This window comes from Oncorhynchus masou, chromosome 4, assembly GCF_036934945.1.
Source record: "Oncorhynchus masou masou isolate Uvic2021 chromosome 4, UVic_Omas_1.1, whole genome shotgun sequence".
In the NCBI taxonomy this organism is placed as follows: domain Eukaryota; kingdom Metazoa; phylum Chordata; class Actinopteri; order Salmoniformes; family Salmonidae; genus Oncorhynchus; species Oncorhynchus masou.
Window position 1 is genome coordinate 2,621,548 of NC_088215.1, and position 72,089 is coordinate 2,693,636.

Here is a 72,089-nt window from a genome sequence, read left to right on the forward strand (position 1 = left end):
CTGTCTTGGCTAGAACCACAAGCATTTTGCTACACCCGCAATAACATCTGATAAACATGCGTATGTGACCAATAAAATGTTATTCGATTTTGATTTGAAATAAACGTCATTTTTATCAATGGTGCTTTTTGCTGGAGTCAAAATGACTCCAAAGGATTTTAATTTGTTAAAAGTCCATATTGATACATAAACACTAAACCATTATTTAGATTTATTAAGAACAAGTTGATTGACAAAGTCATGGAAATTTGAAACAATTGAATAAACCACATTTTTGGCTATGATAAAAGATATGCCTCTGGGGTCAAAATGATGCATGTCAGAAGTATGGTTCAATGCAAATATGTAGTGGGTGTAAAGTTTGTTTTAAATTCTAACTCATTAAAAACGACTTAATATACTACTAAACTTTTGTGAAATAAATGAAAAATAAACGTTTGGTTCTTCAGCTGCGTTTCCCACTCCAGTCAGCAGATGGCGATGTACGTCTTTTAGGTTCAGGAGACGCTGCCAGTGTGACGTATTATCTAGTGGACGGGACGCTTCTTCTACAACAACAGCTTGTCAGACATCTCCGTAGCTTTCTAGCAAACAGTATTCACGCTCTTTACACGGTTTTTGTGTATTTTAGTTGCTGTGTGTGAAATAACACTTCTGTCGTATGTACTTGTTGGCCCTATTAATTATATATTAACGTTGTTTGTCAGTTAGCTGGTTTGCTAAGTTAGCTTAGAACTAGGCTAGTCGCTAATGCTAGCTAGCTAACATCTCCGACCATGAGTTCACAAAGCAACTCTCCTCCTGATAAAGATGAGGAGGTTGGCTGGACGGAGAAAGAAACTCTCGTGAAAGAGGAAGAGGAGGATGTCACAATACAAAAACAAGTAGCGGGTGAGGCTGTTACCGTGAAAGAAGAAGAGAAAGACGTTTCAGTGAAAGAAGAGGAATACTCGTTCAGAGTGAAAGAGGAGGATGTTACAGTAAAAGAAGAGGATGCAGTTTTTGGAGTGAAGGAGGGGAACATGACTGTCACATTGAAGAAGGAGAAGGAAGAGGAGGTTGGAGATCTGTTTAACACCAGTAAGTACCGTCTCTGCAGCCGTTGAACGATGAATTTTAGCCATAAGATGGTTTTGAGAAACCGTTCCCTGATTAACACTACCAAGTGTTGTTTTAAAAACAAAGGCACGAACTCTGCAGTTGAACTGATGTTTGGTGTTAAAGCGGAAATCTGCAATTGCTTCATCAATATTGTGACTTAAATTATGTATTTATAGCCATTGATTCTTGAAGAATATAACACATGCTTCATGAGCTTAGTTCAACTGTTGTACCCAATAAGATCCCCAAATAAGCGTTTTTTACTCTAATGTTTAGAAACAATGTGAACTAACACTGTATAGCCTCAACATGGTTAAAACTATGTTGATATCATGGATGGTCAGTCCTTGTATCCATAGGTATGTCCTTCTGTAGTTACATTTCTCCAACCCCATAATTATCTTATTACCAAAAGTGGTGGAATGACATTTGTTATTGTTTGAACTAGAGGTCGACCGATTTTTCGGAATGGCCGATTAATTAGGGCCCAATTTCAAGTTTTCATAACAATCGGATATCAGTATTTTTGGATACCGATTTGGCTGAATGTTTTTTACACATTTAATCTTCATTTAACTAGGAACGTCAATTATGAACAAATTCTTATTTTCAATGACGGCATAGGAACGGTGGGTTAACTGCCTCGTTCAGGGGCAGAACAGATTTTCAACCTTACAGTTAACTAGACCAACGCTATAACGACCTGCCTCTCGTTGCATTCCACAAGGAGCCTGCCTGTTATGCGAATGCAGTAAGCCAAGGTAAGTTGCTAGCTAGCATTAAACTAGTTAACTACACATGGTTGATGATATTACTAGAAATTATCTAACGTGTCCTGCGTTGCAAATAATTTGACTGAGTGTACAAGAATCTAAGTATCTGACTGAGCGATGGTAGGCAGAAGCAGGTGCGTAAACATTCATTCAAACAGCACTTTCGTGCATTTTGCCAGCAGCTCTTCGTTGTGCATCAAGCATTGCGCTGTTTATGACTTCAAGCCTATTGTTACGGATCTCTTTTGGCCCGACAGTCTAGGGGGATGGTAATGAGACCCGTAACATAACTCATGCAAATTATAATTGTGACAAAGTAAAAGTGAGAACGAAATAACCAGGACAACTGAAATCTGTCAAACTCAAGGTTTATTTGAAAACACACTGTAATGGGGGGAGCAGGAAAGGGGCTGAGCTGGACCCAAGGAAAGAAACAATAAGTATTAAAAAAAACTAAGCTAGACTAGCCTACTTTAACAACAGCTAACTAACCAAAAATACAGTGGGTGGTCCGCCCAGTTCTAACTAGTGTATAAAAGTCTACCTACGGGTAGTGTATGCCCATGGGCGACTTGTCTTGGTTTCCCCTTTTCCCACCAGCAATCAAACACCATAACCAAAAAAATACTCACAGGTGATGACAAAGTGCTATGGAGGTGCTCAAACAAAAGTGAGGTTAATACACAACGAGAGAGTGAAACACAGAGACCTACAGACATGGCATTTACAGAGAGATTGAGCTCTAGAGCAAACAACTGACAGGGTTTCTAAACCAAGGGAAAGGAACTGTGATTGGGTAGGAAACAGGAGGAGGTGTGTCTTCTGATTGATGATTGATTGATGATTGATTGATTGGTGACTGATTGGGGAGTGATGATTTTCACCTGTGAGGGGAGAAGGAGAGCAAACACAGGATACATACACACAAAAGTCAGAAACAGTGTTGAAATTAGTCACTTACCTTTGATCTTCATCTGGTGGCACTCCCAGGTCTTCATGTTAGACAATAAATGTTCGTTTTGTTAGATAATGTCCCTCTTTATGCCTAAAAACCTCAGTTTTGTTGGTGCGTTTCGTTCAGTAATCAAAAGGCACAATGCGCGCTCTCAACATCAGACTAATAGTTTTAAAAAGTGCAATAAAAGTTTGTAGAAACATGTCAAACGATGTTTAAAATCAATCCTCGGGTTGTTTTTGTCATATATTTAATAATATTTCATCCGGACAAAAGCTTTGTCAGAAAAGAAAAGGTAAACAAGAAATGCGGGCTCCCAATCACACACTTTGAAAATGCTGAGTAAAGGCCTGAAACAATGCCTCAAGACTGGCCACATGTAGAAGAAGCCATAGCGATTGTGAACTGGGTCCTACGTCTTTGTATGGTGGATAGGCTTTCAATGGAAAAACAGCCTTTCAAAATAATAGTACTACCTGGATGGATTTTCCTCAGATTTTCACCTGCCATATCTGTTCTGTTATACTCACAGACATTATTTTAACAGTTTTGGAAACTTGTGTGTTTTCTATCCAAATCTACTGATTATATGCATATCCTAGCTTCTTGGCCTGAGTAGCAGGCAGTTTAATTTAGGCATGCTTTTCATCCAAAATTCCGAATGCTGCCCTCTACCCTAGTGAAGTTAAGCATTCTGTTTGATTAAATAATTAAGACACACAAATGACTTGAAGTCATAACTAGAGGGAGCCGGTCGCCAACATAACCCGACCAGAGGGAGTCCCCCTCCGCTGCTGGACTTTGTAAATTCTGCCGTTCTGCTCATGAAGTTTGCAGTAATAGACTAATAGTCTACAGATAGATAGACTAATAGACAAAACCATTAGTCTGCAACCTTTTCCAGTTGGAGTGCCAATTTATCTGACCATTTCTGCTAATCTGTGTGCCAGTTAAGATTTTCATATGCACATTTTCGTGGAACAGTTTCATTTAATTTATAATAGCATCTCAAAGATTAATCACAGACAATAATTATCTAAATGAAAATTATTGAAATCTAAAAGTAACTTTTATTGCCATTGCCAACTATGTAAAAAAAAATAGCCTACATAAAGCCAACAAATAAAAACATTGCATCCTGCAGGTAGAAAATATCCTGATAAAAATAAATATCCTAGAAATCACATTGGCTTCAAATGGCCTGTCTTCAACAAACTTGAAACATTGTATCATCTATCAACTGGGTCAGGAAACTCGGATAACAAGCTTGTGACATTGTAAAACATATTCTCAGCCCTCAGTTTCCCGCGCCAGTGAGTTCTGGACAGACACAGCTGTAGGCTATTTGTGCAAACGATAAGAAAAATCAGGTATTTTATGACATTTCCACTGGATCAGAGCATTACATTTTTCCCTTTCATGCCGAGTGGTTATCGAAAGGGTAAGAGCTGGAAATCTTTTACTATTGTCATTCGCAATCGATTTTGATTAGACTTTGTTTACTTGCTGTTTGAGGTGAAGAAAAATTTGCTTTGAGAACCTCCACAACTCATTAGTGGTGCAGCGTTAAGACAACCAGAAATACTACCAGACATCCCCAAATGGGCACATTTATAGGTCTACATTTGCGCACAGGCCAGATAGACTAGTCCTACTTCTCTGTCGGTAATCAGGTGTGTGTCCTTACTCAACATAGACCGAATTGTTTCAAACAAGACAATTAATAAATTGACAAAACTGACGCATCTTGCGAAGTAAGGTCTGGGTGGTCTGCCATGGGTCGTTTCATTTAGTATCCGTTTGGGTCGGCATGGGGAATGATTTTATTTCCCCATAGTATGTTGTACCGAAGTTGACTGACCGAAAGGGAGTGTAACTTTATGACTATAATTACTGCTCCCTGAAGGAGGGAAATTAATTACAAAACCTGATTGGCCCCACCACTTCCTGGGTCGTTGAAGAGCGGTATTAAATTGAAGGAATAAACCCGAGCCTCACGCTCATCACCTGTGGAAGGCGGGGCTTCCAGCAAGGCATGGATTTAATAGTAAGTTGTACCTAGTTTCCCTCCTTCAGGGAACAGTAATTATAGTCATAAAGTTAAGCTTGTCATATGATGAACTTCAACTTAAACACTCAATCTAGCTGTGGGACAGTTTTTTGTATTCATATCTCTGAAATGCACGCTAACCACGTAACATTTAGTGTGTCCCTATGTTACTCTGGGAAAACAGTTTTCATGGGCACAGAAATTATAAATCATTTGAGTTTGCTAAATTCAATGGTTCTATCCGAGAGTCACCTTAACTTTATTGACAACACCCAAATCAATACTGTAATTTATGTTGTTGTTAGGTGAAGTTATGGGCCAATTTGTTCGACACTTATATTAAGTATAAAGCAGTTGATTTGCATCAATAACACACAGGACATTCAAGCAAGCCTTACAATTATAATCCAAAGTAGTGTGAAATGCACTCATAAGAACCTGTAAATGGAGGCATTTTTTGCTGTCAGCCTATGAGAACTCCCCTGAGTTTCCCCCACTGTGGTGAATTCGTAAATAGACACAGAGCTTAATGATAAACTTCTCCTTAATGCAACCGCTGTGTCAGATTTCAAAAAAGTTTTACCCGCGAAAGCACACCATGCGATAATCTGAGTACAGCGCTCAGCCACCAAAACAAGCCATACAGATACCCGGCAAGTTGTGGAGTCAACAAACGTCAGAAATAGCGTTATAAATATTCACTTACCTTTGATGATCTTCATTGGAATACACTCTCAAGAATCCCAGTTCCACAATAAATGTTTGTTTTGTTCGATAAAGTCCATAATTTATGTCCAAATACCTCCTTTTTTTCGGGCATTTAAGTTCACTATTTCAAAGGCACAAAGTGCGGGCACTAAGTCCAGGCGAAAAGTCAAAGTTCCATTAAAGTTCGTAGAAACATGTCAAATGATGTATATAATCAATCTCTAGGATTTTAAAATCATAAATCTTCAATAATATTCCAACCAGACAATTCCGTTGTCATTAGAAAGGAAAGGCAACAGAGCTCGAGCGATAAACGACTCATGGCTTTCAGCTGAGCCACAAACTCTGAGTGGTCTTATTCTCTCCCCTTTCACAATAGAAGCCTGGAACAACTTTCTAAAGACTGTTGACATCTAGTGGAAGCCATAGGAAGTGCAATCTGACCCCATTTACACTGGATATTGGATATGCAATCACTTGAAAAACTACAAACCTCAGATTTCCCACTTGCTGATAGGATTTTTCTCAGGTTTCCGCCTGCCATGTGAGTTCTGTTATACTCACAGACATCATTCAAACAGTTTTAGATCCGAATCAACTAATAATATGCATATCCTAGCTTCTGGGCCTGAGTAGCAGGCAGTTTACTCTGGGCACGCTTTTCATCCGGACGTGAAAATACTGCCCCCTATCCGAAAGAAGTTAATATGAGTTTCCTTGAGTAGAACTCCTGATCTTGCACTGATAGTGTGCTGTAATATTCAGAATACATTGTGAAAAACGAAAATCTTCACTCACCATTTTTGTTCCAGGCAGACATACTACATCCGTAACTAGCGGTTTCCTCATTAGCAAGGAGGAGTTTCTGGAATCAGATTGTGTGCGTATCGCCCTGGTACCACAATTTTATTAAACACAGAAAGGGGCCTATATTGGAGACCAAAAGTCGTCTGGCACACTGCTTAGGGGTTCAGCAACTGTAATAACTTTCTTCTAGCCTACAATCATCGATGTTACTACTAATGTGAAAATAAGACAAAATAGGACTTTCTCACTTGACTGTCTTAAGACAAAATATGACTTTTCTTTCTCATTTTAAGACGATTGTCAAATAATTTTAACATTCATTACAGATGTCAATTGTTGTACAACATGGCATCGCTGTTGGCAACCCCTTTTACAGTGTATTTCTGCTGTTGTGAGCCTTTAACCATCGGTCTGACTTTGTCGTTCACACAGGAGAGAGACGAGACTATCGTGGATCCTCTCGGGAGCCGCAACAACATGATGCTGACGAGGCAGAGAAGAGTCTCTCCACATCAGAACACCTCAAGAAACACCAGCAGAAACCCACAGGAAAGAAATCTCACTGCTGCTCTGACTGTGGGAAATGTTGCAAATCTTCATCAGAACTTAAAATACACCAGCGAGTACACACAGGAGAGAAATCTCACCACTGTTTTTACTGTGGGAAGAGTTACTCATGTTCAGATTCACTAAAAGTACACCAGAGAATTCACACAGGAGAGAAACCTTATAGCTGTGATCAATGTGGGAAGAGTTTTACTCAGTCAGGCTGTCTGGTAGTGCACCAGAGAACACACACAGGAGATAAACCTAACCACTGCTCTGAATGTGGGAAAAGTTTCTCAAGATTAGATTCACTAAAAGTACACCAAAGAATTCACACAGGAGAGAAAAATTTCCACTGCTCTTACTGTGGGAAACATTACTCAAGGTTAAATTCACTACAAGGACACCTGAGAATTCACACTGGAGAGAAATCTTATAGCTGTGATCAATGTGGGAAGAGTTTTGCTCAGTCAGGCAACCTGCTAGTGCACCAGAGAACACACACAGGTAATAAACCTTATGGCTGTGATCAATGTGGGAAGAGTTTTACTCAGTCAGGCAGTCTGAAATCACACCAGAGAATACACACTGGAGAGAAACCTTATGGCTGTGATCAATGTGGGAAGAGTTTTACTCAGTCGGGCAGCCTGATAGTGCACCAAAGAGCACACACCGGAGAGAAACCTTATGGCTGTGATCAATGTGGGAAGAGGTTTGTTGCATCTAATTATCTGACTACACATCAGCGAACACACACAGAGCAATCTTATAGCTGTAATCAATGTGGGAAGAGTTTTACTCAGCCAAACACTCTGATAGTACATCTGAGAACACACACAGGAGAGAAACCTCATGGCTGTGATCAATGTGGGAAGAGATACTCTGATAAAAGATCTCTGATAAAACATCAGACAATACATACATGAACGAGTTGTTTCATGATATCAATGAAATAATGTCACAGTGTAGAATGTTTTAACATTGTAGTAGGAGTATTTTAATGATGTCACAATGTAGAACCCTAAATGTTTGCCCCCTGTTCTATTGATTTCAACATGATATGGCTATTAACCTCAGGGGGAAAATCCAGGCTCTGAAATGAATGAGTACTATTTATATGATTGAACAAAGTGAGTAACAAAAAGAGTTGTGTTATACTTACCACGTTAGTGACCCACTTGAATCAAAATGCAGCACTTAAATGTAGCAAGCTCTTTTCTAGAAATTGTCCTTTAACCAGTGATGTACACATTATTCACAGATTCTGTGTGGTTTCTGAGCTGTTAATTTTAACATGATGTCCCCCCTCTCTTGCGCAATATGAGTGATGACAAATACGTGTTGTGTTTCTCTTAGTGTTGGGTACCCATAAACTCAAAATGTAGCAGACTGTCTTCTCCAGGTTGTCCTCTAACCAGGGTGGGGTGGTAAAATGTATCTCCCATTTCCATGTTTTTTTTGTTGTGTTAGTTTCAACAGCACGTACAATCTGATTTCCCCCCTTATCGATATCAGTGATTTAGTTTCAATGTACTTGCAGCCTATACACATGGACGCAGTATAATAAATTGGTCTATAATCAATTTTCTTAACAATCCTACATCACTCCAGCATTTCGTGACAACATTCAAATGCTAATTGTCTTTATTCCACTACTGAAGAAGCATGTCTCAAATCACCTCATATTTCAAACATCCAGTCTGACAAAAGATACATGTTTTATTATTTCATGCCTCCCCATTCAGTTAATTATTGTCAATACATAATAACAAAGAGGTGTACATTTGGTTTTGATATTTCATATTTACAATTTAATAATTATTTATGCAATCAACTGACCATTTTTGGTGTACAATTATATTGACATTGTTGCCCTGCTTTTATAATATCAGGGTTCATTCTCGGATGTGCCAACCCAAATTTACTAGAGCATGACATTGGGGACTGGGCCCCGATCCAACAACATGCCTATCTACTGAACCCTGAAAAGAGAAAGAAGCTCTGCAGTGAGGTGGAAAGTTACTATGGATATTGCAGGAGTTTCCTCTTGAAATCAGACGTCCGTGGTAAGGACAACTTGGTTGCTGATTGTCTCAAGGGTGGGCAGTCAAAACGTTTTGTGTTTAGCCAGTGCGTTGCCATGGATCACAATTTATTTTGACTGCACATTTTTCTGTATTGGAGAGGAGTTTTGTTTGGGCTCGTTCCAAGGGGACGAGATACTATGGATATTAAGGAGAGTTCTAGAAACGAGTTGAGTTTTAGAAAGAGGAGTTCTAGAAGCTAAGCTAAGCTAGTTTTAGGATTCTATAGAAAGAAAAAGGAGAAAAAATAATACGATTGTATATTAATATTTAGAAATACGTGTTTTTTCTTAATTGTTGACAGCCAGTAGACACCATGTTTATATTGGTGAAGGTGGAGCATTGTAGATGATTATCATGTGAAATGGAAGTTTTTTTCTGTTGGTGGTAAGCAAACTTGTCCAACAAAAATATAGGATATAATTGTTTTCTTATTAAGGGGGAAGGTGTTACAGACTTTGGTTTTTCCATTTATGCTTTGAGGTTGGACTTTAGCACGCATAGCTCGTTAGCACGTATAGCTCGTTAGCACGTATAGCTCGTTAGCACGTATAGCACGTATAGCTCGTTAGCACGTATAGCTCGTTAGCACGTATAGCTCGTTAGCACGTATAGCTCGTTAGCACGTAGGACGCACTGATTGTGTCACCTCGTTAGTCAGTATGTGTTACACCTGTGCTGGCTTGGCCATCTCGTTAGTGGGAAGGTGTTTCACCTGAGCTGGTCCAGGTTCTATTTAAGAGTGTCTGGCCCAGTGCTCCAGTTGTCCTGATACATGTGGAGAGTCAACACCTTTTAGTTGAGCCACCTTTTTGGTTTGCTTCCTGTCTTTTAGTTTGTTGTGGGTTTTTCTTCTGTTTGCCTCTTCTTGGGCAGATTTAGTGAGTGTAGTGGTTGCTGTCAGTGACTCTTTGTTAGTTCCCTCTTTTATTTAAGTGACATTTCTGGTTTTCCTGCTCAGGAACATAATAACAAACAATGTAGTAAAACAAACATATATTTTGGGTTGGATGTTGCATCCAATTTTTTATATTTTAATCAATGGCATTTCCTTAGAATGCTCATTAGACTTCCAGTTGTTAGTCTTGTTTTATATCCTCATGTATGTTGTGTACTAAATATTGTTTCTTTCCTTTGAAGCCATCACGCTCCATCCATGTCTGAAATGTGCTGTATAAATAAATCTTGATTGTATTTGAACAAACAAATGAACTCATTGACTGACCAATCAAGACCCTTGCCAAACCAATGCGCAAATATGTGTAAAAGCAACACATTTCTTGGTCCATCTTAATATGAAAAACAGTTTAAGCCTGCTGAAGATGTGGTGGAGTGGTAAACACCACCCCCGGCTCTACCAGGGCATTGAGGTGGTCTCCCACAGGTCTGCTTATGTCATGTTCTGTGGCCTTGCTGTTCTATTTCTTGACTGCCCCTGCAACACAGAAACACATTTAGTCATATTATATACAACACTCAGGCCCGGTTTAACATAAAAGGCTTAAGTTTAGTCCCAGACCAAAATGCTTGTTTGAGCTGTCTTAACTCAAAGCGACTTGCACAGACTTATATTAAAATAGTCGTAGATTTAGCCTGTTCTGGACTAAACAAAGCCGATTCCAAGAGGGAGAATTAGAGCTACTCCAAGACTAAATGGAAGCTTAAATGAATATTTCAAAGAGGCAGGTTTAGCTTCGTGCTGTTTGTGAGGGAGCCTGGGCTATGTGGAATGTCTAAATGAAGACCAACATGCACTACGGAGGCCAGAACAGTACTGGTGGATATGAGTCATCCATTACATTACTTTGAGACCGCTTTCCTATGTACAAAGAAAATGCATTGGAGATAATATCTCTGCTTGAGCCTAGACTTTCCTCTCTGTCTCAAAGAGGAAGGCCTTCACCCAATTCTCTCCAAGTTCTGATCACTTTGAGGTTTTTGGCATCTGGAATCTTTCATTGTGAACTGGTGATTTGTGTGGTGCCAGTGAAGCAAATGTGTGCTTAATTGTGCACTAAGTCTGCAGGGCCATTTGTGAACTGAGGAGTCTTTACATCAAGATTCTGATGCAGCTGGTCAAGCCAACTATAAAGTTCAATTCTATGAATATGGGCACTTCCCAGGAGTGATTGGTTGGTTAGATGGATGTCATGTTCCCATCAAGTGTCCATCAACACCTGATGCTGAGGAGTACCGTAACCATAACAACTTGTTTACACATCAACTCCTGATGCTGAGAAGTGCCGTAACCATAACAACTGGTTTACCATCAACTCCTGTTGCTGAGGAGTACCGTAACCATAGCAACTGGTTTTCCATCAATGTTCAGGGTGGATGCACTCCTCATTTAGAGTTTAAACATTGTTGCCTGTTGGAAAGGTGCAACTCACGATTGAATGATTTCCCTCAACTCTTCATTTGTCTCAGTTTCAGAGAGGACAACATAGTGGACAACTACTTGTGACAGTGGTGACAGTGGATATTAGGGTGAGAAACATGGCTTACTAATACTTACTACATAGTAACATGGTCTACTAATAGTTACTACATAGTAACATGTTCTACTAATAGTTACTACATAGTAATATGGTCTAACAGTTACTACATAGTTACTACATAGTAATGTGGTCTACTAATAGTTAGTATATAGTAATATGGTCTAACAGTTGCTACATAGTAATATGGTCTAATAGTTACTACATAGTAATATGGTCTAACAGTTACTACATAGTAACATGGTAGAGAGAATAAAGTAGACGGCACGGGTCAAAGTAATTGATTTATGACCCTGTGTTATGATGAAGTGTACATGTCCAAATATGGGCCTCCGGCCAGGCCATCCTGTTCCTGTGGTCACGTGTTAGAGGGTGTGTGTTATTTTATATTTATATTGCATCCTTTGAAGTAGTCATGGTGATTGATGTCTAGGGGCCTGGTTGAACTGGGGGGGGTTGAGTGTTTGAACTTTTGAACGTGTATGTCCCCCACCCCCAGTTTTATTGCCTTTATGGTTGTGATCTGATGAAGCAGGAATGTCCTGGGGTATTGGCTGTGGCATATGCATTATAAATGTCCAGAACAAGGCCTGCGATTTTTAAAATAAAGGCCCGAATATTAAACATAAAAAATGTCTCCTCGGCCAATTCTCGGGGTGCTCTGCAGCTCATGTCATGAACCCAATGACAAAAGCCTGGAGGCTGTTTTGCGTGAGGCTCCAGAATGTTTTAAAGGATTTTTGGGTACGAGTGAGGGACATATGTCTTACATATTCCAACCTGAGGAATCTACAGTTAAGATATTCACAGACAGCGGGCCCAAACCCATTTATCGGGCAGAACCCGAGAGTTTTTCTCCAGCACTAAAGATGAGAGAATGGCTTAACCTCTTGAACCTCTAGGGGCAGTATTTCATTTTTGGATGAAAAACGTTCCCGTTTTAAACAAGATATTTTATCACGAAAAGATGCTCGACTATGCATATAATTGACATCTTTGGAAAGAAAACACTCTGACGTTTCCAAAAGATATTGTCTGTGAGTGCCACAGAACTAATGCTACAGGCGAAACCAAGATTAAATTTCATACAGGAAGTGAGCCAGATTTTTGAGGCGCTGTGTTCCAATGTCTCCTTATATGGCTGTGAATGCGCAAGGAGAGAGCCTATACTTTCTGTCGTTTCCCCAAGGTGTTTGCAGCATTGTGACGTATTTGTAGGCATATCATTGGAAAATTGACCAGAAGAGACTACATTTACCAGGTGTCCGCTCGGTGTCCTCCGTCGAAACTATTGCGTAATCTCCAGGTGCGTGCATTTTTCCATTTTGAACAGAGGAGAAACCAAACTGCCACGAGTGACTTATCGAATAGATATGTGAAAAACACCTTGAGGATTGATTCCAAACAACGTTTGCCATGTTTCTGTCGATATTATGGAGTTAATTTGGAAAAAACGTTTGCGTTGTAATGACTGAATTCTGTTTTTTTTCTTAGCCAAACGTGATGAACAAAACGGAGCGATTTCTCCTACACAAATAATATTTTTGGAAAAACTGAACATTTGCTATCTAACTGAGAGTCTCCTCATTGAAAACATCCGAAGTTCTTCAAAGGTAAATGATTTTATTTGAATGCTTTTCTTGTTTTTGTGAAAATGTTGCCTGCTGAATGCTAGGCTTAATGCTATGCTAGCTATCAATACTCTTACACAAATGCTTGTGTAGCTAAGCTGTGATGACTGTAACAACGGAAGCAGGACCGTGGCTGAAACATAGTGAAAGGGCAAAGTATACGGCCGCAATATATGATGCTCCAAAAAAGCGGTTTCTAAGTGTGTATAGAACCCAGATACCGCCTGCAACGGCGCTGAAAGATGAAGTGCTGATGTCTAATGGACAGCAATGGGGGTATCTGTTTGATCACTTGGCCTGTAGAGTGAACCTCTATACCGTAGCCGAAGGAGAAAAATATACCGACCAGACATTAGGAGTGGACTATGGGGTTGAAGACTGGACGGTTTTTCGCCAGGTTTTGTGTCCCGAACTGAGACGTATCACCAAGGGGTACAGCTTGGTCACAGGCTACGAGACCCGTTGGGAAGGTACCCCTGACTCCTCAGGAAGAGTATTTCACCGGGTGAAAATGCAGAAAAAGAATGGACTTCCCTGTGGCTGCGTGGAGTTCTATATCAGCACCGAGGAAATCCACAACCAAAACATCCGGGATGGCGGTTTGGTCGGTGATTTTAGGTTGTGCATGCTTATCCCTTTTAAAAGTTGGGATTTAATGGAATTGAAAATGTTGGAGTTGTTGGACGCTCTGTTTGTACAGAGCCAACAGCGCCAGAGCATTGTTCGGCTAAAGAAGTGCATAATATATGCGAATCCTGAGGATTATGATTCAAAGGAGCCCCAAGAAGGTACATCGTCAGAAGGGTCAACCCACGGAGAAAACTAAGTACGCGGCTGCGTTAACCACGCCCAGATACCCCGAGGGCTGGTTCAACAATAAAAGGAGGGTCCTTAAAACCTACAGTTCTTCACTTACGCATTAACCATGGATATTCGTACCGCATACCAGAACTCCGAAACGTCATGGAGGCCCGACCCTAAGGACTGTATGCCGCGCAGCCCAACATTCTACTCCCCCCTGGCAAGACCCGCGACACCCCCTACATGTACATAGCCCGAGGACGTGTTTGATGGGGTGGTCAGTACTATTTTTGTGGACACCATCAAGGCCTCTGTAGCCACGCTTTTAGACGTGGTGATTGGAGAGTTTATACAAGAAAAATGCATCGGTTGTGAGATCAATCACCCCAGCCAGCGCAGGCATCCATGCCTATACGACCCCCCAAGATACTACTTCTTCAACAATTTTGAGGCACTGGTGAAAAGACACGGATTTGAAAGCTTCAGTTGTTGAACGCTTTAACAGAACTCTGAAGGAGCGGATGTGGCGCTATTTTACAGCTCACAACACGCATAGATATATCGATATAGTTCAAGATTTAGTAATTGGGTATAACGATAGTTATCATAAGAGTATATGGATGAAACCCCCCGAGGTCTCTTCTGAAAACTCTTTTCAAGTCTTTAAAAATATGTTTGGTTTGCTCCCCCTTCGCCGTAAGAAAAAAATAAATTGTAAATTCATTGTGGGGGACTTGGTTCGTATATCCAAGTTGAGGGGTGTTTTCGACAAAAAATATGTGCAAGGATACAGTGATGAGCTATTCACGGTTACAGAATGTCTGCCGCGCATACCCCCGGTCTACACATTAAAAGATTATGACGGGGAACTTATAGAGGGATCTTTTTATGAGAAGGAATTACAGAAGGTACAGTTGGGTAAAGACAAAGTGTTTCACGTGGAGGAGATTCTCGATCAAAAGAGAGAAAAGGGTCAAAAATGGGTGCTGGTCCGCTGGAAAAACTGGCCCCAAAAGTTCAACAGTTGGGTATTAGAGCAGGATGTGGTGGAGGCATCGGGGGTTAATTTAAACCCACATGCATGATAAAATACATCATCATTCGTGTGCTCAGCCCAGTCAAAACTGTTCGCTGCTCTGGCCCCCCAATGGTGGAACAAACTCCCTCACGACGCCAGGACAGCGGAGTCAATCACCACCTTCCGGAGACACCTGAAACCCCACCTCTTCAAGGAATACCTAGGATAGGATAAGTAATCCTTCTCACCCCCCCCCCCCCCCCTTAAATGATTTAGATGCACTATTGTAAAGTGGCTGTTCCACTGGATGTCAGAAGGTGAATTCACCAATTTGTAAGTCGCTCTGGATAAGAGCGTCTGCTAAATGACTTAAATGTAAATGTAAATGTGTGTACACCGGAGTGCATCATGGAACACAGCGGCTTCTACCTGACTCTCCCCAGTAATGCGTCCGCACATATATATCGTAATAATCAGAGTTCGAATTATACAACCAATTTTCCAAAGCCTATAGAGTTATCAGAGGCCTGGGAAGTAGGTCTCAGCGAGATTACATACCCCCATAGCTGGTATAATATCAAAGATAAGGGCCGTGATTTTTATTGCAAAAAGTTATCGGAACCTGCAAAACGTATTAAGGTTATAAAAGGGTTCTATAGAACCGTCGACAGGATCGTCTCCGAGTTGAATGAACGCCTATCGCAGAACAATATGGAAATATTCCTGATGTACAACCCTATACATAAACGTGTACAAATCTCAGGAGATGCTGCCTGGGGAATAAAGACCGGCGGTAATTTAGCCTACATGTTGGGGATGGGTCCCAATAAATGGACGTATGTGAAAGATAAATTATTCCCATTCCCTGTGGATATACATGCAGGATTTTACAACATATTTGTGTATACCGACATCATATCATATCAAAGGGTCGGAGACAGCGGTGTGCCACTCCTGAGAACGGTACATATAGACGGAAAGGATGGGGACATAGTCACTGTCACCTACGACAAGCCACACTACGTACCTGTAAGCAAGAAATATATTGAAAACATTCTTGTTGAGCTTAAAACGGATCAGAACTAAAACATCGAATTTACTTATGGTAAAACGATTGTAAAAATCCACTTTAGACCCACCAAAACCTCTCTACATATACAGTGCCTTGCGAAAGTATTCGGCCCCCTTGAACTTTGCGACCTTTTGCCACATTTCAGGCTTCAAACATAAAGATATAAAACTGTATTTTTTTGTGAAGAATCAACAACAAGTGTGACACAATCACGAAGTGGAACGACATTTATTGGATATTTCAAACTTTTTTAACAAATCAAAATCTGAAAAATTGGGCGTGCAAAATTATTCAGCCCCTTTACTTTCAGTGCAGCAAACTCTCTCCAGAAGTTCAGTGAGGATCTCTGAATGATCCAATGTTGACCTAAATGACTAATGATGATAAATACAATCCATCTGTGTGTAATCAAGTCTCCGTATAAATGTACCTGCACTGTGATAGTCTCAGAGGTCCGTTAAAAGCGCAGAGAGCATCAGGAAGAACAAGGAACACACCAGGCAGGTCCTAGATACTGTTGTGAAGAAGTTTAAAGCCATTTTCGTAGTTTTGAGTCACGCCTTTGGCTTTCAACACCACGTGATTCTTTTTAGTCCTAAAAGCATAGCTTTTGGGACCACAGGAGGACCATTCTGTGATATGGTCACCCTCTGCGAGTTCACTCGTTAAGCCACCCAGATAGTTGCTGAGTGGGGGGCTCCAATCCCCCGGATTGCTTACATAGACCACAGAGTCTGTGTCGTGGTAAAGAACCCGCCTCTGAAGCTGCTCCATGAGCTTGTACAGTTCAAGTCGGCCATAGGCCGTGGTAAATGCTGCAAGAAACACATTTACATTACCCGGGGGTAGAACCCACTTCTTGTTACATCGCCATTGCACCAGGGCAATGTCTTGACTCAAGAATGTGAAATTTCGTATTGGTCCAAAAAAACAAATTCCAAAACTTCTTCGGGGTCTTTAATAATCGACGTTGTTAGCATATTACATCTCTGCGATAATTTGCCCCAAAGCGAATTTAAGTACAATTGACACATTTTGTTTGGTTTTGTTGACCTCTATTCTGTCAGGGTCAAGAAGTATGCCTTCTCTGTCGTGATAGTCTTGAATGTTCCTGTGTTTGCTCTCTTGATCTGTGACCGATGCAGGATAGCCTGAAGCCATTTGCTTGCATCTCAAGAAGGTCTTGATGTACTCTTTAAAAACAGTGTCTGATTTCTTGGAAAAGTTCCACACTTCAAAGATTTTGGCCACCCGATACCCCATCTCTAAAGCCTTAGAGAATTCAACTGTGACCCACACCCCTGTCAGGGCTCTTTCTTGATCTGAGTGATCACATGGGGTTTGTTGTTTGTTTTCACTGCAGGTGCGACAAAGGGGAAAGAAAGTTTTCCTTGAGGGCCCCTTTAAGGCAACACTGGTATAAACAAACCCCTAGGAGGGTAAACAGTTGCTTTGATCAGACCAAAATAGTTTTGAGGTAAGTCAAAATCACGATGAATAATTTCCGGATGCCCCATAGGATAGCATGAGGAACTCATTACATGAGGATAAAGGGATGTAAAATCTACATATCCTATTGTCTCGTCGGGTTGCGCTACATACAATGTCAAAGCATTGGTACGGCCGCCATACAAGGCCTGTCGGGGTTCCAGGGGTTCTGGGGTGTCATAGCTGGAAAGGAAGGCTTGAACATGAGGATCAGACTTTTTGAGGGCGGTCCATTCGTGCTCCCACAAAACCTCCACTTTTAGGCCGTAAGTAGCCTGTAAAGAATCAAGTTTGTCTTGAAACTCTTGGTACATTTCCCCAAAAGTCTTTTGGGTTAGGACACACATGGTCTGGGGCACAAAGCAAGATTTACAACCATGGAAGAAACAACCGTTGTACTCATACACGGTCCCAACCCCGTCAATCTGGGTGTAGCCATCTACATGATAAGAGCCAAACGCCTTCTCCCCCCGATTCAAAGCATGTTGAATAAAAATGTCTTTATCATGGGCCATATACTCCAACCATTGAATGGACCCACTAGAGTATGACTTGAATTGGCGTCAGTAGTTGTCAGGCGAGGGGATAGCTATAGAGGATTTAGGCAGATAGTGTGTATGATAGGTTTTCATGCATGCCGATGCAATAGTTGTACAACTCCAGGGGTCAATGCCTGCATCTTTGATTACCTCTTCTCTGAATCCGAGGCATCCTTCACGAAGTCCAACCACATCATTGTCACAGTATGATTCCGTCTCTTTATGGAAATCAAAGGTGCCATGTCTTACTGTCTCGTACCACGTCATTAATCTCTCACGCTCTTTGGGAGACATTTGATCACACCCGTACATTTCTGGGCTGGGATATGATTCGACATAATGTAGATTCTCCTCAGATGTGAAGAAGTGGGGGAACCAGCCTTTCACAGAGTTTTCAAAACCCAAGGCCTCTGGCATTTGAGCCAATCGCATGGGTAAGAAGCTTAAACTGTCAATGTATCTCTGGTTGAAGGCTGGGTCTACAAAACACAAGATTTTACTACCTTGAGCTATGACCCTGGGTGCCACGCCTTGCTGTATCAAAGGGTTCAGAAGCAGGTAAGAGTCGTAGGCTCTAGCATTGTGGGCTATAAACGTGAAGTTTCTGTACTGTGGCCTTCTAAAATGTTTTAGAAAGAGTAGTGCACAATTGGATCCTTCTGCAGACCACTTTTCCCCCTTGAATGTCGTGGTAGATACAAAAATAGGCAAATGATCCCGATTGCTGATTTGTCTCAAAATCATAGAACACATATTTCTCTGAATGTTCATCTTCAGCCAAGGGCTGAATATAACACTCGTGTGGCACTTCTTGAACCACTTCAGCGTCTCTGCTTTTCAAAGGCCCTTTACAGATTGGACAATGCATGATTCCACACACATGCGGTTTAGGGCTATCTATTTTAAGGTTGTAATTGCAATGACATTTTGGGCATTTCTTGTTAATGTCACAAATGCTTACAGATTTACATGCCTTAGGGTGCCATGTTTCAATTTTGTGTTTTTCGTAACAGTAGGTCGAACGACAACTGCGGTGGCAATCCTCACAGGGTGTCAAGTTTAAGGGTTGCATTGGGCAATCTGCATCCTGATATACTGAACAGTTATAATGGAACGAGTGCTTCACCTTTCGGGTGTAGCCGGTATGGCAGGATGGACACACACGTGGTGCCCCTATGAACGCTGTGATGTTGGTAACGGTGTAGTAATGTTCGTTTTGCACATAAAAGTACAGAATCTGGGGATGCGGTTGGGGGGTGTTTTGGAACTTCAAGAGAGCTGCATTAGCTCTACTGTGGTACAAAACCACAATCTTGATATTCAGAAAGTTTTCAAATTTGACTATGTCAGAGAAAGCCACAGCATCCTGTATACCGAGACCCACCGCTGTTTGGATCTCTCTAGCCTTTTGCAATGCCGTCAGATCAGTACATCCAGGGTTAAGTAAATGCGCTAGGCCTATTGCAAAACATAGCTTATTATCGGGATTGTGAACCTTTATGAGGTAGGCCTTTTTATTGCTTATGATTTCTGACTGCATTAGGCTATCAAGCTTCCTTCTCTGCCCACCACCACCCTGGAGTTGACGTATTATTTGCAATACAAGCTCGAGGGTCCGATCTGCTATGACGGCTAAATTTGACTGAACAAGGCGTTCTAGCAGTGCGGTAAATTGTTCAAAATCTGCTTCGCCATTGGGTAAAATAAGAGATACTGTGTTATGCAGGCTATCTCCACAAATTTCCAACTGTAAGACATCACGTGGTTCACCATAATCTCTTGCCATCTCTAACAGATCGTTCAGAGTGTCCATTATCATTACGTAAAACATCGCATAGTTAAGATTCTGATTCACCCATAGGAAATTGAAAAACTGTCGAATCTCTGTTTTATTGAATTTATTCCGGTACACAACCCGGACACGTCTATCAATACCATCTCCCTCCAGATTTAGACAATTTTCCAATTCCCCAAAAACATTGTGTGGCGTTTCAGACTCTATGGACATGGGCTTTAACGGTTGGTCTATCGCTGTTGGGGTGGCAGGGGCCGAAAATGTCTGACTTGTTCATCCGATTAATTAAGGCTATGAGGGCTTCGGGAATCTGTGATAACAGGTTTTCATCGGGCGTCCCTGACTCGTTCATACGATTAATAATTTCTAGGAGTTCGGCTGGAATCTGGGATAATATGCTTTCATCGGACGTCCCTGACTCGTTCATACGTTTAATAACTTCTAGGAGTTCTGGCGGTATCTGTGCTAAGAGGCTTTCAACTGTCTCACCTTGTTCCTGTAGTTCTGCCATTTGGATAATTAAGGATGTGCGTTTTTGGGTATTTCTGGAATGATAGGTGTTACATGTATGATTTTAGCGTCTGTATTTCCGTTTTTTAATCGGTTTGCTGTTTAACATGCGTGGAATTGTTCTATGCCAGAATAACATATCGTCTCTGTACTGTCTCTCAATTAAAACACCCAGTCGTTTGTATAGCAAAACGTTCCTCAATTTCAAAGCCCTGGAAAATAATGTGAAAAACCTTGCTTGTTCTATTGTAGATACTGATGCCATAGAATTGACGGGGTCGATAAGGTTGGCCGCATCACAGAATAACTGGTCGTCAACATCTGAAATATCATTAAAAACGGGTCTATCCTCCGCTTTGGTTGTTTCATCGGGAATGTTCGGTGCGCCGGAATCCCCCAGCTCTAGATGTATGTGTCCACCTGTGCCGTTTTTCGCCGGGGAGGAGTCTGATAGAAAATAATACATACAAAATAGGTTATTAAATATAAAAATATGTTAGATATATAAAATGTCAAATACATTTCAGGTATAATACTATATATTAACAATACATGGTTAAAATACCTCGGCTTTTTTGGCGCTGGCTGTTCTGACCAATCGCAGAAACCGGGGGTGTGTGACTTTTTTCATCAAGCGTTCCCGATTCTGCAGGGCCTGTCTCCTGGCAGTCTGAAAAAACATAATTTTTCCTTGTTTTAACATATTCTATCAAAAGAGGTATAACTAATAAAAAGACGTATAACTAATAAAAAAATGTATAATGGTCTCATACCGTGTCAATGGAGCGCCGGCTCGTGAAGCCGCAAGTTCCCTGCCCAGTAGTACATTTCTGGAGGGGTGGATTCTGAGCAATGTACTAGAGCCCGGGTTGTGCGCTGCTTGTTGGGGTCTGGAATATGTCTTGAGGGGGTGGAGGTTCCCGGGATTCGCAGTGAGTTTGAAAAAACGTTCGTACAGAACCGGAGAATTGCATCCAAGTCACCCGATGTGTCTGATGTCCATAACGAATCCTTTATCATTCTTGGCTGTATGTCGGCTGTAAATACATAAAATAGCTTTTAAAATAATACACACTATTTATTTATTTTTATATATAAATATTATTGGGTATGTGTTTAATTATAAGGACTTACAGCGAAAAAATGATGGGGATTGACTGCCGGGTTTTTGAGCATCCCCCTCATGTTGTTCCAGATCCGTTAAACCTCGTAAAAGCTGCGTAAATGTTTGGGATCCTAACAAACCTTAGACAATATTACCAGTTATACGCTATATATACACACACTTTTAACTTATATTGGCATTTGGCCTGAAATACACAAATAACTCGGGTTTAATATTACAATAATATCCCGATAATATTCAAACAAATTTTAAAATATATTTTTCACTTACTCACCTCCAGAAATATCCATTAGGAGAGATTCACTTATTCAGAATATATTTTGTAATCTGTCCGGGCAGCTAAATATTCGGGCCTGTGGGTTTGCGCTAAAGCTGTGCTAACAATGTTAAAATAGATGCTCCACATTCTGTCCCTAACTTGCGAAAGTACGGAACGAGTTTAAAGGGAGATATCCTGTATTCAACCCCCTGTATGTTTGGTTTAGAGAACAAAGGCGGCGAATTCAAAGAGACATTCTGTCTACATCCGCTTTGGTGGGGTACCGGGCGCTGATTAGATAGTGTTTAACCCCGGGCGGTCGGCAGATATCTGGACGTGCCGTGTGCCTGATTGTACAAACATTGGTTTCAAACGATTCTCTACAGATAGAACGCTTGGGCCCCTGTTGAACACACACCTGCTGCTCCGTCACACGCACACTCACGCACGCCCCCTGATTTTCCGTGTCTTTTTCCTTCGCGACAGAGCTGGGTGATGATGTGAAATACATTTTCACATAGTTAAGGGGTGAGATACAGTTTTTAAATTCCTTTTATTGAATTCCAAAATATTTCGTACAACCTTTAAGACATGTTAGAATTAATTAACAACTTTGAATAATATTTAAACATGCATCACGAGTGTAAAAGTGTAAAAAACATTGGAGGCCTGCAGTTGTACATTATTACAAACTTTAATAACCCGTAATGATCATAACATACCATTGTATGAAAGACTATAAAATACATGTTTTTTCAGATGTTACATTTTGTCTACGACAGACCCTGGCGTAAGAGAAAAGACCGCTTCCCCTTTCGTTAAATGGTGAGATACATTTTCAAAACCAATGATTTAATTCTGAATATTTAGTACCGACATTTTAACACACGTTATAATTCAACATTTTTTACTATTTCTTACAGATATAAGGTCCAGTTAGTCGTTTGCCCGCTCCATCGAAGCTCCGGACATTTTCACTCCAGGGAAAGATCCGCCTTCGGCCTTGTGGGTCCTGGGTATGTCTCAACGATAACCTCGGCCATCGCAGTAATTGTTCACGATTTTCGAAAAGACTGTCCAGCTTATTCATCAGTGTTCGGAAAATATGGTAATCGCGCCATTTAAAACTGAACATTATTATTTTTTTTAAATTACATCCTTGCATGCTTTGGAAAATACATATGAACTGACAGTTTGTCGCATTTGCACTACCAAATTGTTCACATGCTAAAATTGTCGCTCTGGAGTCCGGGGTATACGCCATTGAAGCGACTCTTAGGGCCATCAGATCATTTCGTCTGCAGACCTGTTCTTCCAACGCATATCCGGGTAGACTTGAAGCACTCAGGGCCTGTTCAATTTGACACAGCGCTAGTCTTATTTTAAGCCATTCTCTCATCCTTAGCGCTGGAGAAAAACTCTCGGGTTCTGCCCGATAAAGGGGTTTGGATCCGCTGTCTGTGAATATCTTAACCGTAGATTCCTCAGGTTGGAATATGTAAGACATATGTCCCTCACTTGTACACAAAAATCCTTTAAAACATTCTGGAGCCTCACGCAAAACATCCTCCAGGCTTTTGTCATTGGATTCATGACATGAGCTGCAGAGCACCCCGAGAATTGGCCTAGGAGACATATTTTTTATGTTTAATATTCGGGCCTTCATTTTAAAATCGCAGGCCTTGTACTGGATATTTATAATGCATATGCCACAGCCAATACCCCAGGACATTCCTGCTTCATCAGATATCAACAATAAGGGCAATACAACTGGGGGTGGGCGACATACACCTTCAAAAGTTCAAACACTCAACCCCCCCAGTTCAACCAGGCCCCTAGACATCAATCACCATGACTACTTCAAAGGATGCAATACAGATATAAAATAACACACACCCTCTAACACGTGACCACAGGAACAGGATGGCCTGGCTGGAGGCCCATATTTGGACATGTACACGTCATCATGACACAGGGTCATAAATCAATTACTTTGACCCGTGCTGTCTACTAATAGTTACTACATAGTAACATGGTCTACTAATAGTTACTACATAGTAACATGGTCTACTAATAGTTACTACATAGTAACATGGTCTACTAATAGTTACTACATAGTAACATGGTCTACTAATAGTTACTACATAGTAACATGGTCTATTAAGTTACTACATAGTAATATGGTCTTAATAGTTACTACATAGTAATATGGTCTAACAGTTACTACATAGTAATATGGTCTAACAGTTACTACATAGCAATATGGTCTAACAGTTACTACATAGTTACTACATAGTAATGTGGTCTACTAACAGTTACTACATAGGAATATGGTCTACTAATAGTTACTACATAGCAATGTGGTCTAATAGTTACTACATAGCAATGTGGTCTACTAATAGTTACTACATAGCAAAGTGGTCTACTAATAGTTACTACATAGCATTGTGGTCTACTAATAGTTACTACATAGCATTGTGGTCTACTAATAGTTACTACATAGCAATATGGTCTAACAGTTACTACATAGTAATGTGGTCTACTAATAGTAATATGGTCTAACAGTTACTACATAGTAATGTGGTCTACTAATAGTTACTACGTAGTCATATGGTCTACTAATAGTTACTACATAGTAACATGGTCTACTAATAGTTACTACGTAGTAATGTGGTCTACTAATAGTAATATGGTCTAACAGTTACTACATAGTAATGTGGTCTACTAATAGTTACTACAAAGTAACATGGTCTACTAATAGTTACTACAAAGTAACATGGTCTACTAATAGTTACTACAAAGTAACATGGTCTACTAATAGTTACTACATAGTAATATGGTCTAACAGTTACTACATAGTAATGTGGTCTACTAATAGTTACTACATAGTAATATGGTCCAATCGTTACTACATGGTAATATGGTCTACTAATAGTTACTACATAGTAAAATGATCAGAGTAACTTTTTATTTACTCCAGACATAAATCCCACAACAGCTGAGCAGTAAAGATACAACAAAGCTCATATCCACACGAGAGGGATGGTCCAGCGTATGTTTGGAGTATGGAAAACTAGATTCCATTTTTTTTTCGCAAAACACTTAGTTTCAAGCCAATAAGATGCTGCAACTTGCTACAACTGTGCTGCATGCACAACCTGAAGCAGCATGGCTGTTCTGATCCTCCCATGATCAGCATCAAGCAGATGTACCCATGACTGAGGTAGATGTGCTCATGACTGAGGCAGGCAATGACTAACGAGGATTGCACATGCAGTTGCTTCACACTGCAGCACTTCAACTAGATGAGACGCATTTAAATATAGAATTTATTCATTATGGCTTAATTTTGCTTTGATAATGTTTGTTAAAATTTCAAATAGTGTGCAACAAAAATAAATGAGTGACTAAACTTAGGCTGGTTTAAAATGTAGTTTGTGGTGATTAAAATACTGTCACTCATGAATATCCAAATGACAAAACAATTATTTTTTAACATATATTGTTCACCATGGCTGGTCAACACTATTGTCTCATTACTGTCTCTTTGTTGGATGATAACTCTCTCTTCCAACTTCATATCCAATTCAACCTGTCCAATTCTCAATTCATGTTCTTCAGATATTTCATTTTATTCTCATGAAATTATCCGGTTAATGTTTCATGCATTGTCATCTTCTTTGTTCTCTGCTGAAAGGTGGTGGCAGCATCTTCTCTCAGGGATGTTATAGCAGCTGTGGAGGGAACACTCACTGTGTACTGGCTCTTACAACCTGTTCACATTCCACACTCACTGTGTACTGGCTCTTACAACCTGTTCACATTCCACCCTCACTGTGTACTGGCTCTTACAACCTGTTCACATTCCACCCTCACTGTGTACTGGCTCTTACAACCTGTTCACATTCCACCCTCACTGTGTACTGGCTCTTACAACCTGTTCACATTCCACCCTCACTGTGTACTGGCTCTTACAACCTGTTCACATTCCACCCTCACTGTGTACTGGCTCTTACAACCTGTTCACATTCCACCCTCACTGTGTACTGGCTCTTACAACCTGTTCACATTCCACCCTCACTGTGTACTGGCTCTTACAACCTGTTCACATTCCACCCTCACTGTGTACTGGCTCTTACAACCTGTTCACATTCCACCCTCACTGTGTACTGGCTCTTACAACCTGTTCACATTCCACCCTCACTGTGTACTGGCTCTTACAACCTGTTCACATTCCACCCTCACTGTGTACTGGCTCTTACAACCTGTTCACATGCCACCCTCACTGTGTACTGGCTCTTACAACCTGTTCACATGCCACCCTCACTGTGTACTGGCTCTTACAACCTGTTCACATGCCACCCTCACTGTGTACTGGCTCTTACAACCTGTTCACATTCCACCCTCACTGTGTACTGGCTCTTACAACCTGTTCACATTCCACCCTCACTGTGTACTGGCTCTTACAACCTGTTCACTACATAGTAACATTCCTTCCTCTGGAAAAAGAACACAGTTAGAAAAACAAATAAACTCATATGGTCCTTAGAATGAAGAAGAATAATGACACAGACAGTGGAATATATTTACCAATGGAAGTAACCATCTCCTGATCTCTGCTTTCTCGTTTTAAAGTCAGTTTAAGGTTCTTCCACAGAGTCTATAAAAGGCAGATATAATTTAATGATAGAAGTGATGTAAAAAAAATATGAATATGAGAAATGTGAAATACTGATAATAATACAGGTATCTCACCTAAAGTTGTCGTACTCTTCTTGTGGTCACATTTCCATTGAATTCACAGCTAATTGCAGCCCAACCCGCTTGTTCTACTGCTCAGTAGCAGCAGTGTGGTTTTACATTCAATAACTGGATGTTTTAATAACATTTGTTTTGGTAGCGTTTTTTCACACAAACAAATGATTTTTGCCATTGTTTCGTCTCAGTATTCACACCAGTATTGGTGTTTTCTATTCCGGGTTTTAATGGGCACCATTAGACCAACAGCAGGTGTTCATACTGAACCTAATCAGGGTTAACCCAGGTGTTCATACTGAACCTAATCAGGGTTAACCCAGGTGTTCATACTGAACCTAATCAGGATTAACCCAGGTGTTCATACTGAACCTAATCAGGATTAACCCAGGTGTTCATACTGAACCTAATCAGGATTAACCCAAGTGTTCTCATTGAGGCTTACTTACCTTCTCCAGTCTCTGATTAACTTTGCCTAATTTAAGCCACGTTCAGGAAAGCTACTTAAATGTCCTAGTTTAACTAGTACTGGCTTAATCTAAGCCCTGCAGGGTCGGAATGAAACCTAATGTCCAGTGGTATTGATCTGTTTGATCCAATTGTTTGTTTCAGTTTACAGTTGTTGAATCCTTTGACATATTGTTGATTTAAAAACTTTTCAGTTTCAACAAATGCACTGGGTTGGTTGAAAAGTGATACTGTTTTGACATAGTGGAAGATATACTGAATTGATACTGTTTTTCATACTAAGATGGACTAAAATATGTGCTCGTTGGTTATGCAAGAGGGCGGCAGGTAGCCTAGTGGTTAGAGCTGACAAGGTAAACATGTTGTTCTGCCCCTGGTAGTCAATCATTGTAATTAAGAATTTGTTAACTGACTTGCCTAGTTGAAGGTTAAATAAATTATTAAGTCTGTTGATTGTCAGTCATTGGGTTCATTTGTTTTGCAATATGTTCAAATCAAGCTTTATTTATACAGCACATTTCAGACATGGATGCAACACAATGGCTTCACATGAATTTACAAAAATAAAACTGAAATATTTAACACACAAAAAACATAAGAGGATAACAAACAGAATATTAACATCTGAAAGACTAATGAGCACTCTAAGGAAAATCCATTAATAAAAATATTAACAACATGATGGACAAGCCAGCACAGGTGTAACACATTGACTAACAAGCATATACGCTAATGAGCTATACGCGCTGACGAGCGAGACGTGCTAAAATCCAACCTCAAAACATACATGGAAAAACCAAAGCCTGTAAAATGTTCCCTTTTAAGACAAATATATCCTATATGCATGGACAGGTTTGCTCACCACCAACAGAAAACTTCAATTTCACATTATTATCAACTACACTGCTTCACCTTCTAAAATCTAAACATGGTGTCTACTGGCTGGCAACAATTAAAAACAAGAAAAACACGTATTTCTAAATATAAATATACAAATCGTTTTAATTTTTCTCCTTTTTCTTTCTATAGAATCCTAAAACTCACTAGCTTCTAGAACCCCCCTGTCTCAGTCTCCAGTATTTATGCTGCAGTAGTTTGTGTCGGGGGGGCTAGGGTCAGTTTGTTATATCTGGAGTACTTCTCCTGTCCTATTCGGTGTCCTGTGTGAATTTAAGTGTGCTCTCTCTAATTCTCTCTTTCTTTCTCTCTCTCAGAGGACCTGAGCCCTAGGACCATGCCTCAGGACTACCTGACATGATGACTCCTTGCTGTCCCCAGTCCACCTGGCCGTGCTGCTGCTCCAGTTTCAACTGTTCTGCCTTATTATTATTGGAACATGCTGGTCACTTGTGATCATTTGAAAATCTTGGCCATGTTCTGTTATAATCTCCACCCGGCACAGCCAGAAGAGGACTGGCCACCCCTCATAGCCTGGTTCATAGCTTGGTTCATAGCCTGGTTCAACTAACAATAACACAGGACCCATAACTTCACCTAGCAATAACACAGAATTACTGTAGGACCACAACCTTCACCTAACAACAACATAGACCTACTGTAGGACCCATAACTTAACCGAACAACAATATAGACCTATTGTATGACCATTACTTCACCTAACAACAACACAGACTTACTGTAGGACCCATAACATCACCTAACAACAACATAGACCTACTGTTGGACCCATAACTTCACCTAACAACAATATAGACCTACTGTAGGACCCATAACATCACCTAACAACAACATAAACCTACTGTAGGACCCATAACTACACCTACCAACAACATAGACCTACTGTAGGACCTATAACATCACCTAACAACAATATAGAAACACTGTAGGACCCATAACTTCATCTGGAAAAAACACAGACTTACTGTATGACCCATTACTTCAACTAACAACATAAACCTACTGTAGGACACATAACTTCACCTACTGGGTCCTACCTACTTTAGGACCCATAACGTCACCTAACAACAACTTAGACCCATTGTAGGACCCATAACAATGTATACCAACTGTCGAATAACATCACCGAACAACATAGGACCAATAACTTCACCTAAGAACAACATAGACCTATTTTAGGACCTATAACATCACCTACCAATAACATAGACCTACTGTAGGATCCATAACTTCACCTAACAACAATATAGACCTACTGTAGGACCCATAACTTCACCTAGCAATAACACAGACAGTGGTCCTGGGATAGAAATGTATAAAGTTGACATTACATCATACATTAGCAATTTATGTTTTAGTAACTACTGTTGTTGGTTTCGCGTCAAATAAACCTCACTTTATATGTCACTTGCCAAATCTCAGTTTTCCATGTGTGTTTTATGCTAAAGTTCCATCTTTCAAGTTGGTAGCTAACTGGAAAATGCATTAATCTTTAGGAGCGCTATTTTTGCCCTGTCGACTACTGATCATTCAAAGTATATGTTTTATAAACTCATGAACACCAGCCAGTTTATCAGCCCGGTTTTGTTGGTTTAGGTAAATTATACTTCTTCGCCACCAGAGGGGGACATTGAATACTTTTTCGGGTAAATTTTACATATTTTGATACTAAAATGGATGACAGTTTATTCTGATGTTGTGAATATGAGATTACACATGGAAATAATGTATTCATTTTATTATTGGAAATTAGGAATTAGTAGGAATTGTTAAATCCACTGTACAATCACAATGACTTTAATAGACATTTCAATCATTTTTTGTTAGTATATTGTTGGGCAGATTTATGGAGAATTGCTGTGGGAGTGCTATTTATATCACGTCACTACTGATCATTCATCCATACTGTGTGTGTCCCATCATTGCAGCTTTAGAAATAAATTAACCCTGCATTCATTTGCTCCTTCCTGTGTTGACTCACTGACTTGGGGGACCAGGAAGGTCACACTAGGTCGATAACTAGCTCAAGCTTGCAAACGTTAACCACACCTCATGATTTTCATGAACTGTGTGGTTATGTTATTTAGTGGGAATGCGTTAGCACGGTGGGCTCTGATGCCTTCTTGCCGTGGGTTCAAAACAACAGAGGAAATCAATTTGCTTGCTCCTTTTTTGTTGTTGTCAACATTTCAATAGGGATGTTACATTAGACACCGGAGGTACGAGGCATGCGTCCAAATCGCTAAGCAGTAAACTTCAAAGCAGTGTGCCGATGCCTGTATCACTTTATCAGCAGCACGTCATCAATGGGGTCTGAAGATTCATTTCGACGAAACAACCACCTTATTGGGATTGTTTGACATTGCAGCCAACTGCTGACTGACAGACCTACAAATCACCTTGCATCATAAATAACTACTCATTATTATTTATAAATTAGTCGGCCAGTCATAATTTACCCACAATGCAGCATGGATTTGATGTTCTGTGGTTTAGTAGATAACATAAAGGCCACACTGCGCAGGCACTACGACGTGTGTGACGTCATCTATAATAATGTGGCTGTTTTAAATTCTGTGTCGCTCAAAGCCTTGAGTAATGAACCTATTTTTAACACAATTGGTTGGAAAGTGTCAATGCTTCAGGAAGTTTTGTTTCCCCATCCCTACTTTCAGCATGTTCTCTGTGAAGTAGACTATGGGAGTTTTGTAACTTTTACAACCTTGAATTACTGCTAGCGCACTAGCTGATTGACATCTGTAATCTTTCTATTTCGGATATTGGGGATTTTCCCTGACATCATTCTGTATGTCTCTGCTCTTTTGATCTGCAGTTATGTTTTAGTTGGGTTTTGTTAATTGGGTTCTAACTGGTCTCTCTCTGATAGTCGGGCTCCAGCTTGCTGATCATAGCTAATTTGCTAAATAGCTAATGTTAGCTGGCCGGCTAAGATAACTGCATATAGCTAATATTCTTTGATTTTTGTTTTGATGGCGTTATGTATTTCCAAAACGTTGGTTTACTTCAATCACTCAAGTCATGAGTGCAAATGATTGATTTAATTTGAAGTTCTACATTTGATGTTATTTCTGTTGTAGTTTACATCATAGGGAATAGGCTGGTCCTCCATATTACATCACACCTGACTTTGGCATTCTTCTGAATTCTGATCGGTTCACATCACACCTGCCGAGACCCACGAGAACACACCTCCATCTACATCACACCTGCCCAGACCCACTAGAACACACCTCCATCTCCATTAACAACATCACACCTGCCCAGACCCAGTAGAACACACCCCCATCTCCATTAACTACATCACACCTGCCCAGACCCACGAGAACACACCTCCATCTACATCACACCTGCCCAGACCCACTAGAACACACCTCCATCTCCATTAACAACATCACACCTGCCCAGACCCAGTAGAACACACCCCCATCTCCATTAACTACATCACACCTGCCCAGACCCAGTAGAACACACCCCCATCTCCATTAACTACATCACACCTGCCCAGACCCACTAGAACACACCTCCATCTCCAGCGCCCGCATCAGCACCATTTTATTTCTCTCCGACACTTTCAACTTTTAGATAAAAAAGCATTTGACCTTTCCGTTGCGTTAACAACGGAGGATTGGTTGATTTCCAGGTTTTGATGAAGTAGAATATTTAAGATGATTGACGAGAAAAGTATCGTCCAACTCTGGGGTATCTCACTGCACACTCAAATGCCATGTCTTGAAATATGCAGACAGACCGATTAAAAGTAATTTTACATTGTATAATTGTACTTCTGACAGACAACTTTCTAACTCCGCCCATAACTTTATGACATCATAACATTCCAAGAAGGATTGTTGAGTCATTGTTAGTTTTACACTGAAGACATAACTCTGCCGTTGTGCTGTAGAATTGTATAATAAGGGACTATAATTTGTCCCAACATCACTGGCCACAGACATTGATGCAGTTAAAGACTTCCAAAAGTTTTTCTGCAGTTTGAGATCGACTGTGTTTTTAAAATATTTTTTACACCTGCCAATGTAAATCCATTGAACGAGACAAGTTACCAGACAGGACATATTGCTAATGCTCTTCCCAACAATAATCTGAATGACAATTAACTTGTGGGCGGTGGTGGTGATGACGTCCTTTTGGATGACATCGTCTATCGGGATTCCCCAAAAAAGAAGACGCTCTGGATTGATCACTGGAGTCAGATGTGAAGGAGGAGGTTGATCATCAGGAGTCAGATGTGAAGGAGGAGGTTGATCAACTGGAGTCAGGTGTGAAGGAGGAGGTTGATCATCAGGAGTCAGATGTGAAGGAGGAGGTTGATCATCATGAGTCTGATGTGAAGGAGGAGGTTGATCATTAGGAGTCAGATGTGAAGGAGGAGGTTGATCATCAGGCGTCAGATGTGAAGGAGGAGGTTGATCATCAGGAGTCAGATGTGAAGGAGGAGGTTGATCCTCAGGAGTCAGATGTGAAGGAGGAAGTTGATCTTCTGGAGTCAGGTGTGAAGGAGGAGGTTGTTCATCAGGAGTCAGATGTGAAGGAGGAGGTTGATCATCAGGAGTCAGATGTGAAGGAGGAGGTTAATCATCAGGAGTCAGATGTGAAGGAGGAGGTTGATCTTCTGGAGTCAGATGTGAAGGAGGAGGTTGATCTTCTGGAGTCAGACGTGAAGGAGGAGGTTGATCTTCTGGAGTCAGGTGTGAAGGAGGAGGTTGATCATCAGGAGTCAGGTGCGAAGGAGGAGGTTGATAGGGGCAGCAGGGTAGCCTAGTGGTTAGAGCGTTGGACTAGTAACCAGAAGGTTGCAAGTTCAAAACCCCGAGCTGACAAGGTACAAATCTGTCATTCTGCCCCGAACAAGCAGTTAACCCACTGTTCCTAGGCCGTCATTGAAAATAAGAATTTGTGCTTAACTGACTTGCCTAGTTAAATAAAGGTAAAATCAAATAAAATTGTCAGATGTGAAGGAGGAGGTTGATCATCAGTGAACCTGATTGTGACTGGGCTGGCATTTACACTTCCAGATTGGTCAAATAATTTGATATTTTGAACCTGTTATGTATTTGTACCTCCTGTTTCATGAAGTGATGTCACTAAGTACTGCCCCTATATATATAGTGCATTCGGAAAGTATTCAGACCCCTTCACGTTTTCTACATTTTGTTGTTAAAGCTTTATTTGAAAATGTATAAAATAAAAAAAATCCTCATCAATCCACACACAATACCCCATAATGACATCACAATAGACCATAATGACATCACAATACCGCTTAATGACAAAGCAAAAACAGGTTTTTATAAATGATAAATTAAATAAGGACAATTCTAAGTGACCACAAACTTTTGAAAGGTAGTGTATTGTTACACCATGTAGGAGCAGTATAGACCTAGTCTGTTAGTATATACATCTACATCACATATGTCAGAGTCAAGGCCCGCGGGCCACATCCGGCCCGCGAGAAGGTTTTTTACGGCCCCTGGGATGATCTTGATTTATTATTAGAACCGGCCCGCAGACCGCAGCAAGCCGGCAGCCCGCAGATCTTTTACACGCACCAATACTACATTTCCCACAATGCAACGGTGACGCACCGAGCAGTAGGCTGCTTCATTTCAATATTTATTGGCACAGCAGTCGTCAGCATCACAGTAAAATTAACTTTCAGATACCCATCAAAAATGGCAAAACGGAAGGTGGACACTGAGAACCGGGGGTTTCAAACAAGGTGGGAGTCGGAGTATATGTTCACGGAGGTAGCTGGAAAACCTGTGTGTCTTCTGTGTGGAGAAAGTGTGGCGGTACTGAAAGAGTATAATCTGAGACGACATTATGAAACGAAACACGCGGACAAAAACAAGAATATGGACATGGAACAAAGGCTACAAAAGGCAGAGGAATTAAAACGAGGCCTCAAATCTCGACAGGCTCTGTTCAAAAAAGCCAAATCACAAGGCCAGGCTGCTGTCAAGGCCAGTTTTATTTTGGCAGAAGAGATCGCTAAATCAGCCCGGCCATTTACGGAGGGGGCGGCAGTGGGTGCTGCGGAGTTCGCCCGTTTCCTCCCCGACACAATGCCCCAGCTGCGCATCCAGGCTGCTCAAACGTTGTCTATGTTTGGCAGCACATACCTGTGTGAACAACTTTTTCTTTGATGAACCTGAACAAAACATCACACAGAAGTCGACTTACTGCTGAACACCTCCACTCAATTCTGAGGATTTCCTCAGCTCAGAGCCTTACCCCGAACATTGATGAACTTGTGGAAAAGATGGGACACCACCAAGTATCACCCTCAACCTCAAACAAGTGAACATTACTGTGCAATCACATATTTAGAGTTTTTACTCAGTTCAAGTTTAAAAGTTAAAGTTTAATATTTGTTTTCACTGCATGTTACTTCTCCTTAAACAAAGTGTTGTTTTTGATTAATAGATTTTTGCACTTTATTTTATTGTATTTCAATCCAATTATATTTTAAAAATATTTCAGTTGAGTGGATGATAGAAAATTGCTATTATTGTTTTTTTCTTTGAAGTAAATTTAGCCCACTTTTGCTAAAATAGAAAATATAGGCTACTGATGGTGCCTTGAATACCGGTTTCTTTCATTTAATGTTCATGTTATGGGGATTTTTATATAAAGGAAATTTGTCTTTTGTGTCTGTTGAAAATTAAAGATTACTGACAGAGCCATAAGAAAATATTGCTTTATTTATCTGATCATATTGGAATATATTTGTTAGGTTTTCAGTAGGTTCAATTAGGTTCACTAGACTATATGCGTCATTTAAAATTTTTTCAATGAACATTCGAACAGTCCGGCCCTCGGCTTGTAGCTAAATTTTTTATTTGGCCCTCCGTCCATTTGACTTTGACACCCCTGATCTACATGATGTATTGTTGCACCATGTAGTAGAAGTATAGACCTCGTCTGTTCATTATATACATCTATATTATGTATTGTTACACCATGTAGGAGCAGTATTGACAGAGTCTGTTCATTATATACATCTATATTATGTATTGTTACACCATGTAGGAGCAGTATTGACAGAGTCTGTTCATTATATACATCTATATTATGTATTGTAACACCACGTAGGAGCAGTATTGACCTAGTCTGTTCATTATATACATCTATATTATGTATTGTTACACCATGTAGGAGCAGTATAGACCTAGCCTGTTCATTATATACATCTACATGATGTATTGTTACACCATGTAGTAGAAGTATAGACCTCATCTGTTCATTATATTCATCTATATTATGTATTTTTACACCATGTAGGAGCAGTATAGACCTAGTCTGTTCATTATATACATCTACATGATGTATTGTTACATCATGTAGGAGCAGTATAGACCTAGCATGTTCATTATATACATCTACATGATGTATTGTTACACCATGTAGGAGCAGTATAGACCTAGGCTGTTCATTATATAAATTTTCATGATGTATTGTTACACCTTGTAGGAGCAGTATAGACCTACAGTAGCTAGCTACTTATTTAGATGTTGTTTGACTTAATGAAACTGCCTTAAATGAGCTCTAGTAAACATTTTTTTATTCACACTAATCAAGCAACACATTCCATTCTTTGTATGTCTCAAAATAATAGTATTATTTAATTAAATCCATTTAAAAAGAAGCTTTGTCTGAAAATAAAATATGATCCTCAACTGCGTTTCCCCTCCAGCAGGCGGCGATGTGCGTCTTTCTAGCGACACCTGCCAGCGTGACGTATAATCTAGTGGACGGTTCTTCAGAAACAGCTCGTCAACCACCTTGTTAGCTTGCAAGCCAACATAGCTGAAAGATTCAAGCTAATTATACGCTTTCGGTGTATATTAGATACTGTGTTTTAGACACACTTCTGTCGTATCTATTTGTTAACCTATTTAATTTCATATTACGTTATTTTTTATTAGTCAGCTATAGTAGCTGGCTGGTTAAGTTAGCACTAGCCGTTAATGCTAGCTAGCTAACATCCCCGACCATGAGCTCCCTACACTACTACCGTCCTGTTAAAGAAGAGGAGGTCTGCTGGACGGAGAAAGAAGCTCTGGGGCTGAACATTGTTGTGAAAGAGGAGAAGGAAGAGGAGGATGTCACAGTTAAAAAAGAAGTTGAGGCTGTTACAGTGAAAGAAGAAGAGAAAGACGTTACTGTGAAAGAAGAGAAAGACACGTTCAGAGTGAAAGAGGAGGAGGATGTTACAGTAAAAGAAGAGGAGGAAGAGAAAGCGGAGGATGCCGTTTTTGGAGTGAAGATGGAAGGGGAGATTACTGTCACACTAAGAGATGAAGAGGAGGAGATAGGAGATCTGATTAACACCAGTAAGTACCGCCTTAAATTTGTTTTTAACTTTGGATATTCGGAGTTGGCCCGTCAATACCTCTTCAACGGAGGGCCCTAGTATGAAGTCGAGAATCAGACGACGTAGAGAGCAAGCTACCCCTTGTTTTCTCTGTTCCGTTTCCAAAAAGTGACTTAACATATATATTTGAGAAGGGTCTATCGGGTGGGTATAATTTGTGGAACGTTCCAACAGGACTCCGTTCCAAAAACTTCGTAAATAACAAGGTTGCCAACAAGCAACGCATACAGAGTCGTATAACAGTAGAATGAGATACCGGGAAGGGAGCGAGCTATGTAATTACGTTTTTCACTCACCACGTTTATTCGGAAAAAAAATGTATCTTCGTTCTCGTAGCCTCCACCATTTCTCATTCGTTGGTTTATTTGTTATTTACGGTTCCTGCATTTGCGGGTGAACTGTTGCGCCACAATTGGGGAATCGCTGTGGTTGAAATGTAACTCATGACCGCAAGCCCCAGTATTTTATTAGCTAGGTGGCTTGTACACAATTGTTACCGATGATACTGTATATACCTATGTAACAGGGTTATATTGGTGATTCCCCTTGCCACTTTATTGTTAAGCCAATGGGTTTTTGGTTTGAGTTTGTCTTGCCTTCACCTACTCAACATGGCATCTTATTGGCTGGTTTGCGTTGCTTGCTTACGAGGGGGGATGTTCCAGTTAGAATCGTCCCAGTGAACAAGCACCAAACCAGCGGTAAGTTGTTGGTTGCCAAGCACTGTACATCAAAAGTGATTTTTATACTCTCAAGTGATTTAAATGTACAATTTATATCAAATTGTTTGTAAATGTTATTCGAACATCACACATAAGATGCAACGGGTTTTTGGAGAATATTTGTTGTGCATTTTGTTGTAAAGAATTGCCGCCAGTACTAGCTTGCAACTTACTGTGTCTGGGGGGGGTTCATATATTTTGTACAGTGCGTGAGTGCAGAGTTGGATGGTGAGATGTGCATTGCATGACGTGCAATTCTGTGCCGTTCCTATCAGAATAAAGCTACATGACTGGTGCTACATATTGGAGTTCCGTGTCGATGACTGATTGTACACAACGCAAGAAGAGTACTGTTACACCGACTCGTACTACAGAAGCATGCATTGTATTTTGCCAAGTTCTCTCTGTGTTAATCCTTTTCCCCAAATATAGCAGGTAGCTTGTGTCTATGTCGATGTTGTTGAGTTCATCTTGCCTTTAAATGAAGATAAAATAAATTAGAACATTTAAAATATATACTTTGACCTATTTCAGTTCACCCCAAGATGCTTGATTCACTACACCTGCTTTTGAATAACTTTCCAGTCGTTTTTTCTTTACATTCCGACTTTTGAACGTCTGTTCATTGGACATATATATTAGTGTCTAATAAAAATAGCAACTTATCTAAAGCATCCCATCTGTGTTAAGGTTAAAGTGTGTGTGTAGATATATGTGTATAGTGTAGGTCTTCTTGATGTCCACTAGGTGTCAGCACAGCTTCAATAATGTCACACCAGGTTCACAACATGTTTTTCATGTGTAACAAATCAAATTGTATTTGTCACATGCGCCGAATACTACATGTGTAGACCTTACAGTGAAATGCTGAAATGAAGCCCTTAACCAACAATTTAGTTGTAAGAAAAATGTGTTAACTAAAAAAATAAGAAATAAAAGTAACAAATAATTAAAGATCAGCAGTAAAATAAAAATAGCAAGGCTATATACATGGGGTACCGGTGTTCCAGTGGTGTAAATTACTTAACAAAAATGTATTTAAACTACTCCACTACATTCTGTTTATATCTTTTTTTTTTGCATCTGTCGTTTTACTCTTTTTGTTTCTTTACAACATTCAATTTTACTTTGCCACATTTTTAAAGAAATTAATATATTTTTTTACTCCATACAGTTTCCCTAGCACCCAAAAGTACTTTATGCATTTGAAAGCTAAGCCGGACAGGAAAATGATCCAATTCACACACTTATCAAGAGAACATCCCTACTGCCTCTGATCTAGCGGACTCACTAAACACATGCTTCGTTTGTAAATTATGTCTGAGTGTTCCCATGGCTATTTCATAATTAAAAATACAAGAGAATTGTGCTGTCTGGTTTGCTTAATATATGGAAGGTCAAATAATTTATACTTTTACCACTGACACTTAAGTATCTTTTAGCAATGAGGTTTACTTAGTATTTTACTGGTTCACTTTTACTTGAGACATTTTCTATTAACATATCTTTACTTTGACTAAAGTATGACAATTGGGTACTTTTTCAACCACTGTTCAAAACGTTTAGCACCCAATACCCAACATTCACTTGGTGGCTTGAAGTAGGAGTGCTGAACTCGGATCTGTTTGGCATTTGTGAGTAGAATGAATAACATTACTTTGACAGGGGTGGGGGGTACTGCTTCCAGTTCAGCATTCTTAGCCTGAGACATTTCATAAATGCGTACAGAGGAGCACTTTTCTACGATCAGCTTTGCCTAGGTCATTCTGAATCAGTTGTCTCTGGAATAAATTTATATGGACAGCAGTGGGTTTGTTTGTAGATCAGCACTCCTTCTCAACACCAGTTGCTGTACCCTAACATTTTATAATCCAATTTCCCTTAATGTCTATGTCCTTCCGGACCCCCACCTCAGCATTGTTCTGTCAAGGCAACAAAAGCAAGTTAGCATGCTCTTGAAATGAATTTAACTCACAACCTTTCCTTTTGGGAATTCACCACCATATCTACTATCTTAACATGTGGCTTTCTTCAGGGGAACCAAGACTAGGAACACTTTTGAATGGTCTACAAAGAATGGCCACAGGTAAAAGTTGGCTTTTGTAGAGTATGTTTGTATTGTTACTCCACAGCATCGTATGCTTTCACAACTCTATTGAAATGACATTTGAAACAAGGTGTCACTTCATTCTTGCTTTTTGATGGGAACTAGTCCCTTTTCCCCTATATTCCTCTGGTTTGCTCTTTCAGTCGCACAAAGGCAACAAGAAAGAAGTTGCTACATTAACTGTTTCTCTGGGATTTGAACTAGGGGGTACATACCTCAAGTTAGCTCTTTCATGACAACAAAAGGCAACATTAAAAATGGCTCTCTAAAAAATGCTCTCTTCAGATTTGAACTTTCAAACTCTGGTTTGGGGAGCAAACGCCATAACCACTACTCTACCAGACAGACAGACACTACATGTTAAGGGGTACTTCAAAATGCACACATCAAAGACAACATTTCAGAGGTTAGAGAATGGTGTGGGGGCTTGTACTTCTTGGGTCCACCAATCGTTCCTCAATCTCCAATTTGCTTACCGCCCAAATAGGTCCACAGACGATGCAATCTCAACCACACTGCACACTGCCCTAACCCACCTGGACAAGAGGAATACCTATGTGAGAATGCTGTTCATCGTCTACAGCTCGGCATTTAACACCATAGTACCCTCCAAGCTCGTCATCAAGCTCGAGACCCTGGTTCTCGACCCCGCCCTGTGCAACTGGGTACTGGACTTCCTGACGGGCCGCCCCCAGGTGGTGAGGGTAGGCAGCAACATCTCCACCCCGCTGATCCTCAACACTGGGGCCCCACAAGGGTGCGTTCTGAGCCCTCTCTTGTACTCCCTGTTCACCCACGACTGCGTGGCCACGCACGCCTCCAACTCAATCATCGAGTTTGCGGACGACACAACAGTGGTAGGCTTGATTACCAACAACGACGAGACGGCCTACAGGGAGGAGGTGAGGGCTCTCGGAGTGTGGTGTCAGGAAAATAACCTCACACTCAACGTCAACAAAACTAAGGAGATGATTGTGTACTTCAGGAAACAGCAGAGGGAACACCCCCCTATCCACATCGATGGAACAGTAGTGGAGAGGGTAGTAAGTTTTAAGTTCCTCGGCATACACATCACAGACAAACTGAATTGGTCCACCCACACAGACAGCATCGTGAAGAAGGCGCAGCAGCGCCTCTCCAACCTCAGGAGGCTGAAGAAATTCGGCTTGTCACCAAAAGCACTCTCAAACTTCTACAGATGCACAATCGAGAGCATCCTGGCGGGCTGTATCACCGCCTGGTACGGCAACTGCTCCGCCCACAACCGTAAGGCTCTCCAGAGGGTAGTGAGGTTTGCACAACGCATCACCGGGGGCAAACTACCTGCCCTCCAGGACACCTACACCACCCGATGTTACAGGAAGGCCATAAAGATCATCAAGGACAACAACCACCCGAGCCACTGCCTGTTCACCCCGCTATCATCCAGAAGGCGAGGTCAGTACAGGTGCATCAAAGCTGGGACCAAGAGACTGAAAAACAGCTTCTATCTCAAGGCCATCAGACTGTTAAACAGCAACCACTAATATTGAGTGGCTGCTGCCAACACACTGACTCAACTCCAGTCACTTTAGTAATGGGAATTGGTGGGAAATGATGTAAAATATATCACAAGCCACTTTAAACAATGCTACCTAATATAATGTTTACATACCCTACATTATTCATCTCATATGTATACGTATATACTGTACTCTATATCATCTACTGCATCTTTATGTAATACATGTATCACTAGCCACTTTAACTATGCCACTTTGTTTACATACTCATCTCATATGTATATACTGTACTCGATACCATCTACTGTATTTTGCTTATGCTGCTCTGTACCATCACTCATTCATATATCTTTATGTACATATTCTTTATCCCCTTACACTTGTGTGTGTATAAGACAGTAGTTTAGGAATTGTTAGTTAGATTACTTGTTGGTTATTACTGCATTGTCGGAACTAGAAGCACAAGCATTTCGCTACACTCGCATTAACATCTGCTAACCATGTGTATGTGACAAATGAAATTAGATTTGATTTGATCTTCTTTTGATGACTACAAACTGAGATTATGAATCTTCAAAACCTACACTATAGGATGGATGTGTTTAGGAACGGGGGAAAGAGGCGTATTTCCAATTACCAACAAATAGACCCTAGAAATGTTATTCCAAAATCTTAATATTGGAACTTTGTCCCTTCATTTGCCTACTACTGTCTATAAGCTATCATAACACGTGTTTTTTTTTCTTGGGGACAAGGTATCGGAAAGCTTTTGAATGGTCTACAAAGCATGCCCCCAGGTCAAAGTTGGCTTTTGCAGACAAGGATAATATATTGTTACCCCACGACATAGTATGTTATCACAACTCTATTAAAAGGACATTCTATACAAGGTGTCACTTCAGTCCTTCTGTTTGATGGGAACTACCCCCTATCCCCCAACAAACCTCAAGTTAGCTCTTTCATGCCAACAAAAGGCAACATCAAAAAAAATCTCAATTTGTCTGTCATAGTTGAAGTGTACCTATGATGAAAATTACTGGCCTCTCATCTTTTTAAGTGGGAGAACTTGCACAATTGGTACTTTTATGCCCCACTGTATATGTTTCACAAGTTTGGCCACACAGTACATCACAGTAGACAACTAAGTAACTAGATAATCTGTTTGTCTTTGACAGGAGAGAAACCAGACTCTCCCTCTGACAACGGAAAGAGTCCTTCAGGGAAATCAGACCCAGAGACGCCCAAAGCAAAAGGAGGACATCACTGCTCCCACTGTGGAAAGAGTTTTACCAAGTTAGGGAACCTGCATAGGCATGAGAGGACACACACAGGAGAAAAACCTTTCCAATGCTCCCAGTGTGGAAAGAGTTTTAACGAATTAGGTTACCTATTAATACATAAGAGAATCCACTCTGGAGAGAAGCCTTACCACTGCTCCAAATGTGGAATGACTTTTACCTGGTTAGGGAGTCTGAAATCACACAAGAGAATACACACGGGAGAAAATCCTTTTCAATGTTCCCACTGTGGAAAGAATTTTACCCAGTTAGGGAACCTAAATCGGCACAAGAGGACACACACAGGAGAGAAGCCTTATCACTGTTCCCAGTGTGGAAAGAGTTTTCGGGGTTTAGTGAGCTTGAAACAGCATGAGAGGACACACACTGGAACAAAGCCTTACCAATGCACCATATGTGGAAAGAGATTTACCCAGTTAAAGTCCATGGAATTACATGGAGGAATACATACAGGAGAGAAGCCTTATCAATGTTCCCAGTGTGGAAAGAATTTTATGGGTTTAGTGAACCTGAAACGGCATGAGAGGATACACCCACAAGAAAAGCCCTACCAATGCTCCCTGTGTGGAAAGAGTTTTACCAAGTTAGAGTGCCTGACTAGGCATGAGAGGACACACTCAGTAGGGGATAAGCCCTACCACTGCTCCCTGTGTGGAAAGAGTTTTACCAAGTTAGGGGGTCTGACAAGGCATGAGAGGACACACACAGGAGGGGATAAGACCTACCACTGCTCCCACTGTGGAAAGAGATTTAACCGGTTAAGGCATCTGAATAAGCATGAAAGAATACATACAAAGGAAGAGAAGACATACCACTGCTCTCAATGTGGAAAGATATTTTCCCAGTCAGAGGACCTGGAATCACATGAGAGAATAGAGAGACTGTGTTCTGACTTGTGTTTTTGACTGAGAATTTGTGTTTTCGTTTGTCACATTAAATCATATTGTTTAAATGAAAATCTGATCAAGAAAATAGGCCTGTTTTTGTTTTTTCATCTTGATCATGTCTAAAATCAAATTAAATATTTTAAAATGTGTATTTCGTTTTCATTATGAGCTTTGATTGATTGTGTACAAGTATAAGCCCTCTGATGTTGTTCATGATATGATTTGGATATTGCTAAATGTAAATGATTATATAAGGAAGTAAGTAGCCTTGGCTTGTAGCTGTTTCTGTAATGTGAGGCAGCTTGATGTACAAGTACTTCCCCTGGACAAGACTCTAGTCTATACCGTACACAGTGTAGTAGCAGGAGCCTATCTCCTGTTTCTGTACAAGTACTTCCCCTGGACAGGACACTAGTCTATTAAGTTATTATATAGATTATTGAATTTTGCTATTCTTCACTCCAACCTTGAATTTGATTTGATATTTGATTTGGATATTGCTAAATTACTTTGATTGGATACAGCTGCAGCCAAATATATTGGCACCCTTACACTAAGAAATAAGTCCCTATTTCTTCTCAAATCAGTTGAAATTGATGGTGGTCTGGTACCACTACTATACTGTGATGGTCTCCACACCTTGTTATTGTATTAGCTCCACTACTATACTATGATGGTCTCCACATCTTGTCATCAAATGTATCTTTATAAAGCCTTTTTTACATCAGCCGATGTCACAAAGTGATGTACAGAAACTCAGCCTAAAATTCCAAACCGCAATGCAGATGTAGATGCGCGGTGGCTCCCCATTTAAGGTTCCACCAGCCGCCTGTAGTTGGGAGGTAGTTCTGTAGTTGTATCTAGCCAGACTAGAAGGGTTCATGTAGATTGTTGGTAGAGAGGTAGTTCTGTAGCTGTATACAGTCAGACTGGAAGGGTTCATGCAGATTGTTGGTAGAGAGGTAGTTCTGTAGTTGTATACAGCCAGACTGGAAGGGTTCATGCAGATTGTTGGTAGAGAGGTAGTTCTGTAGTATCGAGCCAGACTAGAAGGGTTCATGCAGATTTTTCAAGGTTGGTTTGATGGAGGCAGTTTTAAGGGAATTATTCACAGTGCCTGAATTAAGAAAGTGTTTTGTGATTTCTGATTGTATGAGTCCTGTGGGAACAGGGTCCAAGGGGCGGGTAGATGACCTCATATTATGGACAATTTCAGAGACAGATGTTGGGGTTGTCAATGAGAATGTGGTGAAACTGCTGCTGGGAGGCTCAGTGTGAAGCAGAGGGACATGTCTGAATAAAGGGGTAGATTGTACATTGAAACTGCAGCTGGGAGGGTCAGTGTGAAGCAGAGAGACAGGTCTGAATCAAGGGGTAGATTGGACAGTGAAGTAAATGCTCTTTATTGTGGATGTGGGGATTTGAAAAATGGTTGAACTAATTTCTTTACTACAGAAAATATATTTCTGGGGTTCCCGTCACCATTTGCAATGAGATTGGTAAAGTGTAACTTGTGTGCAGTGTTCAGTGCCATTTTGTATGCAGTCTGGTGATATACCAGGGACTGGGGATGCAGTTAGGTTTGTATGCAGTCTAATGATACACCAGGGACTGGGGATGCAATTAGGTTTGTATGCAGTCTGGTGATATACCAGGGCCTGGGGATGCAGTTAGGTTTGTATGCAGTCTGATGATATACCAGGGCCTGGGGATGCAGTTAGGTTTGTATGCAGTCTGGTGATATACCAGGGCCTGGGGATGCAGTTAGGTTTGTATGCAGTCTGGTGATATACCAGGGCCTGGGGATGCAGTTAGGTTTGTATGCAGTCTGGTGATGTACCGGGGCCTGGGGATTGCATTTAGGTTTGTATGCAGTCTGGTGATGTACCAGGGCCTGGGGATGCAGTTAGGTTTGTATGCAGTCTGGTGATGTACCAGGGCCTGGGGATGCAGTTAGGTTTGTATGCAGTCTGGTGATGTACCAGGGCCTGGGGATGCAGTTAGGTTTGTATGCAGTCTTATGAAATACCAGGGCCTGGGGATGCAGTTAGGTTTGTATGCAGTCTGGTGATGTACCAGGGATTGGGATGCAGTTAGGTTTGTATGCAGTCTGGTGATGTACCAGGGACTAGGGATGCAGTTAGGTTTGTATGCAGTCTGGTGATGTACCAGGGACTAGGGATGCAGTTAGGTTTGTATGCAGTCTGGTGATGTACCAGGGCCTGGGGATGCAGTTAGGTTTGTATGCAGTCTGGTGATGTACCAGGGCCTGGGGATGCAGTTAGGTTTGTATGCAGCTGGTGATATACCAGGGACTGGGGATGCACAGTTAGGTTTGTATGCAGTCTGGTGATGTACCAGGGACTAGGGATGCAGTTAGGTTTGTATGCAGTCTTATGAAATACAGGGGCCTGAGGATGCACAGTTAGCTTTGTTTTCCTCAAGGTATTCTCCAGTTTGCTCCCAGCAGCATTCATAGAACGTAGATCACTGTTTGTTTGACTGAATGAATATGACATTGCCTTAAATGCAGCGTTAGATGTGAAGTTTACATTCTCATTCATTACAAATCTTCACTAATCAGTCAACACATGCTTTCATTTCAACGTATCAATATAATATTATTTAATGAAATACATTTTAAAAATACCTTTTTTTGTCATACTTCTGTTTTATAGCTTGTTGCCCCATTTATTTTCATATTTACGTTGTTAGTCAGGCAGATGTCTTAAATTTGCCTATTGCTAGGCTATTCGCTAATGCTAACTAGCTAGCTAACACCCCGACCATGATTTCACTAAGCTACTCTCCTCCTGATAAAGAAGAGGAGGTCTGCTGGACGGAGAAAGAAACTCTGGTGAAAGAGGAGGAAGAGAAGGATGTTACAATACAGAAACAAGTAGAGGGTGAGGCTGTTACTGTGAAAGACATTTCAGTGAAAGAAGAGGAAGACGTGTTCAGAGTGAAAGGGGACTAAGAAGATGTTAAAATAAAAGAAGAGGGGGAGGAACAGGGGAAGATAACTCACATCGAAAGAGGAGGAGGAGGCGACAAAGGATCTAATTAACAACCGTAAGTACTATCTTGGAAATGGGCACAAACTGTCTGCAGTTGTCTAACTAATGCAGGTTTAAACTGTAAGTCCTGCTCTTTATTATGTTGTTTATAATGTAGGAATTGATGAAGCTAAACTGTAACGTGTGTATACCATCAAAGAGCGGGCCACCAACAAAACGCATTAATCATGCATCCAATATATTATTTTAGTTAAATACTGTCGTCCACAATATCTATTATTATAGTGGTCTCTACAGTCTAAAAACTGAAAATGACTTCAGCGTTTTCTAAATGTTCCGTCTCTTCTTGACACTGGTAGAAAGGCACTATAGTTCTCAAGCCTTCCCTCCTCGCCTAGAGCCAAGGTCAGCCAATGTAGATAAGCATTCTAGTCAGTCTGGAGATATAGTTAATTCATTTCTACCAAGGAACAGACAGTCATTGTTCTAACCTCTTGACCACATTCACACACATTATATTCAGTAATGGGATCAAGAAAGAAAACTCATACACATACAGAATAGTATTCTGATTAGTACATACACAGTAACATAATAGTATTCGGATTAGTACATATACAGTAACATAATAGTATTCTGATTAGTCAGTCCTGATTGAAATTTATACATAATTAGTCATCATTGATAAAAATTCCCTTAACTTAGAGCAAGCTGAGACGCTAGCGTCTCACTTAGCCAACAGGAAATGCAAATGCGCAACACCAAATGCTAATAGCACTCGATAAAACTCAAACTTTCATTAAAACACACATGCAGGGTCCTCAATTAAAGCTACACTCGTTGTGAATCTAGCCAACAAGTCAGATTTTTAAAATGCTTTTCGGCGAAAGCATGAGAAGCTATTATCTGATAGCATGCAACCCCCCGAAATACCTGAAGGGGACGTAAACAAAAGAGTTAGCGTAGCCGGCGCTACACAAAACGCAGAAATAAAATATAAAACATTCATTACCTTTGACGAGCTTCTTTGTTGGCACTCCTATATGTCCCATAAACATCACAATTGGGTCTTTTTTTTTTCGATTAAATCGATCCATGTATACCCAAAATGTCCATTTATGAAGACCGTCTGATCCAGGAAAAAACACAGTTTCAAAACGCAACGTTTTTTAAAAATTAAAGTTGCCTATAAACTTTGACAAAACACTTCAAACTACTTTTGTAATCCAACTTTAGGTATTAGTAAACGTTAATAATCGATCAAATTGATCACGGGGCGATCTGTATTCAATAGCAGCAGGTCTTGAAATGATGGTCGATATTCTCTCTACCAAAACTTCCTTTGTTGTGCCCTGATGACAGGAAGTGCCTATTCTTCATTTCACCAAGGAATAACTTCAACCCAATTGCCAAGACTGGCGACATTGTGTGGAAGCTGTAGGAATTGTCAACTGGGAGCCATATATTTTCCCTTGCCATAGACAATACAGGCAACTGGCGGATTGATATATATATATTTTTTTGTGATCAGTTTTCCTTGGGGTTTTGCCCGCAACACACGTTCTGTTATAGTCACAACTTCAGAGCGTTTTCTATCAACATACTAATCATATGCATATACTATATTCCTGGCATGAGTAGCAGGACGTTGAAATTTTGCACGATTTTTAACAAAAAGTTGAAAAAAGTAACCCGATCTTTAAGAGGTTTTAACAGTAACAGTCTAATAATTACATTGTCTTCCATATTCCTACAGATACCTTGTAACTGGAGATTCCTTCTAAACGATTGCCTACAGTTAACGTGTAGGGCGCTGCACAGTTGGGTGACCAGGGTCATCTGGGACTGCCTCCTGGAGCAATTCAGGTGTGTGAAGGCTACCTGTGTCCTGCGTAACTTCATGAGGATGGACACGAGGACCAGGAGGGGATCTGCAGCTCGCCGCCGTGTGCCAGAGGAGAAGTCTGCTGCTCTGCATAATGTTTCAAGGATGGGGTCCAACAACACAGAGAGAGAGGCAATCGTGTGCTGGAGATCTTCACCTCCTACTTCTTCAAAGAGGGTGCTGTTCCCTGGCAACACCATAGACTAGACTGTGCACAACCAAAAGCTCTTTTAAGAGCCATTCACATTGCAGTAAAAATATTGCTCCATTTACTTAGCTATGTCAACTGCAGTTATTCAATTCACAGTATTTCTCCCTTTGATTTCTACTTCTCATGTGAGGGTGCTGTTTAGGTAAGGGTGTGATGTCTGTGCAAAAACAAAACAGGCTATTTTAAATCACTAATATTGAAAAAATTTAGAACAATTAGACACCCTATAACCCACACCTACACACTCATGTATCAATCTGATTGATGGATTGTGTTGTGCAGTAAGCAGGTTCAGATGTATAACTGTGGCTCCTTCCACCTTCAAAGAATAGGCAAGAGGGCCAACCGTGAAGAATACTAAGACACTTCATTATTTCTATAACTAAGCTATATTGTTTGTCCTCGTGTGTCTGTTCATGTTTTTCAGTATAAAAGTACTCTGCAGCCACTTAGTGTGGTGTGGACACCAGGTGAGGCCACACACAGATTCCTGTTGAACACTGTCGCTTTAACTACCTTATTTTCTCAATAACAGTCTCTCTCCTTCACTTCATCCCTCTCTCCCCTTCTCCCTAAATCCTCTAAGTTATATCAGCTGTGTTGGTGAACCCCTCCTCTTTCTGAACTGGCTACATAGAGGGCACAGCATGATGAGAGGTCACTTGGTCAGGACAACAGGAAGTATTATTAAAGATATGCTTTACATTGAAATACAGATTGAGATGCAGTAGTCCCAGAGTTAATGATCCAAGGTCAGTTTATATTATACAGGAAGTATTATTAAATAGATGCTTTACATTGAAATACAGATTGAGATGCAGTAGTCCCAGAGTTAATAATGATCCAAGGTCAGTTTTGCATTTCACCTCCTGATTGATGACTAACAATGTTAGAGCATGTTTAAGTCTTGTGTTTTTTAAAATTCTATCTCTCCATATGTCTCTAGTCTGCAGATATGTTTTGATGTGAGAGAGGAAGCCGACTCGAGACATTATTATGTAATTGTGATTTATTTTTTTATTTTTATTTCACCTTTATTTAACCAGGTACGCTAGTTGAGAACAAGTTCTCATTTGCAACTGCGACCTGGCCAAGATAAAGCATAGCAGTGTGAACAGACAACACAGAGTTACACATGGAGTAAACAATTAACAAGTCAATAACACAGTAGAAAAAAAAGAGTCTATATACATTGTGTGCAAAAGGCATGAGGAGGTAGGCGATTAATTACAATTTTGCAGATTAACACTGGAGTGATAAATGATCAGATGGTCATGTACAGGTAGAGATATTGGTGTGCAAAAGAGCAGAAAAGTAAATATATATAAACAGTATGGGAATGAGGTAGGTAAAATTGGGTGGGCTATTTACCGGTGGACTATGTACAGCTGTAGCGATCGGTTAGCTGCTCAGATAGCAGATGTTTGAAGTTGGTGAGGGAGATAAAAGTCTCCAACTTAAGCGATTTTTGCAATTCGTTCCAGTCACAGGCAGCAGAGAACTGGAAGGAAAGGTGGCCAAACGAGGTGTTGGCTTTAGGGATGATCAGTGAGATACACCTGCTGGAGCATGTGCTACGGGTGGGTGTTGCCATCGTGACCAGTGAACTGAGATAAGGCGGAGCTTTACCGAGCATGGATTTGTAGATGACCTGGAGCCAGTGGGCCTGGCGACGAATATGTAGCGAGGGCCAGCCGACTAGAGCATACAGGTCGCAGTGGTGGGTGGTATAAGGTGCTTTAGTAACAAAACGGATGGCACTGTGATAAACTGCATCCAGTTTGCTGAGTAGAGTATTGGAAGCTATTTTGAAGATGACATTGCCGAAGTCGAGGATCGGTAGGATAGTCAGTTTTACTAGGGTAAGTTTGGCGGCGTGAGTGAAGGAGGCTTTGTTGCGGAATAGAAAGCCGACTAGATTTGATTTTAGATTGGAGATGTTTGATATGAGTCTGGAAGGAGAGTTTACACTCTAGCCAGACACCTAGGTACTTATAGATGTCCACATACTCTAGGTCGGAACCATCCAGGGTGGTAATGCTAGTCGGGCGTGCGGGTGCAGGCAGCGGACGGTTGAAAAGCATGCATTTGGTTTTACTAGCGTTTAAGAGCAGTTGGAGGCCACGGAAGGAGAGTTGTATTGCATTGAAGCTCGTTTGGAGGTTAGATAGCAAAGTGTCCAAGGACGGGCCGGATGTATACAGAATGGTGTCGTCTGCGTGGAGGTGGATTAGGGAATCGCCTGCAGCAAGAGCAACATCATTGATATATACAGAGAAAAGAGTTGGCCCGAGAATTGAACCCTGTGGCACCCCCATAGAGACTGCCAGAGGACCGGACAGCATGCCCTCTGATTTGACACACTGAACTCTGTCTGCAAAGTAGTTGGTGAACCAGGCAAGGCAGTCATCAGAAAAACCGAGGCTACTGAGTCTGCCGATAAGAATATGGTGATTGACAGAGTCGAAAGCCTTGGCAAGGTCGATGAAGACGGCTGCACAGTACTGTCTTTTATCGATGGCGGTTATGATATCGTTTAGTACCTTGAGAGTGGCTGAGGTGCACCCGTAACCGGCTCGGAAATCAGATTGCACAGCGGAGAAGGTACGGTGGGATTCGAGATGGTCAGTGACCTGTTTGTTGACTTGGCTTTCAAAGACCTTAGATAGGCAGGGCAGGATGGATATAGGTCTGTAACAGTTTGGGTCCAAGGTGTCTCCCCCTTTGAAGAGGGGGATGACTGCGGCAGCTTTCCAATCCTTGGGGATCTCAGACTATATGAAAGAGAGGTTGAACAGGCTGGTAATAGGGGTTGCGACAATGGCGGTGGGTAGTTTCAGAAATAGAGGGTCCAGATTGTCAAGCCCAGCTGATTTGTACGGGTCCAGGTTTTGCAGCTCTTTCTGAACACCTGCTATCTGGATTTGGGTAAAGGAGAACCTGGAGAGGCTTGGGCGAGTAGCTGCGGGGGGGTGGAGGAGCCGTTGGCTGAGGTTGGAGTAGTCAGGAGGAAGGCATGGCCATCCGTCGAGAAATGCTTGTTGAAGTTTTCGATAATCACGGATTTATCTGTGGTCACCGTGTTACCTAGCCTCAGTGCAGTGGGCAGCTGGTAGGAGGTGCTCTTGTTCTCCATGGACTTCAGTGTCCCAGAACGTTTTGGAGTTAGAGCTACAGGATGCAAATTTCTGCCTGAAGAAGCTGTCCTTTGCTTTCCTGACTGACTGCGTGTATTGGTTCCTGACTTCCCTGAACAGTTGCATATCGCGGGTACTATGAGAGAACATTTAGGTGGCACTGTGATTCATTAATCATGTGCTAGTGTAACGGATGTGAAACGGCTAGCTAGTTAGCGGTGGTGCGCGCTAAATAGCGTTTCAATCGGTGACGTCACTTGCTCTGAAACCTTGAAGTAGTGGTTCCCCTTGCCCCGCAAGGGCCGTGGCTTTTGTGGAGCGATGGGTAACGATGCTTCGTGGGTGACCGTTGTTGATGTGTGCAGAGGGTCCCTGGTTCGCACCCGGGTATGGGTGAGGGGACGGACTAAAGTTATACTGTTACACTGCCTTACCTCTTTCCCTTTTGTCTTTAACACCTCTCTCACCACCTCATGTATATACGACTTCCATCCTTGGTACAACATTATATTATATTCTACTCAATCCATAGGCTTTATTAATATCATTCAGGCTGTTTTGAAGTTGATACAACTGGCAATGGTAGCTGAGGTTCATAGCTAGGTTCTGAACTAATATGTATACCAAACGTTTGGGTCCATACACAGATCGGCTAGATAGCTAGCTACACATCCATAGGCATACAGGTATTTTAAATAATAAACTGCACAATAAACAAGAACATAGTTAGCTATGTTATTTCATGTATCTGCATGGCAAATATCAGCAAGGCAACCTTACCCAATTGTACATTAAAATTGCAGTAAATTCTTCAGCTAGCTAGATTCTATATATCCACTGTTTCACAAAAGGACAGCCTGGTTTGCTGGTTGTTTCAGGAGTCCCCAAAACAACCAGAAGTTCCATTTTAAACTCATGTCACAACACCCATAATGCTAGCTGGCTAATGTTAGCTTGTCAGCTAGCTGGCTAATGTTAGCTTGTCAGCTAGCTGGCTAATGTTAGCTAGTCAGCTAGCTGGCTAATGTTAGCTAGTCAGCTAGCTGGCTAATGTTAGCTAGTCAGCTAGCTGGCTAATGTTAGCTAGTCAGCTAGCTGGCTAATGTTAGCTAGTCAGCTAGCTGGCTAATGTTAGCTAGTCAGCTAGCTGGCTAATGTTAGCTAGTCAGCTAGCTTGTTGAATCGCAATTTTTGTAAATGAACTTCATGATTAAAAAAATAATTGTTTGTCTCTACATTAACTAACATTCCTGTCAACTGTACATGTTTCTGCATGATTCGTTATGACCTTATAATCCCTTACATTTGCCTCTCCTAGTATTTCTGTCCTCCATATTTGCTGAAGAATGTCGAACAGTCACAAGTGCAGCAGCAGCCTAGGAAGTTTAAGATTCGATGGAATGGTTGACAAAAAAAATAAATCACAGAAAAAAATATATTGACTGATATTGATTTATTTAGGGGGGGGCTAATGAATATTTTACTTTTAGTGACGTCCCTGCACCTACCCTTTAACTTTTTGTCCGAAAATAAAATAAACATTTTACTCAACTGCGTTACCCACTCCAGTCAGCAGATGCCGGTGCTGCTAGTGTGAGGTATAATCTAGTGGACGGAACGTTTCTTTCAACAGCAGCAACAGTTAGTCAGACACCTCGTTAGCTTGCTAGACAAAATAGCTGAACCAATAAAGCTCTTTAGACACTTTGGCCACTGTGTTTTAACCCCCCTTCTGTCATCTAGTTAGTTATCCGATTTAATTTCATATTTACGGTGTTGTTGTTATTAGTCAGCAAGCGGGCAGGTTAAGTTAGCATTAGCCTAGCTAACATCCCCGACCATGTGGTAACTAAGCTACTCTCCTTCTGCTAAAGAAGAGTAGGATATCACAGTAAAACAAGAAGTAGAGGGTGAGGCCGCTACTGGTTGGTTAAGGTTAAGTTAGCATTAGCGAAAGAAAGAAGAGGAAGACACGTTCAGATTGAAAGAGGAGGAGGATGTTACAGTAAAAGAAGAGGAGTATGCAGTTTATGGAGTGGAAGAGGAGATGACTGTTACATCGAAAAACGAAGAAGAGGAGGAACCTGGATACATGGGCCCGGTTTCCCAAACGCATCTAAGGCATCCAATGGTTCTAACGGTGAACTTAGCCACAAGATGGTTTTGAGAAACCGTTCCCTGATGAACACTAGTAAGTACTGTCTTAAATACAGAGGCACAAACTCTGCAGTTGAACTGATGTTTGGTGTTAAAGCGGAAATCTGCAATTGCTACATCCATATTGTGACTTTTAAATAATTTATTTATAGCCATTGATTCTTTAAGAATATAACCCATGCCTAATGAGCTTAGTTCAACTGTTTTTTTTACTATAATGTTTAGAAACAATGTAAATCAACACTGTATCGTCTCAACATGGTTAAAACTATAATGTTGATATCATGGTTGGTCAGTCCTTGCATCAATAGGTCTGTAGGTAATTATCCAAAACAGTGGTGGAATGACAGATTTATTATTGTTTGAACTGCAGATTGCTGGGTTGTGTGGGTTTTTTAAACAGCAACAAAATGGCTGCCCAGAGACCTGGTTTGGTAAACAGCCGAGGATGGGGGAAGGAGAAGTGTAACCACTCTCAAATTCATAGAGAAGGATATTGTAGAAACCGTAACACAACACCTAGCGACCTCGTCAAGAAGTTCAGACATCTTGGCGTAACAATTATAAGGTGTTGATTTGACAGTTGCTGGACCCAGGTTTGAGTTCAGCTCAGTGTTACCCCCAGAATTCACTACAGTATGAATACAAGGACTGGCCATGCATGAGGTCATAATGATAGTTTAACCAGGTGTCTAGGATATATAGTATATTCTAGAATTGCCCATGTAGATTTCCTGTGGGGGTCAAATTATTAGAGCTGTTGATAAGTCATTGTATAATATTGAAAAAATAAATAATGCCCTTACATTAAAGGCAAGACCTACCTCGATTCAATTACATTCATGAATTGGTTTGAAACCTTTATTTTAAACCCTTCTCAAAGTTGGTGCCTTGACGGATTTGTAAAAAATTGTTTGTTATTTAATTAAATGTAGGTGAGCAAGTCAGTTAAGAACAAATTCTTATTTACAATGACTGCCGACGCTGGGCCAGTTTTGCGCCACCCTATGGGACTCCCAATCACGGCCGGTTGTGATACAGCCTGGATTTGAACCAGGGTGTTTGTAGTGACACCTCAAGCACTGAGATGCAGTGTCTGCTGTGCCACTCGGGAGCCCCAGAATCATGTTCCAGTGCTGTCCCCAACTAAAATACATATTGGTCATCTGAGTCATCTGTTCTTTCTACCAATCGCCCCATGTGTTTTTATAAAATCTATATGTACTGAACTTGTCTGATGCTTTAAGCACGCTGTTTGATTAAATACATGAAACACACAAATGACTAGAGGGAGCCAGTCATCAATATAACCCGACCAGAGGGAGCGGGCTGTCACTATAACCCGACCAGAGGGAGCGAGCCGTCACTATAACCCGACCAGAGGGAGCGGGCCGTCAACACAACCCGACCAGAGGGAGCGGGCCATCAACATAACCCGACCAGAGGGAGCGGGCCGTCACTATAACCCGGCTAGAGGGAGCGGGCCGTCAACATAACCCGACCAGAGGGGGCGGGCCGTCAACATAACCCGACACGATGGGGTGGTGCCGTCAACATAACCCGTCCAGAGGGAGCGGGCCGTCAACACAACCCGACCAGAGGGAGCGGGCCATCAACATAACCCGACCAGAGGGAGCGGGCCGTCACTATAACCCGGCTAGAGGGAGCGGGCCGTCAACATAACCCGACCAGAGGGGGCGGGCCGTCAACATAACCCGACACGAGGGGGTGGTGCCGTCAACATAACCCGTCCAGAGGGAGCGGGCCATCAACATAACCCGACCAGAGGGAGCGGGCCGTCACTATAACCCGGCCAGAGGGAGCGGGCCGTCAACATAACCCGACCAGAGGGAGCGGGCCATCAACATAACCCGACCAGAGGGAGCGGGCCGTCACTATAACCCGGCCAGAGGGAGCGGGCCGTCAACATAACCCGACCAGAGGGAGCGGGCCGTCAACATAACCCGACCAGAGGGAGCGGGCCGTCAACACAACCCGACCAGAGGGAGCGGGCCGTCAACACAACCCGACCAGAGGGAGCGGGCCGTCAACACAACCCGACCAGAGGGAGCGGGCCGTCAACACAACCCGACCAGAGGGGGCGGGCCGTCAACACAACCCGACCAGAGGGAGCGGGCCGTCAACATAACCCGACGAGGGGGCGGGCCATCAACATAACCCGACCAGAGGGAGCCCCCCTCTGCTGCTGGACTTCGTAAATACTGCCATTCTGCTCCTGAAGTTTTCAGTAATAGACTACACCTGCAGTCGGCAACCTTTTCCAGTTGGAGTGCCAATTTATCTGATTTCTTTATCTGATTTATCTGATCTGTGCCAGTTATGATTTTCCTATGCACATTTTCGTGAAACAGTTTAATTTAAATTAAAATAGTATATCAAAATCATAGAATGTAGATTTATAACAGACAATCTAAATTAAAATTATACAAGTAACATTTCTTGCCATTTCTAACTATGGAAGAAAATAGCCTACATAAAGCCAACAAACGAAAACATTGCATTCTGCAGGTAGAAAATATCCTGATAAAAATAAATATCCTAGAAATCACATTGGCAGAACATGGCCTGTCTACAACAAACTTGAAACATTGTATTAACTATCAACTGGGTCCTCTGAAACTTGCCACTTTGTATAAAATATTCTGGGCCCTCAGTTTCCCGCGCCAGTGAGTTCTGGACAGACAGCTGTATGCTATTTGTGAAAAGGATAAGAAGTAATCAGGTATTTTATGACATTTCCACTGGATCAGAGCATTACATTTTTCCCTTTTATGCTGAGTGGTTATCGAAAGGGCGAGAGCTGGAAATATTTTATGAAAATGCTTTGTGGAACTATTGTCATTTGCAATTGATTTTAATAAGACAGTTTACTTGCTGTTTGAGGTGAAGAAAAATTACTTCGTGAAGCTCCACAACTGATTAGTGGTGGTGCATCAAGACAATCAGAAATACTACCAGACATCCCCAAATGGGCACATTTATAGGCCTACATTTGTGTGCAGGCCAGGTAGACTAGTCCTACAACTATATGCGTAATCAGGTGTGCGTCCTTACTCAACATTGATAGGAGTGTTTCAAACAAAAGACAATGAATAAATTGACAAAACTGAACCATCTTGTAGGGTCAGGTCTGGGTGGTCTGCCAGGGGCCGTTTAATTTAGTATCCGTTTGGGTCGGTTGGGGGATGATTGTATTTCACCATAGTATGTTGTACTGAAGTTGACCGACTGAAGGGGAGTGTAACTTTGATTATAATTACACTTCCCTGAAGGTGGGAAACGAGGTACAACACCTGTTTGTTCCCACCCTTTCCTGGGTCGGTGAAGAGTCGTATTAAATTGAAGGAATAAATCCTAGCCTCACTCTCATCACCTGTGGAAGGCGGGGCTTCCAGCGAGGTGTGGATTTGATACTATGTTGGACCTTGTTTCCCTCCTTCAGTGAACAGTAGTTTTATAGTCATAACATGTGGATTTAATAGTATGTTGTACCTTCTTTCCCTCCTTCAGGGAACAGTAGTTACAGTCTGCACAGCGCGATATCAACCCTGAGCATATCGGGACTGATTTTCTCCACTACATCACCGTATTCCTGCCTTAAGCTCTGGACCATTACACCGGATAATCGTAGCCAGCTGCCACTGAGTGGCCCAGCCTCGAAGCTAGCCTTGAGCCAGGCCCATCTCCCGGTCTGCTCAGTGGACCCTATGATCACTCGGCTACACAGATGATACCTCCCAGACTCTTCACTAAGACGACTAGAAGCCACGACATTACCGGATTCCTGCCGTAAACTCTGGACCTTTGCATCGGATTGGCTATTGTGGCTAACACCCTTGTCCCGAAACTAGCACCAGTTTGCCTCGAGCCAGGTGCATCTCCTGGCTAGCAAACAAAATGACTCCAACTACAATACCACTTGCCAATTGGTCTGGACCCTTTGTCGGCATGGAGCCCCACCGATCCATCACGACTGGTCTGCCGACACAATTACGTCCGATGTGCCCTCAACCGGCCTTTGCCAGACGTCAGTGACGCCCTTGTCCCTAAGCTATCACCAGTTAGCCTCGAGCCAGGCGCATCTCCAGGCTAGCGTAGTAATGACTACCTAATGGCTTCCCTGGTTCATATATTGCTGTTCATTGGACCCTATGATCACTTGGCTTCATAGCTGATGCCTGCTGTACTGTTCATTAATCACGGTACTCCATTTTGTTTATTTTGTTTATCCGTAGGCCCCAGCCTCGAACTCAGGACCTGTGTGTCGTTACTGACCCTCTCTGCCCATTGTCGTGTCTTTGGCTATGCCGAATTAAGTGATATGACATGCTATTCTATAAAATAATTCCTCTGTAATTAACATTATCTGATTGAGCTAATCATGTAAATGTAATTAACTAGAGAGTCTGGGCACCATGAAAGAAGATTTATAGAGCTGTTATCTTCTGAATAAACTCTTAAAGACCTAGTAATATTTTACATCAATAGCAGTCAATATTAATCGTCACCTTAATTCAGTCTCATCTGAAAGTTGTAAATTCTTGGTCATCTTCAGGAACCCTGGCTAGCAAGTTGAATCAGCAATACAAAATTGTGTTTAATTATTTATTTACTAAATACCTAACTAACACACATAATTAATCATAACTTGATTACAAATTACATCATCAAGCAAAACGGACCTAGCGGGCGGAACAGATATGACAGCTTGTTACACAAAAGAAAAGGGGCTGGGTTTGAGTGAAAGAGTGGGAAGACTGAGTAGCAAAGGAAAGAGCTGTGCTATCGTAAATACAGTATCTTATGCAATCTAAATGACTGCCCATTTGGAAAAGGAATATGCAATAAATATTTACTATGAGCTGCGCTTTGGTAGGTTGCTGGTAGATGGAAGGCCGTGTTGCCAAACCGAGTCCTTTGTCCTTTTGAAGAATGTCTCTGGTGGTCAATTGGATACGTTGTCGTAACGTTGTTGTGTGATAGACGGGATACTCTCTGTTCCTTCCTAACCCTCATTTGCAACTGCTGTTGCTAACTCAACGGCTAGGAGGTATCACTTCTGTAGTGATTAAGAGTCTATAGTTCATACCATTCACACCCAAAGCTCACGCTGAGGTTGGCTTAGTACTGTAGTTGACATGTTCATCCTTTTAACGCAGAGGCTGCAGACCTCACCTACTTGGAAGAGAAGGTTACATATTTGTCAAGGCTTTATATAGTGGAGCGAGAAGTGTGTCTGAAAAGTTTTATAAACCATGTCTCGTCACAGGGGCGGGCCACTGATTGAGCAGAGCCCCAACCTTATGAAAAAGCTAAAATCACATTTCATCCCATCACGAATAATTTCATATTCAAACATTTAAGTTGAACAACAATTCCATGTGAATCTGATAACTCTGATGTGTAGACTTTCCACTGTACAGTTTGTCATATCATTGATGAGTGTCTCAGGTGACAACGAACTGACATCAAATTCATTAAGTACCACCTCATATGTGTCGTGGAGGATAGTTACAAAATATAACACTTACAAGAACTTGTGAATTCAATATAGGCTTTTAATACAAACATATCAGAAGCCTAGATGGTCCGCGGAACACACCCTTTTCCAGAGCACTCGCTCTGATTTATACACATACAACATATGAGTCCATCCCACATGCAAATTAAGTTACTTCCCTCAGTCCATCTGCCACCATTATCATTCAATCTGTGCTTCCTGCATGTTCACACCCAATAACGCCATATCTGCTTTCAGTCAAGTTATAATGGTGACAGGACCTCTTCATGTCCCAAAAATAATACATGCCCATCTTATCCTATGGGCCCCTTATGTTTAGCTTGTCCTTATTAGGACTAGTAGACTATGTGTCTCTTCTCTTCATGTCCTAAAAATATATGCCCTATGTCTATAGTCCATCCGTTGGTCATTTGGCTGACCCCCTCCTTTGTGTGTCCCTCTGACCTCGGTATGTCCAGCTGTCCTATGCTCTCATGGCCTTACTTTGGTTTCCTGTCCTATACAATAGACAATGCATTTTACCAGAATTGCAAATGCCCTCTAAGTGTATCTTCCTCTTGTTTGTCCCTATATGTTCAGCTTGCTCCCACATATGCTCAATTGGTCGGCCAACGTCATGACACCGTTCATCACCATTTTACTGGTTGTTGTTGTCTTAGCTAGCTCTCCCAATCAACACCTGTGACTGCTTTATTTCTCTCTGTTAATTAATATAATTTAATTATGCCAATGTGCTTTCATCAATTAAAAGCCCTTAATCTATTTTATGAGAATTTGTAAGATTTCTTGTTTGCATAAAATAGACGCAGACCAGTCTTTAGATAATAGGTAATATAATTTATTCTCGGAGCGCGCTACCACTTAAACACATGCATCAGTTTATATACAGATCATGACGTCATTTTACTGCTTTAACAGAATCACCTCCTCTCGACCGGGACAAAGTAAGGTGAAAAGTTAATTCTAACTTACTAACACACTCCCAGATAACTTTTGACCCCTCAACATTATCGATCACCACTGAACTGACAGTTATAATTAACAGCAAACCTAGGAATGCACTCACTACCTTATCTAAAAACCCCAGAGCTAAGTTTCAGTTGGGTCAACCATAGGCTAATGACCTTATGTGTTTACACAGTCCCCAACCCATTTGTTTCTGCCTAGTTGGAATGGTGTTCATTTAACTTTTTATTACTCCTTGTCCTGTCACACAATCCCTTCTTATGAACTCATATTGTCAATCACTTATAATACAGTATAAGTTTACCTAGATACAATTCTATTTAAAATGGGGATATTGTTTATTCATTTATCCATAATAAATCCATAATAAATTCAACACTCTCTAATGTCAATATAGCTTTTATACTGTTGTTTAGGGTAGTTATAATTGTTATATTTTACTGCGGAGCCCCTAGTCCTAATCAACATGCCTCAGAGAACTCTTTTGTCACACCTCCCACACTTGCAGTGACCACACCTAGCATAACTGGTGCCTCCAGAGATGCAACCTCTCTTATCGTCACTCAATGCCTCGGTTTACCTCCACTGTTCTCACACCCTACCATACCCCTGTCTGTACATCATGCCTTGAATCTATCCGACCACGCCCAGATATCTGCTCCTTTTATTCTCTGTTCCCAACGCACTAGACGACCAGTTCTGATAGCCTTTAGCCGTACCCTCATCTTACTCCTCTGTTCCTCGGTTGATGTAGAGGTTAACCTCTTGAAACTCCCCATCCCGGATCCGGGATTGTGACTAAGCCTCAGGCTCATTAGCATAACGCAACGTTAACGATTTCTGAAAATCGCAAATAAAATTAAAATAATGCGTTTGCTCTCAAGCTTAGCCTTTTCTTAACAACACTGTCATCTCAGATTTTCAAAATATGCTTTTGAACCATAGAAATTGACTAATTTGTGTAAGAGTATGCAAAGCTAGCATAGCATTTTGTGTAGCATGTAGCACGCAACATTTTCACAAAAGCCAGATAACCAAATAAATAAAATCATTTACCTTTGAAGAGCTTCTGATGTTTTCAATGAGGAGACTCCCAGACACATACCAGATGCACAGTGTTTCCTGAAAGCGTCTGTGTGTAGGAGAAATCGTTCCGTTTTCTACATTGCGCCTGGCTACCGAAACGAACCGAAAATGCAGTCACCTACAACGTGAAACTTTTTCCGGATTAACTACATAATATCGACCGAAACATGGCAAACGTTGTTTGGAATCAATCCTCAAGGTGTTTTTTCACATATCTCTTCATTGACATGCAGTTCGTGGAAGCTTGCTTCTCTCTCTGTGCCCCATGGAAAAATACTGGCAGGTGACTTTGCGCACCAATTTCGGCGCAGGACACCGGGCGGACACGTGGTAAATGTGGTCTCTTATGGTCAATCTTCCAACGATCTGCCTACAAATACGTCACAATGCTGCAGACACCTTGGGGAAACGACAGAAAGGGCAGACTCATTCCTCTTGCGTTCACAGCCATATAAGGAGATCATGAAAGACAGAGCCTCAAAAATCCTTGTCATTTCCTGGATGCCAAGTCATCTTGGTTTTGCCTGAAGCTCACGTTAAAGGGCACGCACAGAGAAGATATTTGTATTTCTGGACACGTCAGAGTGTTTTCTTTCGAACAGTAGCAATTATATGCATAGTCGAGCATCTTTTTGTGACAAAATATCTTGTTTAAAACGGGAACGTTTTTCTTCCAAAAATGAAATAGCGCCACCATAAGTGTAAGAGGTTAACCCAGGCCCTGTGTGTCCCCAGGCGCTCTCATTTGTTGACTTCTGTAACCCTAAAAGCCTTGGTTTCATGCATGTTAACATCAGAAGCCTCGTCCATATGTTTGTTTTACTCACTGCTTTAGCACTCTCCACCAACCTTGATGTCCTTCCCGTGTCTGAATCCTGGCTTTGGAAGGCCATCAAAAATTCTGATATTTCCATCCCCATCTACAACATTTTCCGTCAAGACAGAACTGCCAAAGGGAGGGGAGTTGCAATCTACTGTAGAGATGGCCTGCAAAGTTCTATCATACTTTCCAGATCCATGCCCAAAAAGTTTGAGCTTCTAATTAAAAAAATGAATCTCACCAGAAATAAGTCTCTCACTGTTGCCGCCTGTTTCAGACCCCCCTCAGCTCCCAGCTATGCCCTGGACACCATATGTGAATTGATTGCCCCCCATCTATCTTCAGAGTTAGTTCTGTTAGGTGACCTAAACTGGGATATGCTTAACACCCCGTCCTTCTTACAATCCAAGCTAGATGCCCTCAATCTCAGACAAATTATCAAGGAACCCAACAAGTACAACCCTAAATCTGTAAACATGGGCACACTCATAGATATCCTGGCCAACTTGCCCTCCAAATGCACCTCTGCTGTTTTCAATTAGGATCTCAGCGATCACTGCCTCATTGCCTGCATCTGTTATGGGTCCGCGGTCAAACGACCACCCCTCATCACTGTCAAACTCTTCCTAAAACACTTCTGCATGCAGGCCATTCTTATAGACCTGGCCCGGATATCCTGGAAGGATATTGACCTCATCCCGTCAGTAGGGGATGCCTGGTTGTTCTGTAATTGTAATTTACTCACCACCTTAAATGAGCATGCCCCTTTCAAAAAATGTAGAACTAAGAACAGATATAGCCCTTGGTTCACTCCAGACCTGACTGCCCTCGACCAGCACAAAAACATCCTGTGGCGTACTGCACTAACAGCTCCCCACCCCCCGCAGATACTTCCCCAAGCCTCCCTAGCTTCTCCTTCACCAAAAACCAGATAGCTGATGTTCTGAAAGAGTTGCAAAACCTGGACCTTTACAAATCAGGGTGGCTAGACAATCTGGACCCTCTCTTTCTAAAATTATCCGCCGCCATTGTGGCAACCCCTATTACTAGTATGTTCAACCTCTCTTTCGTATTGTCCAAGATTCCTAAAGATTGGAAAGCTTCCGTGGTCATCCCCCTCTTCAAAGGGGGTTACACTCTAGACCCAAACTGTTACAGACGTATATCCATCTTGCCCTGCCTTTCAAAAGTCTTTGAAAGTCAAGTTAACAAACAGATCACTGACCACTTTGAATCCCACCGTACCTTCTCTGCTGTGCAATCTAGTTTCCGAGCTGGTCACGGGTGCACCTCAGTCACGCTCAAGGTACTAAATGATACCTTAACAGCCATCGATAAAATACAGTGCAGCCGTTTTCATCAACCTGGCCAAGGCTTTCGACTCTGTCAATCACCGTATTCTTATCGGCAGACTCAACAGCCTTCGTTTCTCAAATGACTGACTCGCCTGGTTCACCAACTACTTCTCAGACAGAGTTCAGTGTGTCAAATCGGAGGGCCTGATGTCCGGACCTCTGGCAGTCTCTATGGAGATACCACAGGGTTCAATTCTCGGACCGACTCTTCTCTGTATATACCAACAATGTTGCTCTTGCTGCGGGTGATTCATTTACATTTACATTTAAGTCATTTAGCAGACGCTCTTATCCAGAGCGACTTACAAATTGGTGAATTCACCTTCTGACATCCAGTGGAACAGCCACTTTACAATAGTGCATCTAAATCATTTAAGGGGGGGTGAGAAGGATTACTTATCCTATCCTAGGTATTCCTTGAAGAGGTGGGGTTTCAGGTGTCTCCGGAAGGTGGTGATTGACTCTGCTGTCCTGGCGTCGTGAGGGAGTTTGTTCCACCATTGGGGGGCCAGAGCAGCGAACAGTTTTGACTGGACTGAGCGGGAACTGTACTTCCTCAGTGGTAGGGAGGCGAGCAGGCCAGAGGTGGATGAACGCAGTGCCCTTGTTTGGGTGTAGGGCCTGATCAGAGCCTGGAGGTACTGCGGTGCCGTTCCCCTCACAGCTCCGTAGGCAAGCACCATGGTCTTGTAGCGGATGCGAGCTTCAACTGGAAGCCAGTGGAGAGAGCGGAGGAGCGGGGTGACGTGAGAGAACTTGGGAAGGTTGAACACCAGACGGGCTGCGGCGTTCTGGATGAGTTGTAGGGGTTTAATGGCACAGGCAGGGAGCCCAGCCAACAGCGAGTTGCAGTAATCCAGACGGGAGATGACAAGTGCCTGGATTAGGACCTGCGCCGCTTCCTGTGTGAGGCAGGGTCGTACTCTGCGGATGTTGTAGAGCATGAACCTACAGGAACGGGCCACCGCCATGATGTTGGTTGAGAACGACAGGGTGTTGTCCAGGATCACGCCAAGGTTCTTAGCGCTCTGGGAGGAGGACACAATGGAGTTGTCAACCGTGATGGCGAGATCATGGAACGGGCAGTCGTTCCCCGGGAGGAAGAGCAGCTCCGTCTTGCCGAGGTTCAGCTTGAGGTGGTGATCTGTCATCCACACTGATATGTCTGCCAGACACGCAGAGATGCGATTCGCCACCTGGTCATCAGAAGGGGGAAAGGAGAAGATTAATTGTGTGTCGTCTGCATAGCAATGATAGGAGAGACCATGTGAGGTTATGACAGAGCCAAGTGACTTGGTGTATAGCGAGAATAGGAGAGGGCCTAGAACAGAGCCCTGGGGGACACCAGTGGTGAGAGCGCGTGGTGAGGAGACAGATTCTCGCCACGCCACCTGGTAGGAGCGACCTGTCAGGTAGGACGCAATCCAAGCGTGGGCCGCGCCGGAGATGCCCAACTCGGAGAGGGTGGAGAGGAGGATCTGATGGTTCACAGTATCGAAGGCAGCCGATAGGTCTAGAAGGATGAGAGCAGAGGAGAGAAAGAGGTCAGAAAGTGGAAAAAGAGGTCAGAGCACAGGGTAGGGCAGTGTGAGCAGAACCAGCGGTGTCGTTTGACTTAGCAAACGAGGATCGGATGTCGTCGACCTTCTTTTCAAAATGGTTGACGAAGTCATCTGCAGAGAGGGAGGAGGGGGGGGAGGGGGAGGAGGATTCAGGAGGGAGGAGAAGGTGGCAAAGAGCTTCCTAGGGTTAGAGGCAGATGCTTGGAATTTAGAGTGGTAGAAAGTGGCTTTAGCAGCAGAGACAGAGGAGGAAAATGTAGAGAGGAGGGAGTGAAAGGATGCCAGGTCCGCAGGGAGGCGAGTTTTCCTCCATTTCCGCTCGGCTGCCCGGAGCTCTGTTCTGTGAGCTCGCAATGAATCGTCGAGCCACGGAGCGGGAGGGGAGGACCGAGCCGGCCTGGAGGATAGGGGACATAGAGAGTCAAAGGATGCAGAAAGGGAAGAGAGGAGGGTTGAGGAGGCAGAATCAGGAGATAGGTTGGAGAAGGTATGAGCAGAGGGAAGAGATGATAGGATGGAAGAGGAGAGAGTAGCGGGGGGAGAGAGAGCGAAGGTTGGGACGGCGCGATACCATCCGAGTAGGGGCAGTGTGGGAAGTGTTGGATGAGAGCGAGAGGGAAAAGGATACAAGGTAGTGGTCGGAGACTTGGAGGGGAGTTGCAATGAGGTTAGTGGAAGAACAGCATCTAGTAAAGATGAGGTCGAGCGTATTGCCTGCCTTGTGAGTAGGGGGGAAGGTGAGAGGGTGAGGTCAAAAGAGGAGAGGAGTGGAAAGAAGGAGGCAGAGAGGAATGAGTCAAAGGTAGACGTGGGGAGGTTAAAGTCGCCCAGGACTGTGAGAGGTGAGCCGTCCTCAGGAAAGGAGCTTATCAAGGCATCAAGCTCATTGATGAACTCTCCGAGGGAACCTGGAGGGCGATAAATGATAAGGATGTTAAGCTTGAAAGGGCTGGTAACTGTGACAGCATGGAATTCAAAGGAGGCGATAGACAGATGGGTAAGGGGAGAAAGAGAGAATGACCACTTGGGAGAGATGAGGATCCCGGTGCCACCACCCCGCTGACCAGAAGCTCTCGGGGTGTGCGAGAACACGTGGGCGGACGAAGAGAGAGCAGTAGGAGTAGCAGTGTTATCTGTGGTGATCCATGTTTCCGTCAGTGCCAAGAAGTCGAGGGACTGGAGGGAGGCATAGGCTGAGATGAACTCTGCCTTGTTGGCCGCAGATCGGCAGTTCCAGAGGCTACCGGAGACCTGGAACTCCACGTGGGTCGTGCGCGCTGGGACCACCAGATTAGGGTGGCCGCGGCCACGCGGTGTGGAGCGTTTGTATGGTCTGTGCAGAGAGGAGAGAACAGGGATAGATAGACACATAGTTGACAGGCTACAGAAGAGGCTACGCTAATGCAAAGGAGATTGGAATGACAAGTGGACTACACGTCTCGAATGTTCAGAAAGTTAAGCTTACGTAGCAAGAATCTTATTGACTAAAATGATTGAAATGATACAGTACTGCTGGAGTAGGCTAGTTGGCAGTGGCTGCGTTGTTGACTTTGTAGGCTAGCTGGCAGTGGCTGCGATGTTGACACTACACTAATCAAGTCGTTCCGTCGAGTGTAATAGTTTCTACAGTGCTGCTATTTGGGGCTAGCTAGCTAGCTAGCAGTGTTGATTGCGTTACGTTACGTTAAAAGAACGACAATAGCTGGCTAGCTAACCTAGAAAATCGCTCTAGACTACACAATTGATTCCTTGATCCACCTCTACGCAGACGACACCATTCTGTATACATATGGCCCTTCTTTGGATTATGTGTTAACAAACCTCCAAACGAGTTTCAATGCCATACAACACTCCTTCCGTGACCTCCAACTGCTCTTAAACGCTAGTAAAACTAAATGCATGCTCTTCAACCGATCTTGTATATACATTTTTCTATTGTGTTATTGACTGTACGTTTTTTTTTATCCCACGTGTAACTCGGTGGTGTTGTTTTGTCGCACTGCTTAATCTTGGCCAAGTCGCAGTTGTAAATGAGAACTTGTTCTCAACTAGCCTTTCTACTTGCACATCATCTGCACATCTATCTCTACCTTGTTAAATAAAGGTAAAAAAATAAATAATAATAACAACTTAAACTTAATAGTAACTTTACGATATGAGAGTCACCTTAACTTTATTGACAACATCCAAATGGATTCTGTCATTAACGCGGTTCTTCAATAATTTCACATCATTCTTAATACAGTAGCTGTTTTGTTAGTCACATGTTCAACTATCATCAGCTGATCCAGGAAATCATTTTCTGAATGCCATGTCGAATTTTAACATTGTAGTAGGAGTATTTTAAGGAATTTCATAATGTAGAACTAAGTGTTTACCTCATTTAATTGATTTCAGCGTGATCTAGATAGTAGCCTTGGGAAAAATCCAGGCTCTGAATTGAATGAGTACTATTTATGCGATTTAACAAAAAGTGACTAGCACAAAAAGAGCTGTGTTACACTTATCATGTTGGTGACCCACTTGAATCAAAATACAACACTTCAAAATGTAGCTGGCTGTTTTCTACAAATTGTCCTCTAACCAGTGATGTACACATTATTCCCAGATTCCGTGTGGTTTTTGAGCTGTTAGTTTTAGCAGGATGTGCAACCTCATCTCCCTCCTCTCGCACAATTGATTTCAACATGATATCGATGACATAAGTGTTGTTCCTTTGTTCAGCAACCTCCTATATTTAAATGCATCACTCCAAAATGTAGCTGACTGTCTTCTGCAGGTTGACCTCTAACCAATGAGTTTTAAAAAATCTCCCATTTCCATGTGTTTTTTTAGTTGTGTTGGTTTCAACATCATGAACAACCTGATTTCCCCCCCTGATTGATATCAGTGATTTATTGCTACTTGTCAAAACAACAGAGTTTTTGCTGCTTGTGCAGTTTATAAGGTGCTTGTTTAAGTAATATGATTATTGTGGCAGATGTTTGTGTATGTCGTACATTTTATGTTTAGGTTTTCAATCCTGCTTGCTTTCTCGGTGACCAAATACTTATTTTCCACCATAATTTGCAAATAAATTCATTAAAAATCCTACAATGTGATTTTCTGGATTTTTTTTCTCATTTTGTCTGTCATAGTTGAAGTGTACGTACGATGAAAATTACAGGCCTCATCTTTTTAAGTGGGAGAACTTGCACAATTGGTGGCTTACTAAATACTTGTTTGCCCCACTGTATATAATGTGTTGATGCTTGTAAGACTATTCTTTGACACATTTTCTCTTCCTTTGAAATTCTTATAGGACAGAACATGGACACAATGCAATTGGGATCAAGAAGAAGGTACAGATATGTGGTAGGACAGCTGCATTTGAAGTGTACATTTAACCTACATAGCAATTAATAAAAACTGAAATCTATTAGCATACAAATGTGTTCAAATTACCTTCTCAGAAATTAATCAAGTCCATGGAATGGATATAGACAAAAATATAATTCAAGGACTATCAGAGGTATAGAGGCAAGGCAGGGGAGAGGACATCACCCTGCTATTTTGACAGTCCCTGAAGGACAATACAGAAGAAGTATTTGCACTTATTCCTCCCCTTTCTCGAATGTATTTTGTAATAAAATTAGCAAGTGTATTAAGATCATTGCTTTACTTTACTAGGACTGGAGACCACAGCAGCGATCCTGCTCTTGCCCATCCTCTTTAATGAGGACCCAAGTGGCCTTTATGTCCGTGTCAAGGTCTGCCTATGCACAAATCATCTGCTTCTTCATTAACATAGGTGTTCATGCTTATATAAAACTACAGCTTAACATTTGTTATGTTCTTTTTTAATTGTATGTGTATTAATCTTTTCTTACTTTTGTTGACACAGATTTCACCGCTCTTCACTCCTTTGCTGCACATCGGTGGAAATCCATTTCACCAGGAGAGTGAAATCCCGCTGGCCTTTGATCGGGAGAACATCTACACCTCGAGGACGTCCCCATAGGACTTGGGGCTCTGCTAGGGCTGTATTTTTTATTTCCCCTTGAATTTCCCCAAAATGTCAGAAAAATAATTATGTTGTTAAGTTACTGTGTTCTGGGGATAAGAGAAGTTGGGGTGAAGTTACCAGGGCCGGTCATAAAGATGGCAAATATAACTAAGTGGATACGATATACACACGAAAGCTGAAAATCTGTATTTAGCATCAAGTCTACAATATTGTTAGTTGACCTATGATTCATTTTCAATATATGTTTTATTGTAAATCATTATTATTATTATTATTATTTTTAAATGTCATGAAAAGCACTATACAAAGTAAATGTATTATTTATTATGGTGTGACATGTCTGCAGAAATGTTGCAAATTTGTAATGTGTTTTGTTTGGTAAATTGTTTTGTAAATATGAATTCACATTTGTGGTGCCACTAAATAACCAATTAATAATTTAAGTGAATATTGTCGATATTGTTATTATTATTATTATTAAAATCTGTTATTATTATGGAGCGAGGGTGGACAGGGAGTTTAAAAAATGAACCCCAAAAGGTTCTAAGAGGAACCATGATAAGGGGTTCTTCAAATAACTTTTAGGGGTTCCCACAAAAGGTTCTTCAAATAACTTTTAGGGGTTCCCCCACAGTTTAAATTTGAAGAACCCCTAAAGGATACTCCAGGAACCTTTACTTTTTAGAGTGTATATTGATAAAAGTCACCTTCTCTGAGAGATGTTTACACAGCCCAATTTACACAGCCCAATTTGGGATGACTATTTTGGGGCAAAATAGCAGCCACAACAGACAGACCTGATATCGCCTCATAATTCGACGTCCTTAGACGTCACGTGCTGAGTGGGAATGACCAAAGTTATTCTATTTAGCTTCACTTTGTAGTACATTTTTACACAATAATAAATGTTTCTGATGCCACATCGCCCGTTTTCAAAGGGAGTCTGGTTTTTAGGGGCAGACGCTTTTTAGCTTTTTGTCTGAAAGTATTTTCTCAACTGCGATACCAACTCGAGTCAGCAGATGGCGATGTGCGTCTTTCAGGTGATTCTGCCACTGTGACGTATAATCTAGTGGACAGGACACTTCTTCAACATCAACAGGTAGTGAGACACCTTGGTTCACTCTAACTTTATGGAAAAAGGTTTAGTCAATAAATCTAGCAACTCCTCTCATACTGGGAAGACCCACACAGGCCGTAAGTATTTCAAATGTAGTACCCGGACGGAGAAAATCCAATAAGCTACATCGTTAGGGTAAGGAACTATAGATCTCTGTGAGTGTAACGGCTCTCGTTGGAGGTAGAAAGAGTAGATCAAGGCGCAGCGTGGAAAGTGTTCATGATTTTTTTTTTAAACGCTCAAACAAAATAACAAAATAGAAAATGAAAACGCAAATTTCTGTCAGGCAACAGTAACTAAACCTATAGGAGAGGGTCCGGTTAGGCATCTACACTTGGTGGAGGCTCCGGTGCGGGATGCAGACCCCACTCCACTTGAGGCTCCCCCCACTTCGGTGGCACATCTGGTGCAGGTATCGTCGCTGGGGCCTCCGGACCATAGATCGTTGTTGGGGACTCCAGGCTAGGAACCCCCCCTGTAAGCTCCGGACTGAGGACCCCCGCTGGAGGCTCCTTTCCCTGGATCGTCACTGCAGGTCATGGGCCATGGATCATCACTACAGGCTCCATGCCATGGATCATCACCACAGGCTCCATGCCGTGGATCATCACCACAGGCTCCATGCCATGGATCATCATGAATGTAATAAAGTATTATAACAATCTTGCTTTCAGTGTCCACTGAAAGCTGAATAGTAACAACAACTGGGGCATAAAAGTCACCCACCATGAGACCTACTAAATCTGCCCAAGGAGAAGCAAACAAAGGAAAAACCCACACCAAACTTAAAGACAGGAAGCAAACCAAAAAGGTGGTTAAAATAATTTATTTACAATCAATACCATTCACACTTTACAAAATCATATCTCTCATTCATTCTTAATTACTTATATTTACAAAACCAAATCACCAAACACCAAACAAAAACAAACCTCAGGGGAGCATCGTCCCTCCCCGTCATACCTAACCAATACCTAACCCTTTCCCTATCTCCCCTTCCCTAATCTATCCCCTTACCAAACTCACTCTAACATTCCCAGCCCTAAACCCCCTTTCCACCTCTCCCGTGCCGCATGCTTCCCCCACTTCCTCTCCTCCCTCTTCAACCTCCCCCTCAAATCACCTTCCACCCTTCTCACTATCCCTTCCACCCCCCAATCTCTCCCTATCTTGACTAAATTCTTCCTGGCTTCCCACAGTCCCTTTTTAAAGAGACTCATGAGAAGCCAGAGCAGAAACCTGTCCCTATCCGTTCCCTTTGCTCTCCCTACGCCTCTCTCTAGCCTAGCCCGTGTCAAAACAAAATCCTTCCTAACCACACCTAGCATCACCCGTGCCCTAGCCCAGACTAGTCCGGCAAAGGCACAGTCCCAGAAGGCATGGCGCACAGTCTCCTCCCTGCCACAAGCAGATCTTGGACAGGTGGGGGATCGCACCACACTATACCGGTACAAGATGGAAAATACCGGCAAGCACTTATGGAGGCCCAACCAATTCAGGTCCTTGAGCCTGTTGTCCAGGCCCCACGCCTGCACTCCCTCCCAGACCACTGACGAGATGCCCGCTACAGGCGCAGGACTCCCTGCCTTCCTGACCTCCTCGTACAGGTGCCTGTGATCTAAACCTACTCGGGCAACTTCAACCTCGGGGTGCGCACGCAGCCACTTTGCCGCATGGCCAAAGTGCCACGGCAGCTGTTCCGCCCGAGGACCCGCGTTAGACCACACCATTACGCTTCTCGCCTGGTACGAGAAGAACACCCGCAGGAGGTAACCGGACGGGTGTATCACTGGCTGAGCAAGCTCCGCTAACAAGAAAGAAACAAAAATTTAGTCCAGCTTGAGGGGGAAATGTGGTACCCCCCCTACCTCCCTCCCGTTGGGACAGATCATGCGTGCCCTGGCAACCCACTCGCACCTGCCACCCCACATGAACTGAAACACAAGTCTCACTAGAGACTTTCTCAGACAAGCCGGCAATGGGTAGATGTATGCCAAATACAAAAGAGACGGCAACACATCCACCTTTAGGACCAGGACTTTGTCCATAAAAGACAAATACCTAGCCTTCCACATTGCTAGTTCCTCTGTACCACTGAGATACGCATGTTCCAGTTTAGCGTCGCTGAGCCAGAGGTCTCAAAATGGACCCCGAGAATCCTCAGGGCCCCTTCACAGAGAGATAACCCCCCGGGCACATTCGTCCTACCGCGCCATCTTCCGAAATACTTAACGGAAGATTTTGCATGATTCAGAACTGCCCCCGACGCTTGGGTGAAATCCCCAATGATGGCAAGGGACCTTGTCAGGCACGAGTCCTTACATAACAGCAAGGAAGTGTCGTTGGCGTACTGCGTCATCTTAACACGCAGCCCACCGCTCCCAGGGATCAACA

General features: G+C 42.0%; 2 protein-coding genes across 4 annotated transcripts; both read left to right on the forward strand.

The window, feature by feature from the left end:
- Positions 1–541: 541 nt before the first annotated feature.
- On the forward strand, positions 542–10,228 carry LOC135521588 (zinc finger protein OZF-like). Its single transcript, XM_064947313.1, has 2 exons — positions 542–1,080; positions 6,827–10,228. Exons 1-2 carry the CDS (start codon positions 777–779, stop codon positions 7,864–7,866), a joined length of 1,344 nt encoding a protein of 447 aa, XP_064803385.1. The 5' UTR covers positions 542–776; the 3' UTR covers positions 7,867–10,228.
- A 25,480-nt stretch (positions 10,229–35,708) lies between these two features.
- Positions 35,709–48,917, forward strand: LOC135521552 (zinc finger protein OZF-like). Of its 3 annotated transcripts, none has more exons than XM_064947311.1 (2): positions 35,709–36,274; positions 47,605–48,917. In XM_064947311.1, exons 1-2 carry the CDS (start codon positions 35,935–35,937, stop codon positions 47,613–47,615), a joined length of 351 nt encoding a protein of 116 aa, XP_064803383.1. In that variant the 5' UTR covers positions 35,709–35,934; the 3' UTR covers positions 47,616–48,917. The 3 variants fall into 3 exon arrangements, with proteins under 3 accessions (XP_064803383.1, XP_064803381.1, XP_064803382.1); XM_064947309.1 differs by lacking the exon at positions 47,605–48,917 and adding an exon at positions 41,822–42,980; XM_064947310.1 differs by lacking the exon at positions 47,605–48,917 and adding an exon at positions 38,212–38,391.
- Positions 48,918–72,089: the final 23,172 nt, after the last annotated feature.

Bases quoted from the DNA above. Each gene is read 5' to 3' on its own strand.
- LOC135521588 (XM_064947313.1), top strand. From the start codon at position 777: ATGAGTTCACAAAGCAACTCTCCTCCTGATAAAGATGAGGAGGTTGGC. The intron at 1,081-6,826 runs GTAAGTACCGTC...TCGTTCACACAG, and splicing joins TGGAGATCTGTTTAACACCA to GAGAGAGACGAGACTATCGT.
- LOC135521552 (XM_064947309.1), top strand. From the start codon at position 35,935: ATGAGCTCCCTACACTACTACCGTCCTGTTAAAGAAGAGGAGGTCTGC. The intron at 36,275-41,821 runs GTAAGTACCGCC...TGTCTTTGACAG, and splicing joins AGGAGATCTGATTAACACCA to GAGAGAAACCAGACTCTCCC.